A 63,512-nucleotide genomic window follows, 5' to 3' on the forward strand; every position below is an offset into this window, starting at 1 on the left:
TCACAACCGGCCATGATTGGGAGTCCCAAAGGGCGGCACACAATTGGCCCAGCATCGTCCAGGTTAGGGTTTGGCTCTGGTTGGCCGTCATTGTAAATAAGAATTTGGTTAAATACATTTTAAAAATCAAATTGTATGTGTCCTAAGGGGTTTGAGCTGTAAATTAGTATATAGTATCAACATGTGGATGAGATCTATCAATGGTTTACAGTTGCTGATCAGACTGAAAATGCACATGACAGACTTACATTCTATGTAATTGAAGCATTCAAGTTCAATGTCCAATTGACTGTATGGACTGGAATCAGTGCCCAACACTGTCTTTACTAGTATTACTGGCACACAATGCTCATCATTGTATCAATGGTTTATTTCATTTGAATTTACAGAACCAAAGGGCTAATCTTAATGCTTTATTTTTTATCTGAACAAAGAAACATCTTTAAACCGGTTTATTAATAAAGATATCCCAGAACCATCAAAGAGGTAACTCCAGGTATTGTGAAATGGGATTATCAACAATGTGATACCTAAGTAAATGTCTAAAATCACATCATGTCATCTGTGCTAACAATATTGTATGACTTCATGACGGCAGTTCAACTCACACTGAGTCACTCACTGATACATAGAGCACATGGAGAGTTCCCATATGCATTAGCCTATATGCTGGTATTGACATAGAGGTGGTGTACATTATGCATATATGAAGGTGTACATCAGGTGAAACATGCTATTTCCATTGACAGGACCCTACTGACTACTAGGTAACGTGTCCTTATACGTATGTAAACATATGTGAACCTATCTGTCTCTTCCTTTCCGAATGGCTGTCTGTCTGGGCCTCCATGTCAATTTTTATTTATTTATTTTATTTCACCTTTATTGAACCCTGTAGGCAAGTTGAGAACAAGTTCTCATTTACAATTGTGACCTGGCCAAGATAAAGCAAAGCAGTTCGACATGTCCAACAACACAGAGTTACACATGGTGTTAAACAAACATACAGTCAATAATACAGTAGAAACATTTGTCTATATACAATGTGAGTAAATGAGGTGAGATAAGGGAGGTAAAGGAAAAAAAAGGCCATGGTGACGAAGTAAATACAATACAGCAAGTTTAAAAAAAATATATATATATAAAATAAATTAAAAAAATTAAAATAATAACAAGACATATTCATCTTTATCCCTCAGAGGACTGAAATCGTCATTGAAATAATAATTTCTGTCTGTAAAATATTACATTCAATGAAGATGATATCTTGATAGTACGTTTATGGAGGTCTGTACAACTCATGGGGTCATGTCTAATCGTAGACCTACGAGTCATTTGACAATGATAATTGATAGTCATAAGTATTTTACAGCACAGTAAAGAATGAATGCAGGATAAGGATTTATAAAAATACTTACTCATGCACGTTTGGACTCCTATTTTCGCCACTAGATGGCAACACTTGACCGGTTAAGTATCCAGTAAAAACAATTCTGTAACTTTTGTGCTTTATGCTTTTGAGCAGAGTCATTTTATGACATTTTATGGAAAACATAATTGAACAGTCACACAAACACATGTCTGTGGACACGAGAGTCTATTCCACTGTAAAAGTTATTCCATGTCCACATTATTTCACCTTGGAAGGAAGAGTAATTCCATTGGAGAAAAAAAGGGTTACACTCCATAATAATAACTCCATAACTTGTTGAATATATGGTTGATAGACTCCTGTCGCTTTTTTCCCTACTTCTATGGATTTCTATTTATTGGAGCATAGGGCATATGACAAAATTAGAAAAAAAATCCAGAAAATCCCATTGTATGATTTTTTATGAATTTATTTTCAAATTATGGTGGAAAATAAGTATTTGGTCACCTACAAACAAGCAAGATTTCTGTCTCTCACAGACCTGTATCTTTAGGAGGCTCCTCTGTCCTCCACTCGTTACCTGTATTAATGGCACCTGATTGAACTTGTTATCAGTATAAAATACACCTGTCCACAACCTCAAACAGTTACACTCCAAACTCCACTATGGCCAAGACCAAAGAGCTGTCAAAGGACACCAGAAACAAAATTGTAGACCTGCACCAGGCTGGGAAGACTGAATCTGCAATAGGTAAGCAGCTTGGTTTGAAGAAATCAACTGTGGGAGCAATTATTAGGAAATGAAAGACATACAAGACCACTGATAATCTCCCTCGATCTGGGGCTCCACGCAAGATCTCAGCCCGTGGGGTCAAAATGATCACAAGAACGGTGAGCAAAAATCCCAGAACCACACGGGGGGATCTAGTGAATGACCTGCAGAGAGCTGGGACCAAAGTAACAAAGCCTACCATCAGCAAGGGCATTGAAGATGAAACGTGGCTGGGTCTTTCAGCATGACAATGATCCCAAACACACCACCCGGGCAATGAAGGAGTGGCTTCGTAAGAAGCATTTCAAGGTTCTGGAGTGGCCTAGCCAGTCTCCAGATCTCAACCCCATAGAAAATCTTTGGAGGGAGTTGAAAGTCCGTGTTGCCCAGCAACAGCCCCAAAACATCAATGATCTAGAGGAGATCTGCATGGAGGAATGGGCAAAAATACCAGCAACAGTGTGTGAAAACCTTGTGAAGATTTACAGAAAACGTTTGACCTCAGTCATTGCCAACAAAGGGTATATAACAAAGTATTGAGATAAACCTTTGTTATTGACCAAATACTTATTTTCCACCATAAATTGCAAATAAATTCATTAAAAATCATATGATTTTTTTTCTCATTTTGTCTGTCATAGTTGAAGTGTACCTATGATGAAAATTACAGGCCTCTCTCATCTTAAGTGGGAGAACTTGCACAATTGGTGGCCGACTAAATACTTTTTTGCCCCACTGTATTTTTTGCCCCACTGTATATATATTCATAGAGGTGTAGCAAGCAGTGTGTTCCAAACAAGCCTCAACTAAAACGTCAATAGAACACCACAAGAGGCACTTCATCAAAAATCATTTTGCTCTTATCTTGCTCCCAAACTCCAAACAAACGGACTCAAATAAAACAAATGATTAAATGAATCCATGGTCCAAAAGTGATAGAATCTCCTCAAACATTGACATAGGACTTATGCACTACAGGTGAGGCCAAAATGTACATGTCGACCGTCCAGTGTTTACTGACCAGTTAGAAAAGGGCCGAAGGTTAAGAAGAGGAGAGTACCCAGACAAACACAACATAACAGACTGGGAAAGAGTCCAGCCGGGCTCAAAACACTGTTGTGAGAGAAGCCAACCAAGCTCAACACCCTGCACACTGTCCACCTGGACAGATTGTCGACCTTTGGACCATTTCATATAAAGACAGGGAATGGACTAGAGCTTCTGTAACAACATACACAGTTCTATTTTGCACTTATTTTCTCATTTGAGATAGAGATGCTACAATGTGAAAGTTTCTGGGGACAAGTTGACTCTTTCATAACCCTGTATGAGAGAGACGAAACAGCAAAGAACTTAATCAATGTCCTCTGAGTTTTTAACACTGGACAAAGGATAAGCAGGCAATTCTACCACTTTTCATCCTTTTATCTCCAGCACCAACCCAGTGTCTACATACTGTACAGTGCCTCCCAGAAACCCTTTGACTTTTCCCACATTGTTGTGTTACAGGGATATTTATCTATTTTTAAATTGATTAAAAATAGATTTGTTTTTTTGTCACTGGCCTACACACAATACCCCATAACGTAAAAGTAGAATTAGGTTTATGGAAATGTTTACAAAAATGAAAAGCTGAAATGTCTTGAGTCGGAAAGTATTCAACCCCTTTGTTATGGCCTAATTGATTTCAGTAGTAAAAATGTGCTTGTTAAAGTCACATGATAAGTTGCATCTCTGTACCCCTCACATACAATTAGCTGTACGGTCCCCCAGTCAAGCAGTGGATTTCAAACAGATTCAACCACAAAGACCTGGGAGGTTTTCCAATGCCTTGCAAAGAAGGCCACCTATTGGTAGACATTGAATATCCCTTTGAGCATGGTGAAGTAATTCATTACACTTTGGATGGTGTATCAATACACCCAGTCACTACAAAGATAAAGGCGTCCTTCCTAACTCGGTTGCCGGAGAGGAAGGAAACCACTCAGGGATTTCACCATGAGGCCAATGGTGACTTTAAAACAGTTACAACGTTTAATGGCTGTGCTAGAAGAAAACTGAGGAGGGATCAACAACATTGTAGTTAATCCACAATACTAACCTAATTGACAGAGTGAAAAGAAGGAAGCCTGTACAGAATATAAAATATTCCAAAACATGCATCCTGTCTGCAACAAGGCACAAAAGTAATAATGGAAAAAATGTGGCAAAGCAATTAACATTTTGTCCTGAATACAAAGTGTTATGTTTGGGGCAAATCCAATACAACACATTACTGAGTACCACTCTCCATATTTTCAAGCACAGTGGTGGCTGCATCATGTTATGGGTATCCTGGGGAGTTTTTCAGGATAAAAAATAAACGTAATGGAGCTACGCACAGGCAAAAATGCTAGAGGAAAACCTGGTCCATTCTGCTTCCACCAGACACTGGGAGATGAATTCACCTTTCAGCAGGACAATAACATAAAATCCTGTCCTGCCAGGATTTCCTCCCAAGTCCAGGATCCCTTCCCATCAAGGATCTCTTCCCAAGTCCAGGATACTTCCTCCTCCTGGGCACGCTACTTGGTCCAGTTTTGGTGGGATCTTCTGTCACGCTCTTTGTAATGGTGAGACCAAGGCGCAGCGTGAGTACAGTTCCACATAACTTTAATGAACCGAAACTCACTGAACAAAAACAAACGTGAAGCTACTGTTGTGTACTCAGGCAACTAAATGTAGACAAGATCCCACACCAGAAAGTGGGGAAAAAGGGCTGCCTAAATATGATCCCCAAACAGAGACAACGATAAACAGCTGTCTCTGATTGGGCACCATATCAGACTAACATAGAAATACCCAACAAAGAATGCCCACCCCAAATCCCACCCTGACCTAACCAAATAGAGAAATAAAACAGCTCTCTAAGGTCAGGGCGTGACACACTGCCAAAGTTTATTCTACAAAGTAGCGATTGACTCAGGGGTTGAAGACTTATGTATATAAGATATTTCTGTATTTCATTTTCAATAAATTTGCTTAAATTTCTGAAAATATGTTTTCACTTTGTCATTATAGGCTATTGTGTGTAGATGAGTGAGAAAGAACATATAGTTAATCCATTTTGAATTCCGGCTGTAACACAAATGGTGGAATAAGTAAAGGGGTATGAATACTTTCTGAAAGCACTATATGTGAAAACAGTATGTTTCATGATCTGTGGTTAAAAATATATGAAAAAAGGTCCTAAGAAATGCTTCCCTGCAGGAATACTACGGGACCACACCCTGCAGGATTTTGATATTCCTTTGATTTTTGATATGCAGGACTGAAACAAGGATGTTGATATTCATACAGGATATGGCAATACCTGCAGGACCAAGTACATTGCTGCAGGAATCCTGCAGGACCTAAACCTGCAGGATTTTGATATTCCTGCAGGATGTGGCAATTTCAAGTTAACTACAGGATTTCAGATACAGTATGTTGTGACAACAGAGAAAATATACTTTTGAAATATAGTGCAATGTCAGACATTTCAACTCAGCAGATGAGAAATGTAACCAATGACAATGTCCACATACAATAAATACAATGAATGCTATTTTTATTTGATATCAACACATGTGATAATGGTTTCAGTAAGCCCACAGTTCAGTCAATGTAATAATGTGTATACAGAGCATCTGGAAAGTACTCAGACCCCTTTACTTTTTCCACATTTTGTTACGTTACAGCCTTATTCTAAAATGGATTCAGTAAAAAACGTCCCTCATCAATCTACAATACCCCATAATGACAAAGCGAAAACGGGTTATTAGCTATTTTTGCAAATGTCAAAAAAATTAAAACAGAAATATCTTATTTACATAAGTATTCAAACCCTTTGGTATGAGACTAGAAATTGAACTCAGGTGCATCCTGTTTCCATTAATCATCTTAGATGTTTCTACAACTTGATTGGACTCCACCTGTGGTACGTTCAATTGATTGAACATGATTTGGAAAGGCACACACCTATCTATATAAGGTCCCACAGTTGACAGTGCATGTCAGAGCAAAAACCAAGCCATGAGGTCGAAGGAATTGTCTGTAGAGCTCCGAGACAGGATTGTGTCGAAACACAGATCTGGGGAAGGGTACCAAAACAATTCTGCAGCATTGAAGGTGCCCAAGAACACAGTGGCCTCTATTATTCTTAAATGGAAGAAGTTTGGAACCACCAAAACTCTTTCTAGAGCTGGCCACCCGGCCAAACTGAATGTAACAGTATAACTTTAGACCGTCCCCTCGCCCATACCCAGGCGCAAACCAGGGACCCTCTGCACACATCAACAACAGTCACCCACGAAGCATCGTTACCCATCGCTCCACAAAAGCTGCGGCCCTTGCAGTGCAAGGGGAACCACTACTTCAAGGTCTCAGAGCAAGTGACGTCACCGATTGAAACGCTATTTAGAGCACACCACCGCTAACTAGCTAGCTGTTTCACATCCGTTACATGAGCAATTGGGGGAGAAGGGCCTTGGTCAGGGAGGTGACCAAGAACCCGATGGTCACTCTAACCAAGCTCCAGAGTTCCTCTGTGGAGATTGGAGAACCTTCCAGAAGGACAACCATCTCTGCAGCACTCCACCAATCAGGCCTTTATGGTAGAGTGGTCAGATGGAAGCTACTCCTCAGTAGAAGGCACATGACAGCCCGCTTGGAGTTTGCCAAAAGACACCCAAGGACTCTCAGACCACGAGAAACAAGATTCTCTGGTCTGATGGAACCAAGATTGAACTCTTTGGCCTGAATGCCAAGCATCACATCTTGAGGAAACCTGACACCATCCCTACAGTTAAGCACGGTGGTGGCAGCATCATGCTGTGGGGATGTTTTTCAGCGGCAGGGACTGGGAGACTCGTCAGGATCGAGGGATAGATAAAAGGAGCGAACTACAGAGATTCTTGATGAAAACCTACTCCAGAGTGCTCAGGACCTCTGACTGGGGCGAAGGTTCACATTCCAACATGACAACAACCCTAAGCACATGGCCAAGACAATGCAGGAGTGACTTCCGGACAATTCTCTGAATATACTTGAGTGGCCCAGCCAGAGACCGGACTTGAACCAGATCGAACATCTCTGGAGAGACCTAAAAATAGCTGTAGCAGGAAGTGTCAGAACTCTGTGGCTTTCCAATATTTGAGTAAATGAATTGCGCGTGGTTGTCTTGTCACATTTACAGGTGGTTTTGTGGCAAGCAATCTTTTGTTTATGCACTCTATTTCTCTACCAATGTACCAGGACTCAGGGTGATATTTGGATATTTGGACTCAAACCACAGTGTAGTCATTTGCCAACATATGCCATATAAGATGCCATGCTTGTAATCAAAAGCAAACCCTGCAATCATGTTGAAAACAGTAAGAAACATTAAAGGAGATGGGCCCTTAACACCATGTATGATGTTCCCTGACTGATGATGTTCCCAAGGCAACCTCTCTGAGGTGTTTAGTGTCTGTGCGTGGTTCTGGCTCACTCTCAAGCGGATACCAGTGGTGTAAAGTACCTCTTAAATGTAAAGTCCCAATATTTGGGGACCCTAATTGATTTTTTAAAACATTTAATGTAGTCTGGTATGAGAACAGAAGCATCTATCTGCAAAAGCATGGTGTCTGCGGAAAGCTGAGTATCTTGGCTATTGATCTGTGCCTTAAAATCTTTGGTGTGAAGTATTAGCATATGGGCATACGAATGTTTAAGGACAGGCCGAGTCGATGACTTCATTTACATACAAGCAGTATTTTACTGGATGACTTTTACTTGAGTCATTTTCTATTAAGGTATCTCTACTTTTACTCAAGTATGACAATTGGGTACTTTTTCCACCACTGGCAGATACACTCTAGTGAACCCATTACCCTCGTTAACCACTTCTCCTTTGTGATAGCACCAGTAGCCCAAACCACAACCCCACAAGAATGATGTGCTTTGCTCTTAGGTTTGGGGGAACTTAATTAACTATGACTTTTTAGGGGCCAGATGTGAAAGGGAAAGGACTTGAATATTGGAACGCCTTCCTCATTCCATGAGAGTGAAAGGTTCATTAAATCAGTGCCATTAAGGGCATATATTGACTTGTATAGTGCACCATCATAAATGTAATCTGTACTATCTGGGCTGCTCTTGGACCAAGAATACTTATATTCTAATACAGAATTTGGGATCCGAGAGCTTTTCCTCTAGTTGTGTTTTGACTAACAATTTCATAAACACTGATCCACTCTTGACAAGAGATGGCATATCCCCAGGGAGGAAAGCACACGATGTGCAATGATCTGGCACTTCACTGCCAAAGAAATACTGGCATGTTGGACAAATATACTGCATTTCAAAAGTGTCATCACAGTCAAAATACTTCATAAACCTGGCTGTTGGGAATGACGTTTTTCCCCTTTGGACAACGGAGATGTATCATGTCCAATAAATTACTGAGAGATATCTTGGTGGTTGTGTGTCTTAGAGCATAACAGAGTATTGAGAACAGAGACTCATCTTCAGTCATTTTTCTTTTGGATAGATTTAGCCTTTTCTCCCCCTCCTTGTCCTCTGACTTGATTTATGATCTCCCTGCCTTGTCCATATGTGTTGTCTCCACCTGCATTGTTTCCCTGTAAGCACAACAGATACCCAGGTCAGAAGGAGGCTTATAGCCGTAGTGTTAACATGAAGGAAGGCAGATCACTAAGAAACAGACCGTGGAACAGAAAGTAGACAGACGCAGGAGGTGAATAATGAAACAGCCAACAAAAAAAACTGATGCTTGCACCTGTCAGTCATCAACCTAAACTTTGGTATTATTCCCATATATTGGGCCTACCCTGTAGTCTTGTGGTTCAAGTTTCTTTTTTGAAGTCAGAAGGTTGGTTGTTCGATCCTGGCCAAGCCATACCAAGTTTTTAGAACATGTGACCATATGAGTCTCTGTTAGGCACTCCGCATTAAAGATATTGTACGGTGGATATTTTAAACACCATCCCCAAATATCAGACCAGTTGAGGATCTACAATCCCAAATCTGCCAACTTCTAGGATGGCTAAGTGTTCATTGCAGTTATTTTTGCCACTGAGGTTGTGTTTCAAGTCTCTTCTGTGTCCAATTCCCTACTGTTTTGATGGTGTCAGTCTACCTTCTAAGTTCATGCGATTTCAATGGCTATGTTGTTTTACCAGAGTGGATGGACGCTGGCGGTCTTTGGTCGATCGACGTCGCTCTTGGACGAGCTGTCCTGTGTGGAAGAGCCATGCATGTCAGGTGACTGTGGCAACTGTCAGTAACATTTCAGAAAGGAGTGAGTGTATAGTACTGCTGTGCTGTTTCCCTGAGTGGAATACTTACTTGTAGCCATGGCTTGTAAGTCGTTTTCCTCTTCCAATCTAAGGAGGGTAGATGATGAGATGATTAAGGATACCTCAGACAAAATCCAACCAATTGTCATTATCAGAAGACAGTTTTGATATAGACTGTTTTAAGTCCATATAGGTACAATCGATTCGTTACGATTGTCTGAAGAATCATACAGTAGCTACCTTTCTTGTTTGTTGACCTGTGGGCTATCTCCTTTTCGTCCGTCTTGGGACTGGCGTGGGTTCTTGGGAGAGGTAGGTTTTCAATTTCAACTAGGCCTATAGGCTAGATGACATGAATGGGCAGAATAGGTAAGAGGGCATTGAAAATGAGTTTAAAATAGTTTACCAAGCTACTCAGAACAGTGTTTCCCCTCCGATGGCAGTAGGCGTGGCCAATGGCATGGTTTTAGATGCATTTTGCTGTATTGAAGGGGGTTAGAGACCCATCACAACTACTCTCCTACTACAGTCCTATCTCACACATACACTCCCATGCCCACGGAGGTTCTAGTATCAGGCAGGGCTATGACTACACCAGTGAGAGGAAGCATTTAAGTTCCTGCCTAGAAACAGAGATATATTTGCTGTCTAGATGTGTAAGGAGTTGACACCGCCTATTAGAAGGTTATGAATGTATGTGCTTGTGTAATCGTACCTTGTCTTTGCAGTTGTATGACCCAGTGGGTGAATAAACTTGGTGTGAGCTTTTTCTAGTTGTCCATTTGAGTTCTGAGAGAGAAACTGCAGTTTCCTGCAATTATACACATTTTCCAATGGCTTATGTTATGTTATTATGCTACTAACATTTTTGGGGAGTTTGCAGGAAATCCTATTTTAATAATGGGCATGGTAAGAATTGACTACCAAAGTGCGGGTCATAATTTCCATGACACCTAGAAATATCTGAAAAGCGGTTCCTTCATTAATGTATTCTATAGGATATTTTTAGATTGACTTAAAATAAGGTCTGTGTTTCGTGTAGGCTTACACCCTCTTTTCCAATTTTATAACTGTGTAGATATCCATAGGACAAGGTAACTGATCAATATTGGCTAAATATATGCAAAGATATTTATTTTTTTGTAGAGTTGACAAACGTTACCTATCCTAGTGAGATTTACATGGGTAACAAAACGCGAGGCGGTTTAAGCAAGAAACACAGACCTTATTTGAAGTAGGTCAAGACATTCTCGATGGAAGACATGAACCGTAAAATAACGAAGGAACCTCTTTCAAGTTCAGCCGCAAGTTATTTCAGGAATTATAACGCGTCGACTATTTCTCTCTAAACCATATACCTTTGACTATTACGAGCCTGCTGCTGCCTACCACCACTCAATCGGACTGCTCTATCAAATCATAGACTTAACTATAATAAACACAGAAATACGAGCCTTAGGTCAAATCCGGAAACTATAACCTCGAAAACGAAAAAAAAGAAAAGTTTATTCCGTTCCGTATTTTATCTAACGGGTGGCATCCATGAGTCTAAATATTCCTGTTATATTGCACAACCTTATGTCATAATTACGTAAAATTATGGCAAATTAGGCGGCCCAAAATGTTGCATATACACTGATTCTGCGTGCAATGAACGCAAGAGGTGACACAATTTCACCTGGTTAATATTGCCTGCTAACCTGGATTTCCTTTAGCTAAATATGCAGGTTTAAAAATATATACTTGTGTATTGATTTTAAGAAAGGCATTGATGTTTATGGTTAAGTACACATTGGAGCAACGACAGTCGTTGATTGATTGTTTTCTTATAAGTTTAATGCTAGCTAGCAATTTACCTTGGCTTACTGAATTCGCGTAACAGGCAGGCTCTTCGTGGAGTGCAATGTTATCAGGTGGTTAGAGCGTTGGACTGGTTAACTGTAAGGTTGCAAGATTGGATCCCCCGAGCTGACAAGGTAAAAATATGTCTTTCTGCCCCTGGAAGAGGCAGTTAACCCACCGTTCCTAGGCCGTAATTGAAAATAAGAATGTGTTCTTAACAGACTTGCCTAGTTAAATAAAGGTGTAAAAAAAAAAAGGCACCCAAAAATACCGATTTCCGATTGTTATGAAAGCTTGAAATGGCCCCAATTAATGGGCCATTCCGATTAATCGGTCGACCTCCAGTCTGAATACTTTCCAAATCCACTATATATTCTGCAGGATTCCTGCTGGATTGTTTTTGTCAAGGGATACCTGCATAATTCCTACATACAGTAATTGTCTTACAGGAAAGTTGCCCCAAAAATCCTGTGGGATATCCTGCAGGACTTCCCTTACAAAAAATTCTGCATGAATCCGGCAGATTATATATTTGGTGCAGGATTCCTGTAGGACTTCTTTGTAAGGGTGTGACCACATTTCCATCCAATTTTTGTTCGAGTAAAGTCATACCGGTGAAAAAAATCACAACAGCTATGATGGATACAAGAAATGTGGTGGGATCTTTATGTGTCAGTAAAATAATTTGTGATGGAAACGATTTATTGAGCAATTGTTGATAGAATAACCATCCTGTAGAGGTAAATGTGCAGTCACACGATGCTATGTTGTATGGTCCTCCCACTACAACTTTAAAAAAGCATGCACATTTTATTAAGCTACAGATTAAATAAATTATGACTTTCACAGGATGGTAAAGTGCACGGTGATGAGCTTGATGCTCCTTTCCAATAAATATTGAGGGTCTTAATTTGTATAATAGTGACATGATGATCGGTCCTTAGCTGCAAATGAGAAAATAAGAATGATCTTGCTCTTTCTTATCAATCTCATCATATAACCTAACCCCATACTCAACTGGCGGACTGTGATCCGGACCCAGAACGGAGTTAATACTGACCATAGGCCAATAAATATATATGTACAGTGGGGGGAAGTATTTAGTCAGCCACCAATTGTGCAAGTTCTCCCACTTAAAAAGAAGAGAGGCCTGTAATTTTCATCATAGGTACACTTCAACTATGACAGACAAAATGAGAAAAAAAAAATCCAGAAAATCACATTGTAGGATTTTTATGAATTTATTTGCAAATTATGGTGGAAAATAAGTATTTGGTCAATAACAAAAGTTTATCTCAATACTTTGTTATATACACTTTGCTGGCAATGACAGAGGTCAAACGTTTTCTGTAAATCTTCACAAGGTTTTCACACACTGTTGCTGGTATTTTGGCACATGGCATATTGCTGCAGAATGCTGTGGTAGTCATGCTGGTTAACTGTGCCTTGAATTCTAAATAAATCACTAACCGTGTCACCAGCAAAGCACCCCCACACCTCCTCCTCCATGCTTCAGTGTGGGAACCACACATGCAGAGATCATCCATTCACCTACTCTGCATCTCACAAAGACACTGCGGTTGGAACCAAACATCTCCAATTTGGATTCATCAGACCAAAGGACAGATTTCCACCGGTCTAAGGTCCACTGCTCGTGATTCTTGGCCCAGGCAAGTCTTTTCTTATTGGTGTCCTTTAGTAGTGGTTTCTTTGCAGCAATTTGACCACGAAGGCCTGACTCACGCAGTCTCCTCTGAACAGTTGATGTTGAGATGTGTCTGTTACTTGAACTCTGTGAAGCATTTATTTGGGCTGCAATCTGAGGCTGTTAACTCTAATGAACTTATCCTCTGCAGCAGAGGTAACTCCGGGTCTTCCTTTCCTGTGGTGGTCCTCAGGAGAGCCAGTTTCATCATAGCGCTTGATGTTCTTGAAATGTTCCAGATTGACTGACCATCATGTCTTAAAGTAATGCTGGACTGTCGTTTCTCTTTGCTTATTTGAGCTGTTCTTGCCATAATATAGACTTGGTATTTTAGCAAATAGGGCTATATTCTGTATTCCACCACTACCTTGTCACAAAACAACTGATTGGCACAAACGCATTAAGAAGGAAAGGAATTCCACAAATTACATTTTAACAAGGCACACCTGTTAATTTAAATCATGAAGCTGGTTGAGAGAATGCCAAGAGTGTGCAAAGCTGTCATCAAGGCAAAGGGTGGCTACTTTGAAGAATCTCAAAAATAAAATATATTTTGATTTGTGTAATACTTCTTTGGTACTCAGTGATTCCATATGTGTTATTTCATAGTTTATGTATTCACTATTATTCTACAATGTAGAAAATAGTAAAAATAAAGAAAAACCCTGTAATGAGTAGGTGTGTTGACTGGTACTGTGTATATATACAGTATATTTTGTTTCCTCTGTCGAGCCTAGACCCCTTGTAGTGGTATCATATACACACACACACAATACATAGAAGAAATGTGTACAAGTGCAAGAAATTCGTTTTAAAACATTTCTCTCCACCAACAAGAGGGGTCGCATAGGTTGGGAGGTGTTTTTTAATTTTTAGATTGGACAAGTTTGGCATTCATCACAAGTTTGTGTGACAAAACAAAACCATGCATAGAGTGGAAAATGCAATGCAAATACATTGAATTTGTTTTTTAAAATCTGATACATGAGATCTTTAGCGCAAAAGGGTTTATGTGCACTACGTCATCACGGACAGCCTTCTCTCTGCAACAAGTCTGTTTTGATGGAAACAAACCTTTGGTGGGAAAATGTGCATATTTGTTTAATGCAGATTTGATAACATTTGCATGAACATCTCTTGCAAATTGGATAGAAACCTAGCTTGTGACATCACAGGGTAGAGTGAAAATTGTTTTTCAAAACTTGTAAAGTATTTCTAGCCAGAGGGAAGGTATTTTCATGCTCCCCACGTCACTGCGGATCTCAGATGTAATCGGCTAGAACTTTAGATTTTCTTTCTACAAAATGTAGAAATGTGCCGTTTTCACGTTGGCATTGTGCTGAAGATAATGTCAAATGAGGTTGAAAAGTGGTGGAATTGACCTTTAATCTTCATAATTAAAACACCAATTATAGTATAAAAATACAAGTCTCTAATACAGTAGACATTCACAAAATTTAACAAATAGCTAAAACATATAACTAAGACCAAGGTTAAAGATGTAACACATGGTAACAGACAGTTGGCTGTATACTGCTAATATACTTTAAAACCCATAAAACAGGAGATAGAGAAAAGTAGTCTAGGTCTAATTCCAAACACAATGTACTCAATTATTTTGAGCATTTGGTCCTACCATCATCATCTGACAAACTTAATAACCAGGAAACTGGTAGTAAACTTGCATATAATCTTGGACCTCGAGAGCTGAAGATGTGCACCCCATCCACTTCAGAAGGATGCTACGAGTTGTGTGGTTGGTCATTGAGATGCACTCTGGGATGTGTAGTCCATTTGGAGTCAGGAGCTGTAGGCAGACTGGCTGTCAGGGTCAGGTTCTTTCTCTGGGTCTGGGTCTGGGGTGACCTCATCTCCTGCAGGGCAGGTGGAGAGCTGGGTGAGGCGTTCCTCAGACTGCAGAATGTGGGAGGTCCACTCCTGACAAACCTCCTCCATGGAGGGGCCGCTGCCCCCGTACTCCTGGGGGAGGATGTCTTTGGAGAAGAAGCCACTCAGCGTCTCTTTGAAATTACTGCCATGCATGTGGATCTAGGAGTAAGACAGAAGGGAATTGACATGAAATAGTATCACTGTTGTCATGATCAACATTGTCATCAGAGGCTGCATTATCATCATTATCATAATGGGTTATAAGCACCTGCTCTAAACAACATCTGAGGTCACTATCATCATCTCCATCACTCTTGTTGACAATGTATGAAAGATGAAGCAACAGTCATAGTGCAAGAACATAAGAATGGTGACTGACCCGCTGTTTGATCTTATCAGTCAGGAATGGACGGATCATGGTGAAGACGGGCCTGAAGAATATGGGCTCATTGATCAGATGGATCCCTCGCACCTTCAGAGGAAACGAGTCCTGACAAGATCACATTTACACAGGAGGCTTATTACAGTATTATTATTACAGGCTTATTCACAGTATAGCTATTGAGTATGTGGCTATATTCTGTAAGATTAACATGAGATGTCTGCAATACAGATAACTCTGGATCCAGACCTAAACCTAACCTTCAAAAGTATTGATCATTCTAAGATTATTTCTGAAAGCAGAGGGACCCTTTAAAAACAACAGTACTGGGTTCTGTTCATTAGGCACCAATCTAAAGAAAACAGACTGAAACAGGGAGGGACTACCTGCAATGGTTCAATAGGAAATCATTTTTGTTTTCAGTAGCAAAACTTAAAAAATAAAAAAAATCATTGGTTTCCTAATGAACACAACCAAGTTCAACTAATATCCTACCGTGAGCACAGAGGACATCATCTTTGCCAGGGAGGAGTTGATCTGTAAGGCATGAGCGAAGCACCATCCCTGCATGTCGAAGATGGCCTTCAGTCCATTCCTCTGTGTCTCGGTCTCCTGGACGATCAGCTCAGATGTGATCAGACTGACACGGAACACCTCGTAAGCTGTGAAATCTTTAGGGTTCCACTGACCTGAGGAGACAAGCCAACACATTGCAAATGACATCTCAAAATGACAACTTCTCAAATGGCCCAGTAGAACAGGGTCCTCCAACCCTGTCCCTGGAGAGCTACCGTCCTGTAAGTGTTCACACCAACCCTAATCTAGCACACTTGATTCTAACAATTAGCTGGTTGATAAACTGAATTAAGGTTAGTTAGAACTGGAGTTGGAGCAAAAACCTACAGGAGGGTAGCTCTCCAGGAACAGGGTTGGAGAGCCCTGCTGTAGAGTACATCAATTCTAATCTTGACATCGAAGCCAATTCAACTGCTTTTTATAAATTATTCCCTTCTATTCAGGGACTGATTTAGACCTGAGACACCAGATGGGTGCAATTAATGATCAGGTCGAACACAAAACTAGCAGTGCTCTGGATCTCGTAAGGTAAGATTTGAATACACCTACTATAGAGTATACCATATTAAGCCAAATACAGTAGGTATGCCACCTCACATAGCCCTGTGCCATGGGCCGATGTATCAAAATGAATAACGTTCAAAGTACATTTCAAGGTTGCTGCGTTGACGTTAGGGGAACATAGCAGCAGTGAAACTTCGGCGCAATTCCATATGATTCAAGAGATTACGTTACCCCGTTGTGGGCGGTAACTGTAGACGACAAGGTATCTTTATTCATGTCGGGAATTTAGTGAATTAAGGTTGCTTTATTCACATCAGGGGAATTTAGTGAAGTGCAGACTGCAACTCCATACAATTTAAGGTTGCTGCATTCACATCAGGGGAACACAGAAGGGGTGAACTTATGTGCAACTCCATACGAAATGATATGTGGCTCTGTTCACGCCAGGAGGGATGAGGAGGAGTTAACGACTTTGGTGAAACTCCACATGATTATTGCATTTTCATGTGTTCAGTATAGCATCTATGAGTCACATGATTATGAACCAATGACACAGATTGTTCCTGATGTTGTGACATTCTCTACATAACTGGTGCTGTGAGATTAGAATATCAGGATTCAAGGATGCTGTGATTTTAGGATATCAGGATTCAAGGATGCTGTGATTTTAGGATATCAGGATTCAAGGATGCTGTGATTTTAGGATATCAGGATTCAAGGATGCTGTGATTTTAGGATATCAGGATTCAAGGATGCTGTGATATTAGGATATCAGGATTCAAGGATGCTGTGATATTAGGATATCTGGACCTGCTTAAACAAAGCAACTGTAACAGTAGTAGAGCAAAGGATTGCAATACATGAGAAAATGAATGGCTGCAGTATTGCTGTTATGAGTACATGATGCATGGAATGCTAAGGCAAATGTATGAAAGTGTGTATTCTTATTTGAAATGTATTTAGTTCTGTCCTTCAGCTGTAATTATCTATTAATGTTATTTATTATGCTATGGTTTGTGTAGAACCCAGGATGAGTGGCTGCTGCTTTAGCAGTAGCTAATGGAGATCCTAATAAAATACTACAAGTACTAAATACTATATTAGGTGGTTTTATGCAGTGGTGCCATTTGCCTTGCCTGACACCGAGACCACACCATATAGATGAGGACTAACCTATCCTATAGATGAGCACTCTGCTGCCACTGAGGTCCCGGTCCCTCAGCACTCCATGGTAGTTATTCTGGAGGAGTCCCAGGACAGAGGATGGGTGCAGGTTGCCATTGATCTCTGGGCACTCTCTCCTCCAACGCTGGTAATTAATTAGTAGCTATAAGGATGGAGGGAGAGAGGAAGCGAGAGAAAGAAAGATGGGAAAGAAAACGTATTTTAGATTGCAACAGACAAATAGCCAGCGGTCAGCCTGTCAAATCATGTCAAGCTATTGAACCAAGCAGGACAATGAAAATTACATTCTGAAACGGGAGGATGGAGATCGACACCTTTTACTTTTTCTGAGAGATTGCAATCAAAATAAAGAATTAAAAATATCCGTCTCGACTACATTTTTTTTAAGTCACTATATATATATAATTTTTAAAATTATATACACACACATTATTATATATACACACACACACAGTGCCTTCGTTAAGTATTCAGACCCCTTGACTTTTTCCGCATATTGTTACGTTATAGACTTATTCTACAATTGATTAAATAAACAAAGTTTAACCCATAATTTTTTTTTTAAATGTTTGCAAATATAATAAAAAATAACTATTCAGACCCTTTGCTATGAGACTCGAAATTGAGCTCAGGTGCATCCTGTTCCCATTGATCGTCCTGGCAGTTACCCCAGTACTTGGGAAAAACGCCTATTTTCTAAAAATATTTAATTAAATAACGTTAACTTAAAAAACGTGTCAACTGCGGTCAAGTATTTCCCTTCATAGGCAAACAAACGAAGTCCACATCGTCCACATTTACCAAACTGTTTTTTTGTGTAGGCTCTAACCACTAGGGTAGCCTAGTGGTTAGAGCGTTGGACTAGTAACCAGAAGGTTGCGAGTTCAAACCCCCCGAGCTGACAAGGTACAAATCTGTCGTTCTGCCCTGAACAGGCAGTTAACCCACTGTTCCCAGGCCGTCATTGAAAATAAGAATTTGTTCTTAACTGACTTGCCTGGTTAAATACAGGTAAAATAAATTGTTCTTGGGGCCATTGACCCAACTCTCCTTCACATTCCAAGTTCTAAACAACTGCTAAATACATTGAAAACATGTCCTAAATAGTTTCATGTTACAATAGTTAACCCACCGCGTATACCAACCTTCAGTGACAGCTCAACATCAAAGTCTCTCGCTCTCAGAAACTTTATTAGAAACCTGTCCGACCAATTCAACCTGTCCTGCGGGTCGATGACGTCTTTCTGTGCCCTCTGTCTCAGTTGTAATAAATAACGTTGGACAACATTGGAGTCGTCGGGTAAACTATTTAGGTCTCCTTCGTAATAATTCTCCTTTACAGACATGTCGGAACTGTATGACATTTCCCGCCCACCACACACACAAAAGTAGGCTACTCTACGTCAATGAGAATGGAGAAACTTCCGTTCATGCAGTCAGAATGCAACTGAAATAATTTCTGCTCTTTAACCCGCATGCGGCTCACCTATGCTAGGCCCTACTCACCGCTGAGCAACTAAGCAAGTAATCGAAGCACGTGTCAACAAAGATGGTGAAATCAAGGCAACTGTACAGCCTATTGGTGGTGAGGGGTGAACCTTTGTTTTCAAGTACTTCTCGACCTTAATGTCTACTGCCATGATACGTTGCAACAAGGCAAGACAGTGGAAAACGTGTGCAGTGACTTGTGGAATAGGCACGAGCTGTTATTCATCTAAATAAATTGTTCTGTTATGCTACAATTCAAACACTTACTAACTTGGAGGGGGTGTGGTATATTGCCATTTATACAACTGTTAAAAGCTGTTCTAAGTCACGATGCAACACAGAGGCCCTGGATACAGCCCTTAGCAGTCGTATATACCACAAACCCAGTCTTATGAATTGGTTACCAACATAAAATAAATGTTTAGTCATTCCCGTGGTATATGGTCTGATCAGAATTCAGGACTCGAACCACTCAGTTTATCATACACTATACAAAAGTATGTGGACAACTGCTTGTCAACCATCTCATTCCAAAATCATGGGCATTAATATGGAGCTGGTCCCCCCTTTGCTGCTATAAGCCTCCACTCTTCTGGAAAGGCTTTCCACTAGACGTTGGAACATTGCTGCGGGGACTTGCTTCCATTCAGCCACGAGCATTAGTGAGGTTGGGCACTGATGTTGGGTGATTAGGCCTGGCTCACAGTCGTTGATCCAATTCATCTCAAAGGTGTTCAATGGGGTTGAGGTCAGTGCTCTGTGCAGGCCAGTCAAATTCTTCCACAGCGATATCAACAAACTATTTCTGGATGAACCCCGCTTTGTGCGTGGGGGGCATTGTCATGCTGAAACAGGAAAGGGCCTTCCCCAAACTGTTGACACAAAGTTGGAAGCACAGAATCATCTAGAATGTCATTGTGCTGTAGCATTAAGATTTCACTTCACTGGAACTAAAGGGCCTAGCCAGAACCATAAAAAACAGCCCCAGAACATTATTCCTCCTCCACCAAACTTTACAGTTGGCACTATGCATTGGGGCAGGTAGCGTTCTCCTGGCATCTGCCAAACCCAGATGGTGAAGTGTGATTCATCACTCTAGAGAAAGTGTTTCCACTGCTCCAGAGTCCAATGGCGGCGAGCTTTACACCACTCCAGCCAATGCTTGGCATTGCATATGGTGATCTTAGGCTTGTGTGTGGCTGCTTGGCCATGGAAACCCATTTCATGAAGCTCCCAACAAAGTTATTGTACTGACGTTGCTTCCATAGGCAGTTTGGATCTCGGTAGTGAGTGTTGCAACTGAGGACAGATGACTTTTACGTGCATCAGCACTCGGCGGTCCTGTTCTGTGAGCCTGTGTGACCTACCACTTTGCAGCTGAGCCGTTGTTGCTCCTAGACGTTTTCACTTCACAATAACAGCACTTGCAGCTCTTGACGAACTGACTTGTTGGAAAGATTGCGTCCTATGATGGTGCCACGTTGAAAGTCACAGGTTTTCAGTAAGGTCATTCTACTGCCAATAGTTGTCTATGGAGATTGCATGGCTGTGTGCTCGATTTTTATACACCAATCGTCAACGGGTGCGGCTGAAATAGCCAAATCCACAAATTTGAAGGGGTGTCACACTATATATACAAAAGTAGGTGATCTATTTGGTCATGGATCACTCCCCAAACTGAATTAAATACTTCTAGAGAATGAAAAGGCAGAGTGTACAGTTACAAAAGTGCCCGTAAAATGGTACTTTGTCTCTACAATCTGTCAGATAATTGTATCCTTTGGCATTCCACACAAGATTTCTGTGTCATGTTGATCCGCATTTGCTGTAGCGGACATCCCACATAGGCATGGGCATGTTTTTTTGGTGTCAAATCTGTGGCTGGCATTGGCCTATACAATACATTTTCCATTTATAGGAGAAGCATGGGAGGTTTCAGCCTGCCAAGCATGGGCATGAAACTACTACTTTGAGTAGCTATAAGAAGACATTTCATTGACACCTCCCTCTGCAAAAGAAACCAAAATGTATAGGAAAATATTCACAACAGTCTACATTCAAACATTATAGAATGTCCTCACGAGGTCATAGAAACAGCAGCACCTGCTGGACAACGAAATTACGGAAGAGAATGAATAAAATAGGAAATAAACAAGTACAGAAGGATGGAAATAAAGAGCTACGAGTCCAGTCATTTTTTTTGTTTGATATTTTTTTTAAACTCAAAAACAGAATTACAGGGTCAGGGAGACGATCCAGGCGCCTAAGTTAGCAGAGAATGCCGACGAGTACTCATGACGAGTACTCCTTTAAGGTTGTAGTTACAGTGACCAGAAGTACAGGGTACGATGACAGTACATTGGGCGAGCATGTCCAAAAACTGAAACATAAAACAACGCTCGCGGGACATGTAATGGTCGTCCGTTTCATATAATCCATACAGGGTCTTTATTAAGTCTTTATAACGTTCTAGGCGTAAGGGAAACATGGTTTACTTTTCACAAAACATTCTAAAGAGCTTTGTTTTGGTCCAGGCTTTTGCTACAGTAGATTCCACTCTTCTTCCATGGGAGGATCCATTTGAGTGACAGCTCTGAGAGATTCAGTGATCCAATGAGAAGCGACAGGGGAATGGGTCCAGTGCTACTCCAATCTTAGCATTCATAGATCAGCTGGATCATATTCCAAGCAAGGTAAGTGTGTGTACAGGGTATGCTTGTAAGCAGGGTGTGTATAAGCACTTCAGAGTGTGTGTATATTTACAATATCTTTGTGTGTGGGCCCTCCATATCACTCTCTCAGGGGTGTGACGTTACATTAGGAATGTAACAAAAGGGTAAATATTTGCTTATTCCCCCACTAGGTCCATTGGTTGACCTAGAGAGGTGCAGTCTTCAGACCTGTAGAGACCACAATATCTGAAAATGTAACAGAATGGCATCACCATCTTAACAACGGGCGGGGGACCCAAGGTCGCACAGGGTGACTCGTTACTAGTTGTGCCCCATCTTTCTCGTTTTCGCCAGGAAAAAAACAAATGAATCGCTCACTTATTCTGTGTCTATAATGGCTCTTATATAGCAGCTAAAGTGCACAAGTAGGTACACTTTTATGGCAAATCATTTATTTTTGTCAGAAATTGGACAATCGGTTGAGGTGGAATCTAGTTAAATATTGACTCATCAGTGCTTTGTAGATCAATGAAAATCAACAGTTTGCCCTGAGACACTGGGGTCCCCTCCTCCCTCGGGTACAAACATTGCTTAACACTTATTAAGACTTATTACAGGGATTACGCATGGCCGTTATTGCTCACCAGCTCCATTCAAGTCTATGGGCCTCTGTGGAGAATCCCATCTGAGCTGGGCAAGGCCGACAGGAAAGCTCAACCATAAAAAGACTGGGCATATCGCAAATGACACCCTATTCCCTATATAGTCCAATATAGCATAATACTTCTTGTGCACTATATGAGCAATAAGGTGTTACTTGGAACGGAGACACTAATAGATCACCATGTTGTCTTTTCATGGTTCTCTCCTTCACCACATTATTTAAGACTAGTTCCCCCTAGACCACATTTAAGCTCCATCAGGCTTTCCATAATCACCATTACAGTTGACCTATGAACTACGAAATGCAGCTTGAGAAGTATGGGCCAAAACCTAACCTGAGATATACTTGGGTTAACTCAAACCTTTGAACATCGTGCATTGATATCAATGGGAGATGAGTTATCTGGGCATATCAAGTTAGGATTCCGCCCTATACGATTGCTTATATCTTTACAGTGTTAGTAAATCTACCTGGTTATACAGAGTGGGGGTTAAAACCCTCAGGTGGCTTTTAGGAAGGGAGGGATTCTGGGAAATGGTTCTTACTCAGTTTGAGCAGAACGCTTAAAGCTGAAACGGCACAAAATGCATTCTAATATTCAAGTCTCCTTAGGTGAGCCAATGCAGACCCTTCTCTTTGGAGTCTTTATGTGAGAGCATACACATTGCATTTATTGTCTGGAGTTACTGACAGAATGATACATTCAACAAATCCCCCAAAGTGAGAAGTGTCCGAGCTAAGAACACATCCAAGGCTAGGAATAAAACGTAAAAATAAAAAACTGTCTGGATGGAATGACTTAGATATCTGCTACAGAGGAATATGCTGTTTTACAGCAGAATTCAACAACTACTAATATTAAGGGCAGGTGAAGAGGCCAACCCCTGCACATCCCCAGACACATGTGACTCCTAACTGGCATTGGGTGTTCAGCCCTGCGATCTAATGGGATGGCAAGGACCAGGAGTTTTCCAAACTGACACCTGAGCAGGAAAAACACTGGGCCCCAATTATAACAGAGTCAATGGAAACTGACCCTACTGATAGAAGAGAGCTGGGTTTTCAGAAGAGACCTGGGCTGTGGTGCTTAGTGGACGCAAAGCAGCACAACATCGCATATAGAACTAGGATGTCTAGAACAGACGTAGGGATCACAGGTGGCTGGTGGCACCTTAGGTTGTGATTTTCTCTAGAAAGAAACTGTCACATGGCCAAGAAAAAGTAAGGGCCCTAATAGTGAAATATATTTTCTATAGATGTCATTTCTATCTACTGTGCATTATCAGGAAAAGGTGCTGCAGGATCAATCTGACGTCTGCATTGGCCGTGCCGCATTCTACGGTGACACGGCCTCTGCAGAAGTCCGGGCGTTCATACTTCTTGCGCTCCACGGAGCAGCGCAGAGCTGTTGTAAAGGAAGTTGTCAAGGAAGTGAGTTTGTGTGTATGTAGCTATACGGAGCCCTCCGCATTGTTACAAAATTTGGGAGGCTCACGGTGAGGTGGCATGGAGCTCAATTTGGCCTCTGCGTGTCTCCGGAGACGCCATAATTGCATCACACCCTCCATACGGAGCCTCTGACCACATTTTCAGATCAAGCATAAAATGGTCTTTGAGTGAAGCGTTACACTATGGAAGCACAGCCCAGCTCTCAATGGAATGTTTCAGATATTTGACTAGATCTAAGAGCAATAGTCATACATTCTGTCATTCTCACACCTACCAGGGCTTCCTGAGAGAGACTGTGTTAGCTCACACTAGTAAATAAAAAGAAGACATCCTAGATTTGGCATGAAAGTAAACAATGCTACAGTTAAACCATATTGGTATAGGGGTTGTTCCATGTGATTTCGATCACTTTCTGACTGCAACCCTTTTGATTTGAACAAAACCTTTCATTCATGTTTGCCCATGGTGGAAGTGGTCAGAAAGTGACTTTTTGGACCAGAATGTCAAAGCATTCAGGAGATGGAGGTGCTCAAAGCGGACCCCTTTTGCATACCCCAACCGTCCATGAGACGTCCACATCACTGGGGGAAAATAAACGGTTGAGTGTGACATCATTTGAAAGCTTACAAACAGGGTTGTCAAATGATATGATTTCATTTAAGAAAGTTCTTACATTTTCAGTTACGCTATAACGTCTATCTAAAAATGTTGTACCTTAGACCAGTGGTTCCCAAACTGTGGGGTCGGGGGGGGGAACTGTCTGGCTTTCAAATTACTCTTGAATGCACAAGGTGCAATTTTGAAATTGGGTAGTGCATCATCAGTTTTCCTCGTCATTGCAGACCTCCGAGAGCTATTTATAACTTGTCAGAAATGTCCAGATCAACTAGTCCATGTCAGCTAACATTTTTTTAGGTAGGTCATTTAGCCCATTGATTTTGTTGTAATGTTTGAGTCACTCAGATATCACATAAACACTCAAAATATGTAGAACTGCAGGAAATTAGCTTAAAAATGGCCCAAAAAATCTTCACCCAATGGCAGAATGTATAGAATTACAGGAAATAATCTGCAAAATCCTCTCAGCCAACAAAAGGGGGTGTGAACAGTTTTTGTCATGGAATGTGCTTTTGCCCATAGAAATAGACATGGGGGGGGTGTTCCCCAATGATGGGAGGCCCCCTCCCTATAAAGGTTCTGAAGACCGGGAAGGGGTGGGCTTGTTTTAAGAGAATTGTCCAATCAGAGCCTCCTGAGGGTTTTTGAACATAATGTAATTTTAAAGGATGAAATGCCCTGAAGCACTGATCAGCCTTATATTCAGACCGACCCATACTGAACCATTAGAACAAACTCCTCTCCCCCTTACCAACAAGTTCTTGGAACAGTTATTTTTGGGCAACATTAGGCAGACACTTTAGCAGCCATTTCAAATCAGAACCTCCCCCATTTCACTACCAAATGTTTTAGGCATCTTTCCCCTCACATAAATAGCTATTTAATTAAACAAAATAAAATAAAAACCAAGGTATTCGTGGAAGAACTTATCACACATGGAAAGGACAGCCACATCAATACAGTAGTCGTCATCATCATGTTCATCAAAAAAGGTCATAAGAAAGTCTTGGACCAGACTGATTGCAGAGGAGTGTCTGATCACTGTTCAGAGTCCAACGCTCTCAGTCTTTTTTTAGATTACATCATTTCTGATTAGCCATCTTGAAATCAACAGTCCATTCCCCTGTTTGTTCTTCCTGATATTTACATCAACATTTACACAGTCTTGGTGTTTTGTCTATGCCCCATGAAATATAAAAAACAACGGGTGACGTCAACTCAGCACTAAATGGTCCATGAACGTAACAAAACAAAGTGGCTTAAAAGTAGCTGTTCCAAGGTGTGTGTGATATTTGTATTTGTCTCCAATTGTTATCCTCTGTATACGCCTATATTCAAGTCTTTGTACTCTGTTTGTTGACGCAGATAGGCAGCTCTGTGATGGACTGATGAGGGGGCGGGTCATCAAATGATTGATCGACTGATTGATGGGGGAGGAGGGGGTGTATGCCCCTAGGAGGGACGTGGTCCTTTAAAGAGGTTCTGAACCCATGCTATGGATGCAATGGGTCTGGCCTGATGTCAGGTGTCATCGTCTGTGTCCTCCATGAGAACTTTGGTGTCCCGGGTCTTGGTCCTGAGGAGAGGAAGTTTAGTAGAGGGGAACACAGCCATACATTATTACCATACTGGGAAGCGAGGCGCGGTTGTCTCAGGGACACGCTGCAGCTTTGTGTGTATGTATGCAGGCATGTCATTATATGTGTGTGGAGCAATTGTATAACCTTACTGGGAAGCGAGGCGTGGCCGTCTCAGGGAAATGCTGTAGGAGCGTTTCCAGTTCTTCTTGCCCAAGCGGTTCCGGACTCCGTCCTCCTGGTCCATCATCTGCTCCAGCAGCGTTTGGTCGTCAGCGTTCAGCGGAGCCACTGAGATGTCCCTCACGGCACGGAACTCGCCACAGTTATTCAGGTGCTCGTTCTCCAGGCGGAAGAAGTTCCACACAAAACGCCTGCAGTGGAGCGGAAGAGAATCAAGTGAAATGTTGAGGTGTTTCACATTCATTTCATGTGTGAAATACCATTGAGGGAGGTATTTAGTGGTTAAATGATCACCTGTGAATCTTCAGATAATGTAATCTCACCTGAAGACCTCCAGAGGGGCTAGGATGGTAGCCACAATGTCTGCAGCTGACGGTGCACTGGCGGTGCTCAGGGAGAGGGGTATTGTCCAGGCAAAACGCAGCAGCACATCCTCCAGTATGGCACAGTAGTAGTAGGCCTGAACAAACACACACACCCATGTATTATCATCACATATCTTCTGACATTACAGAAAAACAGTTGGCCTGAAAATATTTTAACAATGATTTATTACATTAGCAGACATCGTCTTATGGCTGGGTGTTATGGCCTAAAAGTCATTCTCCATTTCCATTTTTTTCCCTAACTTCTGGACTATTTACGACATACATTTCTAAATAAGCTTTGTTGTACAATTAAAAGGTAAAATACACTGCATTTCAAACAGTCAACAATAATCTAGATGAATTCAGGGCTTGTGAAATTACACCTAGGCCTTCCACAACCATTAAACCAACTAATTATTTAATTATTTGATCAAAATAGTTGAACCTTTTTTGTTTGTTGTTGTTGCAATAATCACTGATCTGGCTTTCAGGTTTGTCTACAAAAATATTTTGTTACAAATTTAACCAGAACCATGTATAAAGCACATTCACTAATCATGACTAACCTCTTGTAGCAGGCATTATAAAACCAGTCTCATAATCTCTCCAGCACAAGCCCACGAGCTAGTGAGTAGCCAGCTAATCTTTATGTTTCAAGGATCTATTTGCTAGTTAACAAGGCAGAACAGTTGAATTGTTATGAACACACCATTCTGTCCTTCTCCAACTGTTTGAACAGCAGGCTAGCCTGTCCACTTTGTTCAGATGTTGAACTCAAGTGGCCTACCTTCTTTCTCAGAATGAGATCGAGTTGCCAATTCCTTATATAAATTGTGTTATATGTTTATTGCACATTTATAAAACACAGATTATAAAATGGGTGGTTCAAGCACTAAATGCTGACTGGCTGACAGCAGTGGTATATCAGACCGTATACCACGGGTATGACAAAATGTATTTTTACTGCTCTAATTACATTGGTAACCAGTTTATAATAGCAAAAAAGCATTTCTGGGGTTTGTGGTATATTGCCAATATACCACGGCTAAGGGCTGTGTCCAGGCACTCCGCGATGCAGCGTGCCTAAGAACAGCCCATAGCCATGGTATATTGGCCATATACCACACCTCCTCATGCATTATTGCTTAATTAGACAACTAGTATAACAGTCGGTGGCCAAAATGCTGCTAGCGGTACTGCAATGCCGTGCGCGACACAGAATGAATTGTCCAGAATCAACGTTCATTGATACTCCTGTTTTAGTACTGTCTGCTCTGTGTGAACTTTGAGCAGTTGAGGGTATGATTAGAAAGGTTAACTTGTCCTCTGTTACAGTAAAATAATGTCTCAATGTGTTGGTGTCCATATGACCCATTCTGTTGGACCAAACCTCAAATGCAAATAGCAGGTTGAAACCGCTTGTCAGAGAGGAAGACGTGATCTCTCATCTTTGTTGTGCGAGTGTCAGGGGCTTTGTGTGTGAGTGTAAACAGAGGAACAGGCGAAAGCGAGAGGTTTCACAAATTAGCCCAATGCGTTTCTATGGGCTTATTTCGGGCTTAAGCTTGTTGACTACCTTTGCGTCTTTGGGACAACTCCCATTGTTAGGGCGGAGACATGAGCATCTGGTCATTATACTCCGATCGTTGGTGTAAATGGAAAGGTGCTCAGAGCAGAGAAGGAACGAAGGAGACGAGACCAAAAACACAACACGAGAACAATTGGACATAAACGCTCATGAGAACAAAATAAAAACGTGATTCTTGCGATACAGGCATTTGGAATATTGCACAGAAACATACATTCAAATGAGTTACATATCGACCAGCCCTACATCCTCTCTGTTCCTCTTTGAGGCATATGTTTTTCCCGAACTGTGTGTGTGTGTGTTTGTGTGTGTTTCTGTATTTGGACGATTACCTCTACCCAACTTATATTTGTCATTTTGGTCGTTATGACCAAGAGGTGCACACTAACTTTCTGTGGGTAGACGATCTCCTCTCTGAGTATGGTGTTATCTCCTGCATTGCGGTCAAACAGGCCCCAGTCCATCTTCAGGTCCCACACCAGGGTGTAACAGGAACTGACTAATGAACAGCCGATCAGCAGGTAGAAGAAGATCTGGGTGTCATCATGACGCTCAGCTAGGAGGGGAGAGGCATAGGGGTCAAGGGTCATATTCAATCACTCAAATCACTGATCAAATCAACAAAGCACCCGCTCAATCAATGATTCAAGCATTTGGTACGTAGTGCATACTTATCAACTACAAATACCATTACTGTACTAATCTCTCCTTGTTTGTTGTTCCATTGTTTGTGGATCCTCTCTCCTGTTATGAGAATCACTGGTATATGCATGTCAACCGGCGTAGTGGCCCAAAACAGTTCTGTCCTTACGATATGTCATTTAGATCCCAGTCTAAGATGACTATAAACATTCTCTCCATACCTTTGTGGGTGCTGTAGAGGGCAGCGAAGGTGACCACGAAGAAGGTGGTGGAGTATTTCCCTGCGTTGACCAAGTGTGGGAAGGCCCGTTTGGAGTCGCGGTAACGCCGCAGGCACTGCACAAAGCGGAACCAGGCCGGCAGACACTGGATCACTGCCCGCACGCCATACGAGTACGAGTGACACACGCCTCCACCTATCAGAATACACATCGATTAGGAATTAACCTATAAAATTCAGTTATACGAGTAGGAGTGACAAACACCAGCACCTATCACAAAGCACATTATCTGTCAACCAATCAAATCTGCCAAATACATTCCATTTAAATTCCTGTGTTGGGTCGGACATAGAATTTATTTACAGGAATTTAATATACTCATGAGTTTTACATGGGAGTTGACTCCAACACGTAACACCCATGCAAATAATAACATCAACGGGATAAAATGTGCTTGAACAAGGCTAGGTGGGTGTGTATGTTTATTTGGACTGGATAGTGTTTGGAGTGAGCCGTCTGTGGACTTGGTTATGTTTGTTTGGACTCGAGTTCACTTTATTTGGACAAAAGTCTTGAGGGTATGTTTAGTGTGGGCTTGTTTTGACTGAGATTTGTATGCTTGGATAAGGCTGCGTGTTGTGATGACAGAGTGAGAAAGAGAGAGATACAGAGAGAGGAGACGGGGATAAAGGAGAGGAAGAGAGAAATTAAAGTAGCCACCAGAAATGAGAAAAGCCCTGATTGTTGAGCTGACTGATTGATAGTCAAACTAACAAGCTTATTGTCCATAGAGCTTGGAGTGTGTTAGTGTGTGTGTTAGTATGTATGTATGTATGTGTGTATGTATGTATGTATGTATGTATGTATGTATGTATGTATGTATGTATGTATGTATGTATGTATGTATGTATGTATGTATGTATGTATGTATGTATGTGTGTATGTATGTGTGTATGTATGTGTGTCTCTGTGTGTGTGTGTCCGTTGCTTACTGTCGCGCAGTAGCCCGTCTTGCTGCTTCCAGTCGAGCTCAAAGCTGTAGAAACAGATGAGGTACTCCAGGTCCATCAGAACCACCCCTAGAGAGTTGAGCTGGTCGGCCAGCCAGAAGTCTGCAAACTCTACCCTGTGGAACGGGGCTGTCACCACACGGAACTGGAGGAGAGGGAGGGATAGGGAGAAAGGTAGAGAGGTGGGGAATGGAGTGAGGGAAGAGAGATCGTGTGAGAGAAAGATATATATATATATATGACTATATTGACAGTGCACTTGCGGCCATATAACATTTGACAGTGCACTTCTTCGGCATTCTGAGGGTCTCACCAGCAGTTTGAGGAGCCAGAAGCGTGACTTGTAGTAGAGGGTCTTGAAGGGGTTGATGAGGAAGAGGAAGAAGAAGCCGTAGAGGACCAGCGGGTTGGCCTGCATGGGCACCAGGATGGACTTGGAGAACAGACAGGACAGGATGCTCACACACCACAGCACCCCCAGGAAACCAGCAATCTATGTGGAGGAGAGGAGGGAGGGGAAAGGCAGGTTAACTGGTGTTGTAATTTGATTGAAAACGCCATCTATTCGTGTCATTCCGTTCTACTGCTTATTGCTTTGGCAACAGCTGATTTGCTCCTTTCATGCCAATAAAGCTAGTTTCAATTTGAGACAGAGAGGGAGAGAATTCAAGCAAATGACTTGATACTAAAGCTAGATTCAGTAACACTACACTAAATGTGACCATAAAAAGCCACATACATAATATGAACGATAAGTAATAATCAGAACGATAAGACTAAAACTCAACCAGTGTACCACAACGGGTGCACCTCAGCCACGCTCAAGGTACTAAACGATATCATAACCGCCATCGATAAAAGACAGTACTGTGCAGCAGTCTTCATCGACCTTGCCAAGGCTTTCGACTCTGTCAATCACCATATTCTTATCGGCAGACTCAGTAGCCTCGGTTTTTCGGATGACTGCCTTGCCTGGTTCACCAATTACTTTGCAGACAGAGTTCAGTGTGTCAAATCGGAGGGCATGTTGTTCGGTCCTCTGGCAGTCTCTATGGGGGTGCCACAGGGTTCAATTCTCGGGCAGACTCTTTTCTCTGTATACATCAATGATGTTGCTCTTGCTGCAGGCGATTCCCTGATCCATCTCTACGCAGACGACACCATTCTATATACTTCCGGCCCGTCCTTGGACACTGTGCTATCTAACCTCCAAACGAGCTTCAATGCCATACAACACTCCTTCCGTGGCCTCCAACTGCTCTTAAACGCTAGTAAAACCAAATGCATGCTTTTCAACCGTTCGCTGCCTGCACCCGCACGCCTGACCAGCATCACCACCCTGGATGGTTCCGACCTTGAATATGTGGACATCTATAAGTACCTAGGTGTTTGGCTAGACTGTAAACTCTCCTTCCAGACTCATATCAAACATCTCCAATCGAAAATCAAATCAACAAAGCCTCCTTCACTCACGCTGCCAAACTTACCCTAGTAAAACTGACTATCCTACCGATCCTCGACTTCGGCGATGTCATCTACAAAATTGCTTACTCAGCAAACATGCAGTTTTCACAGTGCCATCCGTTTTGTCCAGACCCACTGGCTCCAGGTCATCTACAAGTCCATGCTAGGTAAAGCTCCACCTTATCTCAGTTCACTGGTCACGATGGCAACACCCATCCGTAGCACGCGCTCCAGCAGGTGTATCTCACTGATCATCCCTAAAGCCAACACCTCATTTGGCCACCTTTCGTTCCAGTTCTCTGCTGCCTGTGACTGGAACAAATTGCAAAAATCGCTGAAGTTGGAGACTTTTATCTCCCTCACCAACTTCAAACATCTGCTATCTGAGCAGCTAACCGATTGCTGCAGCTGTACATAGTCTATCGGTAAATAGCCCACCCATTTTCACCTACCTCATCCCCATACTGTTTTTATTTATTTACTTTTCTGCTCTTTTGCACACCAATATCTCTACCTGTACATGACCATCTGATCATTTATCACTCCAGTGTTAATCTGCAAAATTGTAATTATTCACCTACCTCCTCATGCCTTTTGCACACAATGTATATAGACTCCCCCCTTTTTTTTCTCTACTGTGTTATTGACTTGTTAATTGTTTACTCCATGTGTAACTCTGTGTTGTCTGTTCACGCTGCTATGCTTTATCTTGGCCAGGTTGCAGTTGCAAATGAGAACTTGTTCTCAACTAGCCTACCTGGTTAAATAAAGGTGAAATAAAAAATTATAAAATAAATAAACAACAACAAACTTCTAGGACCAGACTAATATATGCGCCATTCATAAGACGCTTTTATCCAAAGTTAGTTATGAGCGCATACATTTTACTAAAGAGTGGCCCCGGAAATCGAACCCAAAATCCTGATGTTGCAAGCGCCATGCTCTCCCAACTGAGCCACACAGGACCAAACTCTCACCTCAAAGAGGTGCTGGTGGGAGAGGTTGTTGCGGGGGTTGAGCTCGAAGATGAGCACATGGTTGACCCCCGCCTGGCGCCAGCCGTACGTGTTGATGCCCAGCAGGAAGAGGAACTCGATCAGCAGGAAGCCACCGCGGTAGATCCTCACCAGTGGCCACACGTTGGCATTCTCTATCACAACCGCAGCTAGAGGGCAGAACGATTAATAACCCATTAATAACATATTAACGTCAGCTTTCCGTCAACAACGGAGCTGTCAAATCCTGAACTAGAGCACTTAGGCCCGTAGAAATGGGGAGGGAGGGAGGGATGACGGGCGTACCAGTGATGACGACGGTGACCATGAGGACGAGGAAGACGCCACAGTACAAGCCGACCCTAAAGGTGGTCCACGCCGGAGCAGGCTGTGCAGCACCCAGTGGGGGCACTCGTAGTCTCTTCATGGCTCTTTGTCTGTCTCCTCCCTCCAACTCTTGTGTTACCAAGGCCTGAGAGAGCGGTGGAGACACAGCGATAAAGGAAGAGATTGTCACAGCTAAAAGTTCAGGACAAGATGATAAGCGAATAAAACTGAAATTATTATGGTACATTACTGCTATCCAATGCTATTCATTGATAAGAAGGGGGAACAAAATGGCTGTCCAATCCAGTACCTCAGTCTCAGAGATGAGCTGGGTAATCTTCTTGCAGGTGTAGAAGGGGGCCACCTCCACGTGGGCCACGCGCCAGTCGGCTCCCCGCGACGTCTCCAGGATCTTATCATGCTTCTTCAAGATCTTACGGAAACCTGTGAAGTTCAGATTCTGGGGAAAGGAGAAACAGTTGGATTATAATAGGAGTCTCCCGGAGAATTTTTAGGACGAAAACTTGTTGCAATGGATCAGAAGGTGACACAGGACAACAAGGTTAGGGTTTGCGGTAGTGTCTAGGCTTTGGTGATTAGGAGCTGGTACCTAACTTGGTAGTTCTGCAGCAGGATGAGGCTAAGGTAGTATCCAGAAGTAGTGTATAGGGGGGTAGTATCTAGGCCTAGGGGGTAGTGTCTACTGGCTTACTGGGGCTCTCTCATGCCGTCCCTGGAAGGGGTGCGTCACCTGAGTGGGTTGATTCACTGATGTGGTCATCCTGTCTGGGTTGGCGCCCCCCCTTGGTTTGTGCCATGGCGGAGATCTTTGTGGGCTATACTCAGCCTTGTCTCAGGATGGTAAGTTGGTGGTTGAAGATATCCCTCTAGTGGTGTGGGGGCTGTGCTTTGGCAAAGTGGGTGGACATCTTGGCCAAAAACATTTGAACATCTTGGCCATGTTCTGTTATAATCTCCACCTGTTCTGCCTTATTATTATTTGCACAGCCAGAAGAGGACTGGCCACCCCACATAGCCTGGTTCCTCTCTAGGTTTCTTCCTACGTTTTGGCCTTTCTAGGGAGTTTTTCCTAGCCACCGTGCTTCTACACCTGCATTGCTTGCTGTTTGGGGTTTTAGGCTGGGTTTCTGTACAGCACTTTGAGATATCAGCTGATGTACGAAGGGCTATATAAATACATTTGATTTGATTTGATTTAGGATTGGTTGGTATACTGTATACCGGGGGTATTTGGAAAAAGCCAAAGGATTGTTTTTCGATACCGTCAAAACTATTTCTTTGACGTTTTTTCAATATGTTGGACTATTTGTAGCTACCTTTTTATTACCTGGGGTCAACATGTGCAATACGTTAGGAGATAAAGCAGATTGAGTTCTTCCGATCACCGGTTTCACATGATCTTACATTATGAAGCTTACTGTAGTTCCCCAGAACAGTTATGCCAGTCACGTGTTTGTTTGTCAATAGCACAATGGGAGAAAGCGAGAGCTGGTGAGTCCATAGCAGTCTATCTATCGACGAGTCTGTTGTGCAGCGCACATGAGGTGATGAAGTTACAATTCAATTCACTACTAAATGTTATAATAATCTTATAATGGCTTTCTGCCAGAAGTCAAAGAGCTCTGGATGAGTTCTGTACAGCTGCCATTTTTCCCCCCATTTTTTTCCCTTTTTCCCTTTTCCTACTAGCGTTTTTTTTGTTTCCTCCCTTCTTCTCCCCTCTGCTCCATGTACACATGCTGCTCTTCCTTCAGAAAAGCATGCATCACAACTTGGCTCATTTGCACAACTTCTCTCGTTCACATTCGCTTGTAAATGTCCACACTCACCGAAAGTTACATTTGGTAGCTACTAGCTATGCTTGTATAGCTTTATGGGCTGGATTTGCCCGTCTTTGCAATTAGTTTGTTCGTTTTCGCAAGTTAGCATTTAGCTAACAGCGTCTATGTGATTTCACTATTAGTTTGTGCTGCTTTTGTTAGTATTCTGGTAATAGAGGCCCAATGGGCTTTTCTTGTGTTTTTAGCACCCCCTTGTGTGCTATGCCGGTAATACCGTAAATTCCAGGATGAGTGAAGCACGGTTTTAAAATATGAGAATCTGGATACCGCCCAAGGGTCTAACTTTGTAGTTATGCAGCAGGATGGGGCAGTGTCTAAGGGGCAGTGTCTAAGGGGCAGTGTCTAAGGGGCAGTGTCTAAGGGGCAGTGTCTAAGGGGCAGTGTCTAAGGGGCAGTGTCTAAGGGGCAGTGTCTAAGGGGCAGTGTCTAAGGGGCAGTGTCTAAGGGGCAGTGTCTAAGGGGCAGTGTCTAAGGGGCAGTGTCTAAGGGGCAGTGTCTAAGGGGCAGTGTCTAAGGGGCAGTGTCTAAGGGGCAGTGTCTAAGGGGCTAGTGTCTAAGGGGCTAGTGTCTAAGGGGCTAGTGTCTAAGGGGCAGTGTCTAAGGGGCAGTGTCTAAAGGGCAGTGTCTAAAGGGCAGTGTCTAAGGGGCAGTGTCTAAGGGGCAGTGTCTAAGGGGCAGTGTCTAAAGGGCAGTGTCTAAAGGGCAGTGTCTAAGGGGCAGTGTCTAAGGCGCAGTGTCTAAGGCGCAGTGTCTAAGGGGCAGTGTCTAAGGGGCTAGTGTCTAAGGGGCAGTGTCTAAGGGGCAGTGTCTAAGGGGCAGTGTCTAAGGGGCAGTGTCTAAGGGGCAGTGTCTAAGGGGCAGTGTCTAAGGGGCAGTGTCTAAGGGGCAGTGTCTAAGGGGCAGTGTCTAAGGGGCAGTGTCTAAGGGGCAGTGTCTAAGGGGCAGTGTCTAAGGGGCAGTGTCTAAGGGGCAGTGTCTAAGGGGCAGTGTCTAAGGGGCAGTGTCTACTAACCTGGTAGTTCTGCAACAGGATGAGACTGAGGTAGAACTCTGAGAAGGCCAGTTGCAGGTCTTTGATGTTGCGGTGTTTGCAGCGCTCCTGCTGGGACAGGTGGAAGACGGCCTTGCGGCGGCGACGGAGGCCCTGCATGCTGCTCTCCCGCTGGGCATCCAGTGAAGACTGCAGCTCATTCTGCAGTGTGGCGAAACGGCGCTGGGCCTCGGCTAGCTTTTCTGAGAGAGGGAGAGGGGGGAGGAAAGAAGAGCGGGAGATAGACGAGAGAGGGAGGAAGGGTCATGGGAAGAAGGGGAGACAGAGGGAGATTGAGTAAGAGAGACAGGGAGATTGTGTAAGAGAGAGGCAGTCTGATTCAGTCTCTGTTGCCTAACTATTGGTCTTTGGCAGGAAGATTCAGTCCCTAAGGGATTCATGTTTGTCTTCTGACCAGATGGGCTATTAGCGGCCTAGACCTGTGGAGGAGAATGTGACTGTTTGCTAGTAATGCAATGTGAATGTGCTGTTGTTTTTTTTGTACAATCATCGAAATAGACTAGCTATGTAGAGAAACAAACAGTGGTTTGGTTATAGCAGGTGCATGAAATCGAGCAACATGCACAGTTACCAGAGTAGAATGTGTTGATTTTGGCCAGCTCCTTCTCACACGTCTGAAAGAACTTCTCCTCAAACTTGGCGTAGTACCTCTTGACCGTGTCCTCGTCGGTGACTGGAAAGACAGGAGAAGATTTGAAGCACAAGGCAAAAACTAGGTGTTTATTCATCTTCTCTCTTTTCCAGACAAGCTGTCATTATTGTAAACGTGTGTAAATATGCTACATTTACTATCATCATATATTGGGGCGGCAGGGTAGCCTAGTGGTTAGAGCATTGGACTAGTAACCGAAAGGTTGCTAGATCGAATCCCCAAGCTGACAAGGTAAAAATCTGTCATTCTGCCCCTGGACAAGGCAGTTAACCCACTGTTCCTAGGCCGTTATTGTAAATAGGAATTTGTTCTCAACGGATTTGCCTAGTTAAATAAAAATATGGGAATAATGAATTATATTAAATTACACTCATTTCCATATGGTGGACAAAACATTACACAAGCTTGCATTTTCACCACAAAATGTAGTGGAATTAAACATCTGTTTTTCCTCAGATTGGAGATGTTATTATAAAAAGTGTATAGTCATCACGCCAACACTAAATGGATTGCTTGAATCAGATTAATATATCTGGTTAGGTACTGTCGATTCTGTCCGTCGCAGGACTTAGCGCCATTGTCATTTTCAAACTTTAAAATAGCACAGACAATTCGGGGCGCTCTCTGTATAAAAGTCGCTGGCCACAAACTAATACACGGATTTGACAGTCGTCACTGAAACGAAAGCAACCCGTCACTATTTAGAACTACGTGTGGAGAGGCGATTCGTTGAAATTATCCAGTCAAAAAGTTGCGTTTTCTATTCCATATTCACCATAAACATTTTCCTACAAGGAAATGAGTTGATAAAAGCCTACTACAGGTTGTCATCTAGTGACAGTTACATGTTGTATACCCAAGTTTGTTGTGATTTTTCTTTTAAAAGGAGCGCAAACTATATCTGTCCCAGTTCCATTGATTTTAATACAATATCGATGCGAGTGATTCATTTGCACGCTCTATTGATTACAGTAGAACAATCTAATCAATTTCAGTCTAGAGTGACAGATTGGTAAATATTGGTGCGTGAGCAGTTTTTAAAAAAGGTACTAATTTTGTAATCTGAACACAAGTGTGACGTGTGTGTAATTTTGGTCTTCGTCTTCAACAGATCACAACTTATTGCAGCATATTGATTATGAATTGACATTTAAAAACAGTGTTTTGACACAGCTATAATTCCAAATCCATGACAACAGGAAACAGCAACAGTATACATTTTCAACTTATGTTTTAGTAATATAAACTGTACCTTTTACATTATTTTTCAGGATTCTACTTAAATCAGGTCAGAACTAATGAACTAGCCCAAAAACATGTTATGACATATTGATTTTGATGATATTAGTGTCTTGCCTACCCTAAGTCTGCATTGGCAGAGGCTGTCCTAAGAGATGGTACGGTAGGTAGGTTATTGTGAGACTCCGTAGAGAGCACTGTTTCCGTACATACATTACGCTGTCATTACTTAACCTCTCGAAGTTAGCTTATTCAGCACATTCAGGTGGCATGACATGGTGGAGATGACATTGACAGTGTTATGACAACAGACAGCAGCTCTAGTCCGTTCATAATGCTGAGAGCCGCAGAGGTCATTTCGAATGTAGAACAGCTGGCCATGTTTGAGAGTTCACACACAGTAGAGGGTGAGAATGTTTTGGTAGAGGTGAAAAGCAGTTTTGCAATGTTTTGAAGGAAGAGAGTTTCACAGAAGGCTAATATTTTCATACAGAGAGAACACAGCAGTGGTAGAACACTAGACGAACACTAGAAGAAAATATATGATGGACATGTACAATGTAGTCTTTACTTCTGGTCCTCCTGGACGCCCTGCAGTGTGTGCAGGCTTTTGTCCCAGCTCAGCACTGAAACGTCCGACTTCATATTGTGGATTAGTTGAATCAGGTGTTTAAAATAGTGTTACAATTGAGACTGAAGCCTGCACACATCAGCTTTTTAGGAACACTGGTCTAAAGCAGGGGTATTCAACCGGGGGTCTGGAGGTATTGAATGACATACCTACAGTAGAAAGAAGATATTCTCCTGTTATCTAATGACGTCAACTTTATTTCTCAACTCCTAATATTGAGTAAATTGGCTGGTTCCAGGAAATGAGGGTCTTTTGCATCCCTTTGATATTTTAAGTATAAATTGTGCACCAATATTGAATTTTAAAAGCCTGTTATATTCCATGATGTGCCCTTTAATATAAACCACATGGAGAATTCAATAAATCATATTTTTGTTTTATATGAATAAATATTTACTAAATTGCCCTGTTACCTTAAAGTGTGGTGTCAGAAAAATAACCTCACACTCAATGTCAACAATACAAAGATGATCGTGGACTTCAGGAAACAGCAGAAGGAGCACTCCCCTATCCACATTGACGGGACAGTAGTGGAGAGGGTGGAAAATTTTAAGTTCCTCTGCATACCCATCACAAACAAGCAGAAATGGTCCACCCACACAGACAGCATGGTGAAGAAGGTGCAGCAGCGCCTCTTCAACCTCAGGAGGCTGAAAAAAATGTGTCTCGTCACCAAAAACACACAAACTTTTACAGATGCACAATCGAGAGCATCCTGTCGGGTATCACTGCCTGGTACGGCAACTGCTCCGCCCATAACCGTAAGGCTCTCCAGAGGGTAGTGAGGTCTGCACAACGCATCACCGGGGGCAAACTACCTGCCCTCCAGGACACCTACACCACCAGATGTCACAGGAAGGCTAAAAAGATCATCAAGGACAACAACCACCCGAGCCACTGCCTGTTCACCCCATTATCATCCAGAAGGCGAGGTCAGTACAGGTGCATCAAAGCGGGGACCGAGTGACTGAAAAACAGTTTCTATCGCAAGGCCATCAGACTGTTAAACAGCCATCACTAACATTGAGTGGCTGCTGCCAACATACTGACTCAACTCTAGCCACTTTAATAATGAAAAAAATTGATGTAATAAATGTATCACTAGCCACTTTATATAATGTTTACATACCCTACATTACTCATCTCATATGTATATACTGTACTCTATACCATCTACTGCAGCTTGCCTATGCTGTTCAGCCAGCACTCATTCATATATTTTTAAGTACATATTCTTATTCATTCCTTTACACCTGTGTGTATAAGGTAGTTGTTGTGAAATTGTTAGATTACTTGTTAGATATTACTGCATGGTCGGAACTAGAAGCACAAGCATTTCGCTACACTCGCATTAACATCTGCTAACCATGTATGTGTATGTGACAAATAAAATCTGATTTGACCTATAGGTAAACAGACTAGACATTTTTTTATGTTTAGCTTGCATTCAACTGCCCCTCCCTGTTGCACACAAGCTTCCATTTCCCCTGTCACAAGGGGATTTATGGCTGATGTAAGGTTAAATCTTCAACCCTCTTACTTTATTTGGTACTTATAGTATTTCACCTCGATGGGAACACGTATTTTATTAAAGTTGAACATGTGCTCTTAATGACAGAATGTAAACATTTGGTGAAATCAAATTTTTCACTGTCACACATCTCAAAAGGCACCGAATTCACGGAACGATCCAATTTCACTATCTGGAATATCTGAAAAGGCGAACAGGCTACTATTGTGATATTGCTGCTGGTAAACTTTGACTTGGACATTAATATTTGCCATCACATGACTAACCTTTGTTTAACCAGCTAAACAGCTGCTCTTATCCAAAATGTGTTTTAGAGTTACCCTTCTAGCTAATAGGCTATGTTAGAGTTTACACTTCTACTTCAACAACATTGTGGGGAGGTCAAAATAATGAAAAACGATCTACCAAAGCTATTCATTTTTTTAAATGAAAATTCCTTCTCCTTGCCATTTTTCATTCACCTGATGATAAGACATGTTAATCTGTATTTTCTGCTAATGTATGATGGGGCTCCCTGGGCTGCCGGTTTGACTGAGGGGGGGGGTCCCTGGTCTAAAGTAATTTAAAGTTTAGTATGTGCCTCGATACAGTGCTGCCACACTCCTGTAATACCTCAGAAGGCCAGCAGGAGGAACCGTTGGCGAGAGGGCAGCAGGTTGGTTCCGAGTAATTCCCAGTGTTACAGTATTAGGTTCACTTACAATAGAGCTATGGGTAGTCCAGACAGGTGCGTCTGACTCAGTGTCTGAGCACTATCTGAGTCAGAACAACCAGACTGTGGTCTGGAAAAGACTGGGTGGGTGTCAGGGATATTTCAAGTCTACCTTCCTCTTACGTGCTCATGTAGGGTTCCATGTATGTTTTTATCAGGTGCATTTGTGCTTGGATAGATTAGAAACTGGCACACACTGTGGCTCCCCACTGGAGTTAAGGAAAATGGTGACCCCTGTATTACGTTCTCGATGACTTGGATTCCTGAAATCGGTTTTTGAAACTATGGTATATAATCTCATATATTTTGTAGGACCAACGATGCTGAAATGAACTAGAGATGTAATAGGCTAGGAGGATCTGAGAGGAAAGGATTCATCGCCCTAATCGCCTTTTGCCTTAGATGAGAAACGATGATTCATAACAAAAAATGCTCATCCTTCCGCTTTCTGCAGAACGAGTCTATCATGAATACATTACACACGCAAGGACACATGCATTCAGACGTTTGCAGCAAAAGATAAATCACTGGAAGGTTTTTATCTGGATCAAAATGGGGCTTAGATATAAGGTCAGCCAGTCAGAGCATCTGAATTCTGTCCGGTCCCTGGGCAGCCCGTCCAAGGATTTTCTATGCAGAAAAATCCCTGCACTGGTCTGCAACAACAACAAAAATGCTCAGAGAGAGAGAGGGAGGTCATCGCTAGAGTCTGAATCGACTGGAGGAAGAGAGGATGGGGAGAATGATGGATGAGTGAATGGATATAATAGCTGAAAGATACAACTCAGAACACTCCCTGTAGAACTGTATGCTGAACAGGATGTTAGCCTGTGGCAGTGCCGTTGGCGGGAAAGTCTCCAAATATCCCTTTTACTGGCCTTTCAGGGTCTCTATGTTTTGCACGTGTCTTCAGTCAAAAGGTCGTAGAGAAATGTAAACATTGAGAGATTTTTTTATAGAAAGGATCTTCACAGTGCTTTCCCCTACTGTCCTCTAAGCTTCAGTGATGTCTCAGTTCGCTAAATCTAGCGGATGACAAAAACAAGTTCAAAGTTTTGAGGGAGAAATACATTTTACGTAGATGGGTAATGACATGATTTTAATTTCTTAATTTCTTTATTGTGTGTGTTATGACTCCAGTTTCAATATACAGTGACACATGACGACCAAATCTGAGTGGGGACTATCCAAGAGGGGTTGTTGTGAGTCTGCAGATTAAATAGAGCTCATTTTATAAAAAGATATGCTATTTTATCTCAGACAGGGATCCTGACTGTGGCTGAATCATGGACTAAATTGACAGTTTTTCCTCAATGTCCCTTTTCTTGTTTTTCCTTCGTCTTAGGCCATATATATATATATTCAAGCAACATCTTCTGCCCCTTTGTGCAGTTGCTATATATATATATATATATATATATATATATATATATCAAGCAACATCTTCTGCCCCTTTGTGCAGTTGCTATATATATATATATATATCATCGTTTCTCATCTAAGGCAAAAGGCGATTAGGGCGATGAATCCTTTCCTCTCAGATCCTCCTAGCCTATTACATCTCTAGTTCAATCATCAAAATAATATATATATATATAGCAACTGCACAAAGGGGCAGAAGATGTTGCTTGAATACCAACGGGATCTTAATATTATTGAATTGCTATAAACCCCTCAATAGGCTATAGGCTGCCTCTGCTATGTATCACCCAATAAAACCCTTCTCTGGTGTGATGTGTCACGCCTTGGTCATTGTATCTTGTGTTTTTGTTATATGTTTGGGTAGGCCAGGGTGTGACATGGGTTTATATGTTGTATTTCGTATTGGGGTTTGTATTAATTGGGAGTGTGTATTATTAGGGGTGTGTCTAGTTAGGCTTGGCTGCCTGAGGCGATTCCTAATTGGAGTCAGCTGATTCTCGTTGTCTCGGATTGGGAACCATATTTAGGCAGCCTGAGTGCGCGTTGTATTTCGTGGGTGATTGTACCTGTCTTAGTGTTAGTCACCAGATAGGCTGTATTAGTTTCACTCGTTTGTTGTTTTTGTATTTTCAGTTTTCATGTACCGCATTATTCTTCATTAAAAGTCATGAGTAACCTACACGCTGCATTTCGGTCTGACTCTCTACAAACAACAGACGAAGTTCATTACATGATGTTAATCAAGTTCAATGTACACAAAGTGTACAAAATATTAAGAACACCTTCCTAATATTGTGTTGCTCCCCCCCTTTGCCCTCTGAACAGCCTCAATTCATCAGGGCATGGACTCTACAAGGTGGTGAACGCGTTCCACAGGGACGCTGGCTCATGTTGACTCCAATACTTCCCACAGTTGTGTCGAGTTGTCTCGATGTCCTTTGAGTAGTGGATCATTCTTGATACACACGGGGAAACTGTTAAGTGTGGGAAAAACCCAGCAGCGTTGCAGTTCTTGACACAAACTGGTGCGCCTGGCACCTACTACCATACCCCGTTCAAAGGCACTTCAATATTTTGTCTTGCACATTCACCCTCTGAATGGCAAACATAAGCAATCAATGTCTCAAGGCTTAAAAACTCTTATTTCACCTGTCTCCCCCCTTCATCTAGACTGATTGAAGTGGATTCAACAAGTGACATCAATAAGGGATCATAACTTTCACCTGGTCAGTCTGTCGTGGAAAGAACATGGTGTTCATAATGTTTTATAGTGTAAGAAGTTGAACTCCTGGGTTGATTAAGGTTGTCAACTGCCCCAGCGCATGGTAACAGCCACTGTAGTACTGGTAGCCAGCCCCTGTATAACTGGTTTGGGTAACTCTATATACCTCCACAGAACTGGGTCACTGAGGCCGTCTGGGCCCTGAGGAGGGCTGACAAGATTGGAGATACACACCAACCAATCTATACACAGCTGGGTGACACACTGCCAAATCACAAGAGAGCCTGAGCACTAGGCACACATTGTTGGCCCATTTTGGTTGAGAAAAGACCCTTAAAACCATTTTGACACGGTGGGTAAGATGGTGGTGGCAGTGAAGTCAGACTTGTGAGCGTGCTGGTGAAGTGACATAATGATGTCTGTGTGTGAAAATTAACGGGCGAAACCAACCTCACAAGTCTGCAAACCTCAGCTGTTTTCAAGGACCATCATTAACTTTTCAATTACATTCAATTTAGCCTAAAATGGGCCTGTGATTATCGTTAGCCTGCCATGGCAAATAACAGCTATTTACACCCAGTTCTGGCACACACACGTAATGGCACAAAAACAGCAGCCGAGATAATCAACACACACCCACACACGTATTCATAAGAAACAGCCATTCATAACTGTCATTTACCACACGTGGGTAGGTCGCATCCTCGCTCCCGTTCTCTCTGACACACTCACACAACACACTGACAAACAGCTGCAGCGATCACAACAATACATTCACTCATCGTTCTATTATCATCTGTTGATTGGAAGAAGAAAAAAAAAAACAATGCCTTTCGGCCTAATTCATGTGGTGAACGCATCTACGGTGCATCATAGCGATGAAAACAAAGACGACTGCAGTCTGCAGTTGAGAGTTTGGAAAGGGTAGGCCTACTGAACAAAGAGCTACAGGTATTAACAAAAATCTAAAACTCTTGGTTGGGTAGTTTCACAGTGTTCGAAACTGCGGTGTCTTCTTGGTTATGTAACACCGGTTGGTTACTACATTGCTATTACAGTAAACACACTGGGAGCATAACAGTGTCCCAATACTTTTTTGCCGACGCACTGATGAGTCGAGTTTCAACTTGGGCAACACTCCAGGCCATGTGTCCACTGTCCAGGCATTGCAACCGCACCTACAGACCCAGAGATCGGCTCGCTCCAATCCTATCAGTGGCAGTGATGTTGAACTATGACCTCAGATGAACACCGTGTTTGTTTTTGCGCCGAAGAAACCCAGGGATATACAGTGTCCTCAGAACGTATTCAACCCCCTTGACTTTTTCCACATGTTGTTGTGTTACAGCCTGAAATGAGATTGTGTCACTGATCTACAAAATACCCCATGATGTCAAAGTGGAATTATGTTTTTAAGAAATGTTCACAGATTAATCAAACATTAAGAGCTGAAATGTCTTGAGTCAATAAGTATTCAACCCTTTTAGGCTTGCCATAACAAAGTTCAGGAGTAAAAATGCTTAACAAGTCACATAATAGGTTGGATGGACTGTGTGCAATATTAGTGGTTAACATGATTTATTTTAATGACTAACCCATCTCTAGACCCCACACATACAGATAATTGTAAGGTCCCTCAGTCGAGTAGTGACTTTTAAGCACATATTCAACCACAAAGACCAAGGAGGTTTTCCAATTCCGTGCAAAGAAGGGCACCTACCTAATGGTACCCACCTACCTTTTTATACATCCCTTTGAGCATGGTGAAGTTATTAATTACGCTTTGGATGGTGTATCAATACACCCAGTCACTACAAAGATACAGATGTCTTCCTAACTCAGTTGCTGGAGAGGAAGGAAACCACTCAGGGATTTCACCATGAGGCCAATGGTGATTTTAAATCAGGTACAGAGTTTATCTGGGGCGGCAGGTAGCCTAGTGGTTAGAGCATTGGACTAGTAACCAAAAGGTTGCAAGATGTCAGCTCTGGGATTCTAAGGTAAAAAAAAAAAAAGCTGTGACGGGAGAAAACTGGGGATGGATCAACAACATTGTAGTTACTCCACAATAGTACTAACCTAAAATATTCCAAAACATGCATCCTGTTTGCAATAAGGCGCTAAAGTAAAACTGCAGCTTTGTCCTGAATACAAAGCATTACGTTTGGGGCAAATCCAACACATCACATTCCAAATACTTCATATTTTCAAGCATGGTGATGGCTGCATCATGTTATAGGTATGCTTGTCATCGATAAGGCCTGGAGAGCTTTTCAGGATAAAAGAAACTGAATAGAGCCAATCCTTGAGGACAACCTGATTCAGTCTGCTTTCCAACAGACACTGGGAGACAGCAGGACAATAACCTAAAACACCAGGCCAAATCTACACTGGAGTGGCTTACCAAGACTCAACGTTGTCTTGGTAAGCCACTCCAGTGTAGATTTGGCCTGGTGTTTTAGGTTATTGTCCTGCTGTCTCCCAGTGTCTGTTGAAAAGCAGACTGAATGTTCCTAGTTACAGTTTTGACTTAAATGACTAAATGACTTAAATGTAAACCAACTTGAAAATCTATGGCAAGACTTGAAAATGGCTGTCTAGCAATGATCAACAACCGATTAGACAGAGCTTGAAGAGCTTTAAAAAGGATAATGGCAAAATATTGTACACTCCCCTTGCGCAAAAGGGGAGACTTACCCGTTAAAACACCCCTAGGGTAATTTGACGTGACGTCACTTTGAATATTGAATAGCCCGGTGTGTTTTATGCTAGAGACGTAGTTTCTTTAAGTGGTGTTCATTTTACCCTGTTATTTAGAACCTGGCGGACAACTATGAAAGCTCAAATCAAGTGTATTCACCCACTGGCTCAGACAGCTGAACAGACAAAGACATGTTCCCACCAGCACAAGTATATATCCCCCAATTTAGGTGAAGTCTCCTCCTTCCCTCTAAACATTACATCTTTATTGCTAGGCAGGAAGCTAAGTGATGCGGCTAATAAACTGTTCCTTCTTTCTCCCGTCATATGACCTGACCTGACCTCAGCCCCCACTCCTCACTAATCCGCAGCTCTCCACACTATCAGTAACCGCAAGCATGTGATTGCCTTTCCCTCACACAGTAACATTCCAAGCCCCTGGCTCATAACCAACCTTAATTGACTCCACCATATACATAACCAATAACTTGTGGTGTAACAACCAGACTGTGGCCAATTCTCCTTTTCCATAGGATACCTGATTATTAACAATATTTCAAGTATATAAGTCAAAACCCATAAGTGGCGACAGCTCAATCCTCTCGTTCTGCCGATTGTTATAAAGCTTGCGCCAATTCCATAACATGGGGCGTGTGAAAGGACACGCTCACGGAGGGGTTGGTTTTTGTTGCTCTACGACATCCACAGGCTTTACGGCAGTCATCTGAACATTGACGCCCAGGTCCTAATTTCCAAGATGTCTTCTCACAAAACCGACTGTCCAGACTGAACCGTTTGAGCTACAAAAGGAATAAGTCAACAACACGGACAGGTAAGACTCTCACGGACGTTTAGCTCTGACGCACACAAGCTTTAGGGGAGTTGCCAGGAAGCTAACCCAGTGCCGGGCCTTATAAAAATAAAAAAAGATCACACAACGTGAATAGGGTGCAACAGTGCCATAACCAAAGTGACTAAATATGGGTCTAACAAATAAATCCTAAATGTACTTATATCGCCTAAATATAGGACGGACACGTCAATCTTATTCCTTAGGATTCATTTTTTTACTCTGTTTTGCCATTTTATGAATGTGTTATTGAATGCGTTTCTATGGGCTATAGCAGTAAAGGCCAAAATCAATATAAAAAATATATACATTTTATTATAAACTGGGTGGTTTGAGCCCTGAAATCTGATTGGCTGAAAGCCATGGTATATCAGACTGTATACCACAGGTATGACAACACATTGGTAACCAGTTTATAATAGCAATAAGGCTCCTAGGGGGGGTTGCAGTATATGGCCAATATACCACGGCTAAGGGCTGTGTCCAGGCACTCCGCGTTGCGTCGTCCATAAGAACAAGACTTAACAGTGGTATATTGGCCATGTACCACACCTCCTCGTGCCCGATTGCTTAAATATACCTACACGGTTCCTAAAATTCAAAATCAAATTGCTAAATGATCCATGGTATGACCATTTTAAAATTTATGTTCGCTTAGTAGATATCGCAAACCAAGGGCTTAGACCTATAGGAGTTAGTTATTATTCCAGAGTATTTTGTGTAGAACATTGATTTAAAAAATTACAATTAAATCAATTTTAATCCTACGGTAGGTGGTTAAAGTATTTGAAATGATTTCAAATTGTATTTGAACCCAGGTCTAACACACAGACATGCACGCGTTCTGATAGCAAACCATTTCTATCCCTTGAAAGAAGGGTCCCCTCAAGCTTTGACTCGCCTAATGCCTCTAACTTCAGGCACATCTCAGGGTTGATCGATACCAACTCTTTTCACCCTAATCAGCTACACTATACAATCCTCCACCTACATGTGTGTACTGCAGTTCCCTCCAGCTTTGACTGTGTTACAGACCTCAGGCTCCTACAAAAGGTGTTGACAGGCGAGTGGAACAAAGTAGCCTCTGTGGCCTGGTCAAATGTAACAAGCTGGATTAAGTCTTCAAGCTCACAATGCCATGCAGGCACCACAGGGAACTCTTAACAAAGGACCATGAGGCGTTGCACTGAGAATCACGCTGTAGAAATGGATTAGCCGTCCAATAAACTGAGGACAGCTATGATTACGCCAGCGACAATAGAAAAAGGAGCAAAGCATTCTGTCATTCTCCTTGCTGTTAGACCAAAGACTGATGGACAGAAACTTTGTTTAAAGAAAGAGGGGTATTTGAGGGATGAAGTTTGCTTATTGTGCACTTTTCTTCCTCAACACTCTTCCTCTCCCTGGCTCAACACTCTCCCTCTCCCTGGCTCAACACTCTCCCTGGCTCAACACTCTTCCTCTCCCTGGCTCAACACTCTCCCTCTCCCTGGCTCAACACTCTCCCTGGCTCAACACTCTCCCTGGCTCAACACTCTCCCTGGCTCAACACTCTCCCTGGCTCAACACTCTTCCTCTGCTGTCTTTCCTTCTCTCCATTTTCCACTTTGCCCAGCGCTTTTCTCTCTTGGTCCATCAAATGCAGGTGATTGACTTTGTTCATGCATTGACATCTGCAGCAGTTTGATACTGAAAGGCCATGGGCTACCTAATAGTGGTGTGTTGGGGGGGACGTGGGGGTCAGGGTTGGGCCCTAATAGTGTGCAATATGCACGTACACTGTACACACACACACACACACACACACACACACACACACACACACACACACACACACACACAGCTTATTTTACCTTCGATAGAGGGTGCCTGGTCCTGGGCAGAATACAGCATATCCTTGAAAGCCTGCAGAGCAGAAATATAAAATCAAGAAAGGGGTAAATAAAATAATAATCACTAACCTAACTAATCGGATGACACATAAAAAGGCCTAATGCACTGCAGACATTTTGTTTGAGGCGACATGACTTATGTTTCAACATGTAAACCCTTTAAATGATGCACTTTAGGTGCACACATGTAAGCCTACAGCACAATGTGTTATAACAGCACATGATACAGTGTGACTATTTTACTCGCATATGCACCTAAATGTTTTGCTGTGCGACCCAGAATCTTTTATTTAGGAGCACCAGCGCACCTAGAAATATGAAGTATTATTACCTCATACTTTTCATTCTCCTCAATGTCTGTGTCCACCTACATTTTTTTGTTTTGTTACTTAGGCGCACACGTCCTCCTTGTAAAAAAGCTCAGCGTAGAGCCCTGTGATGTGCTGTAGAGTATGACTCATGACGCTGACACTCCTTAACATGGGCAACCAGATTATTCCACCGCTGACTAGCTAAAAACAGCCAGAGAATTTCTGCCCAGGAGCAAGTAAGCAGGCAGGCACAGAGGTAGACAGACGGAGACCAGAGAGAGAGGCCAGAGACAGTACAACCAACCAGCCAGCCAGCGGAAGCAGCCGAGCTGTGTGATAAAAACGGGTCATGCAAATCTAACAATAGAGAAGAAAGGTGAAAAAGGGGAAGTGTTCTGTCCCAGCTTTCCTTGGCATCAGGATGACAAAGGAAACAGTCAAGGTTATTCTGGTGCATCACGGAGCCAATCACACAGAACAGAAGGTGCTTTTTCGAAGCCCTAGCCCCCTAGCCAGAGTCCAGACAATGGGTTCAGAATAGACAGAGTCAGCAGCAGATAGCTACTGCAGTCTTTCTACATCTGTGCGTGTGTGTGTCCCAGAGTGCAGAGAACAAGAAGCCCCTCGTTATTGTGGAGAGGCCAGTGAGACAGACGACAATACAAGTCCTCGGTGCCAATAGAGCCGCATGGTCAAGGTCACTCATGCTCTGCTGAATGAGTGGATTCAGTAGATTTACAAACAAGAGCAGCGAATGAAGAGAACAAATGGACAAAGGATTGTGAAAGAAGTCTAGTTCACTGGAAGACAACCTATTGGTTGTTGTACCGAAGTGGACAAGTGCAAACAGGAGTTTCAAACTCTTGCCTGTTTTATTTCTGCCCATGGTGGATGATGAGCACGTGGTGCTGTTTGTGCATGACCTGGGATCAGTCATTGCGCTTTGGGTTCGTTGGCATACTTGTGTTGTGTGGGAGTGTTTGGAGTTTCTGTGTGTGTATTATCTTACAGTGGGAATCACAAATCAATCATTCCCAATCATTCAGTGTTTGCTGGTTCTTTATCAGGGTTCCATACTGTCACCTTATCCAACTTGTGTGTGTGTGTGTGTGTGTGTGTGTGTGTCCAACACTGCCAACCCCCACTGTTCCCAACAACAATGATGTAAGCAGATCCATTCTCACATGCTTGTTTTTTTTTTCTCTCATCATGTGACTCATTGGAACAACAGCTTCACCATCAGGCTACAATAACAAGCATCCTCAGTTCCTCAGTCCAATACATGCTTTTTAAAAAGTGTCCAGATAAATGCTACTCCTAGCCAAATAGCCTGGGGTCAGCTTTCGCTGCCTTAAGCCAAGCCTTTAGACACGATTAGAAATTGTGTCCTTTAGAGTCTACCCTACCTAGGTGGATGATAAAAAGGACTTGCACTAGTTTATACCTATTCTCTTAGAACTTGGCTAGATCAGATAGAATCTCAGAAACAGTCAATAGCGAGACGGTGTGAGAACCAAAAGACTAGGGGCCCCATCTGTGTAGTCCTCCATCTTAGCTGTGGTCGTCTGCGAGGGGTTCGTTGCGTTCCAGCCCGTCTCCACACAGTCGGACCGTACGTATCATCAGACTGCCAGCCTACATCATATTAATGTGGTTCCGAAGATGTAAAACGCTTCAAGGCATTGTGAGATCTGATCATTTTTGCACAGTGCGGCGGGCTGGAACGCGACCCGGTGTCTTTCTTACTCTGCCCTGTAGCTGAGCCAGTTGAGGACAGTGATATGACCCCGCCGTGAGCCTGGTCCCTGCTCTGCACCCCACGAAGACGGCCACAGGACTGTCCCTGTGAGAGCGAGAGCTAATATCAAATGGAACAGTCCACCGTTGAACGCTCCAGTAGTTTTATTAGAAACATTCATTTTGACCACACGGGAAGGTCTGAAGATGACCCCTTTGTGGTAAAATCATTGCTAGTAAGTAAAACCACGGGGACATTTAGCTCCTAGGCTTTACCGTGAGAAAGTGTCTTCCTCTTTTTCACATGACGTTTTCTACCTTTGTTTTGTACTACTTTCATACTAGCAGTCCAGTGTTTCCATAGGGTTGTTCGATTTTAAAATGGTGACTGTGAGGAACAGATAGATTTTGACTGAGCAGCTAATTGTTTGTGGCACAGATGGTAGGGATGATAACAGCAACAGAGGCAGCGATGGCATGACGTGGTCTGCTTACAAAGCTCACCAACTGTCATGCGACGCTCAGCATGTAGCCTTAAAAAGACAGGGCGCCGTGCTACTAGTGTGTACGTGACAGAGAGGGCAACTGCCCCTGCTTGAGCCTGTGTCTGTGCAGTAAGTGTATCAGCGGGTGCTAAAGCGTAAGTTTCTTAAAGAAAGCAGAACACTACAGGCAGGCGATTATCCCTTTAGCCCAACCTCCCTCCATCCTCCCTATTCTCTGACGCTGTACTCCTGTTGGCCTTTCACAGGTCTGTGGTATCTTTGCATGTGGCTGTACTCACACAGCATGGACCGTATTACAGGCCAAACAACAACACAAGGCCAGCCAAAATCAAAGCATTGTGGACTGTGGAGGTGTGTGTGTATTTGGCTACACCAGGAGGAGTCTAGGAGACAGAGCCTGGTTAGAATGAACAGTCAAGTTGAGGGACTTCTGACTACAACTGACCGCTGACTCTGTCTGCAACCCCACTGCATTCGTCTGCCTAAGCTATTAACTACTGGTGAGTTAGCCACTGCATCTCAAATGTGAGATTGTAAACCATAATCAGGGTCATATTCATCGAACAGAAAAAAACTGACTGAAAAAGGAAGGGACTACCTGAACGGTTCAAATAAGAAACTTGTTTTTGTTTTCCGTTGCAAACCGTTTAGCCCTAATGAATACGACCCACCCTTGCTTTCTGCAATGACAACAGCGATAATCATAAACTGTGACTTTAATTGGTTCGGCGCATCAGGTGACAGCCAGCAGCCAGAAAAATCAGCTGACACCAGCGTTCCACAAGAGCGAAAGATACAGCAGTGTAGACAACAACAGAGGTCACACAGACAGCACTAAGACTGGCACTGGTTGTTATTCTCAATGACAACCGTAACCACAGTCACACACACACACATGAATACAGACAGACATGAATATGGCACGCAAACACATGAATGCGCACACAGTCACACAGGGTCAATCTGACGTCTGCATTCTACGGTGACACGGCCTCTACAGAGGTCCGGGCGTTCATACTTCTTGCGCTTCGCAGAGCAGCGCAGAGCTGTTGTGAAGGAAGTAGTCAAGGAAGTGAGTTTGCTTATACAGGACCTCCCGCCCTCACCTACCATCAACCAATCATGTCAATGCAGAGCTATATGTAACCCTCCACGTTGTTACAAAATTTGGGCGGCGCGCGGCCATGCGGTACAGAGCTCCTTTTGGACTCTGCGTGCTACCGGAGGCTCCGCAATTGCGTCACATTCTTCATACAGAACCTCCGACCACATTTCAGGTATAAATCGGCTTTAAGCCTCAGCCCGTTTCCCTGCTGAATCTAATTCAGAGGCAGTACAGTGCTCTGCTCATACAGAATGGTGAGTGCAGAGGTCAGCTTCCCTCTTGCCCTGAGAGAGAGAGAGATCAGTGAACAAATACAATACCTATATTCTCAGAGCTGCACATGCATATGTGTGTCTGTGTGTGTTCACACTCAAACAAACCACACACACACACAGTAAGGCAGAATCTAACAAACAGGTTCTCATAAATAGGCAGATTCTCAGAATACACTTCTGAAAACCACGACACAAGTGATAATTCGTCCCTATGTGTTGTGCAACTCTAGCCAACAGCCGGGAGGGAGTCTGAAAAGACAAATTGTGTCATCATTGTGTAAAGAACTGACCCCAGCAATAGCCAGAGACATCATTCAGTGTCTGTTCCAGCCCTGCCAATCTCTAATCGGTAGGCTAATCCCACGATGGAAACCTCCGCAGCACTGATGTTAGATGATTAAATTATATGTACTGCAGATGGAGAGTGCTACTTTCTGAGGGAGGGGCTGGGTGTGGTGGACACATAACTAGACCATATTTCATACATTTTTAAGAATGCCGGCCAGCACACCTGCATGGATCAATATGCCATAAATCTATTTGGTGTGTATGCTTATTTCATAACAAAGAAATGCTTAAGGGACCACTGGTCTGGACCCATTTTGTTCACACACTGTCCAGCAGACTGTGGGAGGGCAAGCTGACCCTTTACAGAGATGTTTTATTTTAAAGAATCAGTGCAAGAAGCAGCAATGCGTAGATTAGAACTGGAAGCAGCTGTGGCTCAGTCTGACTGAGGACTGCAGCCGTCGTCACCTCCAAATGCAGGTGCTCATTGAAGAGCTACAGTATGTTGCTGCAGTCCACACCGGTTCCATAGATTGCAGGTCTTCTCAATCATCCCCATTGAACAGAGGCACAGAGTTTGTTAGTAGCTGTGATGTAGGGTTCAGCCAGAATAAGACTAACGTAAAAACAAAATGTGGGAAAAAGTCAAGGGGTCTGAATTAGAGGTCGACCGATTAATCGGAATGGCCGATTAATTAGGGCCGATTTCAAGTTTTCATAACAATGGGGAATCTGTATTTTTGGGTGCTGATTTTTTTATATATTTTTTTATTCCTTTATTTAACTAGGCATGTCAGTTAATTAAGAACACATTCTTATTTTCAATGACGGCCTAGGAACGGTGGGTTAACTGCCTCGTTCAGGGGCAGAACGACAGATTTTCACCTTGTCAGCTCGGGGCATCCAATCTTGCAACCTTACAGTTAACTAGTCCAACGCAATAACAACCTGCCTCTTTCTAGTTGCACTCCACAAGGAGTAAGCCAAGGTAAGTTGCTAGCGAGCATTAAACTTACCTTATAAAAAAACAATCAATCATAATCACTAGGTGATATTACTAGATATTATCTAGTGTGTCCTGCGTTGTATATAATGTGACTGAGCATACAAGCATACAAGTATCTAAGTATCTGACTGAGCGGTGGTAGGCAGAAGCAGGCGCGTAAACATTCATTTAAACAGCACTTTCGTGAGTTTTGCCAGCAGCTCTTCGTTGTGCATCAAGCATTGTGCTGTTTATAACTTCAAGCCTATCAACTCCTGAGATGAGGCTGGTGTAACCGAAGTGAAATGGCTAGCTAGTTAGCGCGCACTAATAGCGTTACAAACGTCACTCGCTCTGAGCCTTCTAGTAGTTGTTCCCCTTGCTCTGCATGGGTAACGCTGCTTTGATGGTGGCCAGAGAGGAGCGAGGAGAGGGACGGAAGCTATAGTGTTACACTGGCAATACTAAAGTGCCTATAAGAACACCTATAGTCAAATGTTAATGAAATACAAATGGTATAGAGGGAAATAGTCCTATAATTTCTATAATAAGTACAACCTAAAACTTCTTACCTGGGAATATTGAAGACTCATGTAAAAAGGAACCACCAGCTTTCATATGTTCTCATGTTCTGAGCAAGGAACTTAAACGTTAGCTTTCTTACATTGCAATATGTGCTCTTACTTTCTTCTCCAACACTTTGTTTTTGCATTAAAATGTTTCATTATTTATTTGAGGCTAAATTGATTTTACTGATGTATTATATTAAGTTAAAATAAGTGTTCATTCAGTATTGTTGTAATTGTCATTATTACAATTTTTTTTTAATTAAAAATTGGCCGATTAATGGGTATCGGCCTTTTTTTGGCCCTCCAATAATCGGTATCGGCGTTGAAAAATCATAATCGGTCAACCTCTAGTCTGAATACTTTCCGAAATCTTATAGTTAGTCGTTTCATAAATTGATTATACTTTTTTTAAAATATTATTAATTTTAAGCCTTATTCATACAGTTTTGTTGAATAGGAAATACATCAAATATTTGTAGTGTACTTGAGCTTGTATCCTCAGCAATTTATCAGTTTTAACCAGAAAGGTAAGATTTGAACCTTTCTTGCAGTATGCAGCATTACTAGTTATTGTTTATTGCACTCATGATAAATAATTACTTGGGAGATTACGTAGATTATATTTTCAATTACAAATAGTTTTAACGTTTCAGAGGTTAATTCCTCAATCTCAGTTCTGTGCATACCAGCATGTGACAAAATCAATGGTGCAAAACCAAAGATATTGATCTGTTTTAAGCAATCAATCATGTCATTGTGATGACTAACTTTTACACCAATCGGAGGTAAAAATAAAAAATAAAAAAAGGATATGTAATTCAAATCAATTTTATGGGGTGAAAACGCAAGCTTGTGTAAGGTAGTAACACAACCTGTCCACATTAGCGAAGTTAATGCAACATACAATAATTTAATATGGCAAAGTAATTCAACTTGTCAATTTAAAAAGGTGCAATATGCAGAAATCAATCTGCCATTCCCTGGTTGTTAAAATTTGAATAGTTCGCCTAATTTCAGTTTATGTGACAAAACAAGCAATCTAAACCCGGGTTCCCCAAGCCACGAGTTCGCTACATCTGCTAAACATGTGTTCAGTGTGACAAATACATGTTTTTTTTTTTGCATTTTTATTGTTGGACATGAACTGTAAAAACACCAGGAAATCAACTATTTTAAATTTGACAAAACTGTTCCCAAGTATTCCCACGCATAAGACATTGGTGATTGTAAACAAATAATAGATTGGATTTATATAGCACTTTTCTACTAACTGACGGTGCTCAAAGTGCTTTACGTTCTGACCTCATCCACCATCAATATGTAGCACCCACCTCAGTGATGCACGGCGACTATTTTTGTGCCAGAACTCCCACCACACACACATCAGCTACCAGGTGGAGAGGTGAGGAGTGATATATGCCAATTAGGAATGAGGGGGATGATTAGGTGGCCATGACAGAATGTGACCAGGTTGGGAATTTAGCCATGACACAGGGGTGAACACACCTACTCTTACAATAAGCGCCATGGGATTTTGATTGACCACAGAGAGTCAGGACACCCGTTTTAACATCCCATCCGAAAGACGGCACCCTATGCAGGACAATGTTACCAAATGTAATCAAGGTTTGAAACAATTATGTTTTAGTCAACAACAAAAAATAATGATTATGTTCTGGCCCCCCTACCATCCGCTGAATAACAAATTGGCCCACGGCTGATTCTAGTTGATGATCCCTGATCTAAACCCTGTGAAATATATTTTCAATTTCCGCTGTTTGAAGCTGGTGTACAAAACCGAAAGTAAAAGATGCTATAACGAAATTTAAGAAGGGAAGCATAGAAATAAATAGCGCACATCTACCGCTTCTTAGATTTGCGTTCAATAAGAATTACATTTATAATTCACATTTCTGTGAATTTCGTCGGTTGCCCAAAAAGTTACATATTTGCAGTTAAGATTATAGTACATGTTGCCCACTCACCAACTATTGCAACAATGACATTATTTCTTAACCATTTAGAGGGTTTAAAAATGCTCTCAAACACAATTTAACTGGTCACTCTGGTCTAGACTAACGCAGAAACCTGAACGTCTGAAGTCTCTAATCCTAGCCGATTAAACTCAACACCACGATTTACGATGGAGTTGAGCGGCGACTAATTTAGTGTGGGCGGACTGGAGCTCCGATGTCTCAGTAAATTAAGTTCTTATCCAAAACTGCTGATTTCAGCACCGAAATAGCCTGCAATTACAAACGAGATTGTTCTGTGTAATTGCAGGCTGTTCTTTGGGTGCTGAAATCAGTCGTATTTCGTAAATCGTGGAGTTGAGTTTAGTCGGAAAGGGTTCAGCCGAAACTATTTTCGATTCTGGCGAGGTGGTTACCGAGATAATTTAGCAAGCTAACCCGATATTACTAGTTGGGTTGGCTATAAAAAAACGAAGCTCCGTTAAGAAAACCCCCTTTTGGGCACCTACTGTAGCTAGCATAATTTAGCTAGCTGCGCAAGCCAACAAGCAATACCGCTAACGTTAGCTAGCTAGCTATTTACCTCATACTGGATGTATTGTTTTCTCCATTCAGGAGTGATGTGCGCCGAAAGGTGCTCCGTGAATTTCATCCTTCCTCAGCGGTTCCCCTCCCGGGGTTTCGACGATGAAATACTAGCTGTCAGATGACTTTCTTTGCGGTGAATGGATATCATACAGCTAGCTTTTTTAAATAAAGCCAGCGTGGATGATGTGACAGAATCACCACTGAGCAATGTTTGTCATCCAGATTATGACTGTGCTGCTCGGTCCAAGATCCCCTTTTTCTCCGTCTCACATTATGGTCGGAGAACGTTGGCGGGACAACCCCGAAACATAACTGCAAGATGATGCTCCTCTCCGCCTTTATCTTAACTATATTGTCACTATAATACACTCTTATTTCGCCTTTAGTTGTTACTTTGACAATATTGTTTTTGTGATAACACGGGTCTAGCCTCTTGTGCTGTAAAATCGTTCAGTCGCCATCATTGGGTAGAAAGTGACGTACTTGTGTCGTCACCGCTCATAGAACGCACAAAATCATGCGTGTAATCATTACGCCAATTCTGTTGCAAAACGTTTCGTCTGTTGTAGAACGTAATTGCAACAGAAACCATTTACTCCAAACATATATATATATATTGCAACAGAAACCGTCTAATACAAACGGAAAACGTTTTGCAACGAAAACGAGAGTTTATATTGGCTAAATTCAGGTAAAACCGTCCCTGTTTCTGTTCTGCTCTGTTTGCTTCCGTTTGGTCCTATAACGGTCAACGGTTTCATTTGCGAGACGTAATGAATACACCACACGTGGATTGTTTTCTCCAAACTCTCACCGCTCCCTACATTTGGAAAATGCCACTGTCTTTCCCACAATTTATAGTCTAAACCACTGATTTTGCTGTGACTATCCAAACCCTTGCCAGATGGTCAGACATCATACATTTGCGTTGTGAACATCAGTGTCTCCCAGAGCAGTGCTATATTTATCAACAGACTATGACTCGGAGATTGATTGGCCCCAAGTAGGTCTGGCACCAAGGCGTTATGAACAGAGCTCAGACTGTTCCTTGGTATGCAACCAACAGAATAAGACACATCGTTACGTAGTCACTAGATGGCCATGCAATAATAAGGATAAATGTAATATAGGGATTGAGGGAAAGCGTCAGAGTAGGACTTGAACCAGCAATCCTGCAATTCCAGGGCAAATGCACAACTACATTTTAGGTCCAGACTTCTTGGTACAGAGCAGGCTATGCTCACAGTCGACACTGTTCCCGCTCTCTCAAAACGCGGCACGTGAGTTTCTTTTGACAACAGCGCCCTCAAGTGTCAATATCAGATATGCCTAGAGCGTAATGTCACCAAGCAGTGCCCATAGGGAGCGCCAAAGCTGGTGGGTAAAGAATATAAGGCCGTTTACCATAGAACAAGTGTTCACAGTTCTGGTCTACTTAAGAGGTGGCTCTCCCAAAGGTACCAATGCGATAGCAGCTGAGTCTAATTAGTTAATTAAACATGTTTAATTGTCTGTGCGTTTGGTCCTTCAACTGATCAACATTTTTGGCTTTTTTAAAATATATATCCAGAGGAAAGTATTATTTATCCAACTTTTTAGAGGTCCAGTACTGCCTTTGAAATGTATATTAATTGGCACATGCGCAAAACCATGTAAACGCCTGCAAGACTTCAGTTAGTATGCATTCATCTCGTGCATGTACTTCCGTCTTGTGCACCTGCATTAAGTCATAAGAAAACAGATATTGATTGCCACACACAGAGACGGAAGTACATCAATGTAAATATGGGTAGAAAGTTTTCAGGAAATGTAAAGCATCGCCACAATCGGGATCTCCCTGGATTCCTCTGGCTGCTTGTAAAAGAAGATGAATATCTTCAATAAATGTCAAATATATATATCCTTTGCGGACAGGAATTTTACTCTGTAATTCTCACAAATCATAATTTTTGTGTAAATTTTTAGTTTTTCTTGTAAGGATTCAAAATACTGTTGTGAAAAGGGCAGCTAGTACTCACCCCAAAAGAGGGTTGTTTACATGCTAAGTTAACCCTATATTAAAGAGTGACAAGACTCCACAAAGTTAAATCCTCTTGGCCATGAAAATGAATGAAACTTGAATTACTGTAATTGAACTCAGGAAATGAGCTTCACTGCATGTGTGCTGATTTTTGATTGTGTGAATATGCTGCAAAGTCAGCTCCACCTCTGTAGTATGACGCTAGTTCTGTTATATAACTATTTAGTGTTTGAGTGTGTGCGTTGTGTGCTTGAGTGTGTGTGCGCGTGTGTGTGAGTTTGTGTGTGTGTGAGAGAGAGGGAGAGATCATAAATACCTAAACACAACTTTTTTTCTCAATAAATCTTTATTAGGCATGAAGTTTAAAAAAACAGTGCTTTAAAAAAAATGTGGGCCTAACACACCATGCACAATGGAGGACAGCATCTGAGATGGATTACTCTTGCCTTTCAATTACATAAGAGTTGAGTTTGCTTTGTTTTGATGTCAACATCCGCTCTAGACAGCCAAAGGCAGACTAACAGCATGATGACACTGGCCCCATCGGACTTTGGTCAAATTCAGCACCATGTATCGTGGACAGCGCCTCTGTGCCGCACCACACCACATAATGTTGGCTTGAAATGGCAAACATGTATGTCTCCCTGCAACGATAACAAATTGAAATCTGTCTAGGAAATTATATTTGGTGGTAGAATCACTAATTTAAGCGTTATTGATTAGGCTACATATGCAATGCTTTTAAATGAGCCCCCGAGTGGCGCAGCGTTCTAAGGCACTGCATTTCAGTCCTAGAGGCCTCATTACAGAACCCGGTTCGATTCCAGGATGTTTCACAACCGGCCTTGACTGGGAGTCCCATAGGGTGGCGCACAATTGGCCCAGCTTTCAGGTATTGCCGGGGTAGGCCGTCATTGTAAATATGAATTTGTTCCTAACTGACTTACCTAGTTAAATAAAAAAAAACAGCGTCCATTTAGTGCTGTAGGCCGAGGGCTCGGCTCTTGGCATTCACCGCGTGCCTTAATTGAATGACTTTAAATCAAGGTCCGCTGTGAACACTGAGAGCCGGAGTCTAAATCATGGATGGAGAGAAAAAGGCGTCACCGGTATCCATTTTAGGCAAGGCTATCCATATTCTCACCAAAAGAGAAAACCGGTCCTTGTCCCTTCGGATGGGGGTTCATTCCATATAGCGTAGCCTAATTTCCATATAAGATGTTGCAGCCAATTGAGTCGGTCAACAATAACTCAATTGTCTATCCCTAAAACCTGCGTCTCGAATTTGGATAATGTTTGGCCCCTGAAATGTCGTTGACTCAACCTCGGCTATTCATAAGGAGAATACCAATACGCCTACGAGATAATCCACGGCAGCCATTATAAAATAATCAAGTTGGTTAGGGACGACAGTGCATTTTAGTCCTTGTAGGAAAGGGTATGCATTGCTCTGAATTTGGAGGTTGTAGGCTACCACAATGAAACGCCTTAAAATGAAAAGCGGTGGCACATTTGATGTCCTTACGCGCTTGTCATAAAGAATAAGCAAACATGTTATTTACCATAGTAGTATGACTAGAATAATCCTATAAAAATACCAAGGCCGTTATTCCTCAAACATTCATTCAGAGATGGAGGGGAGATAATCTAGGCCAAACAAACACCATAGCCTGCAACACCACTAATCCGACATCGCATGCAAACATTTGAAAATTCTGCAACGCCCTAATTCACTGAAAAACGCAAAGATGAACAATACAAAATACAGAAATCACCTAAAGGATGACACTTTTAGCCCGTGTCTGTTTGAAGGGCAACAATGATTAGGGTAAATAAAATAATATACAAATTCTGCCAAATACCAACCGTGCGCACAAATGTTGTCTATTATCTAAAGAGAAATAACTTATTGAAATACAACCCACATAAATAAAACGACACAGGTTTAAACTGCATATAAGCTATTCTGGTCCATGACGCATTCTTTCCTCAGGAATGATCCCCAGTCGCATAGCACTTCATATCACGTCTGAGGTCGTCTCCAGAATTCGAGGGATTTTTGATTCGATGCCGGGAAAAATCGTTTCAAATCAAATTTAATAGCCTACATCCTCGTTCGGCATTCTTCTTCGGTGAGAATTGTACTATTATATGTCGTTCCAGACGATAGCAATTTAGCATCCTTTCAGCGCGAGAGGATTACGAGCAGGGTCAGTGACGTCACCATGCAGACAGATGCTCCAAAATCCCTCTCATCCTCATCCAATGCCCTTGAGACTGTTGCTGCGCTTGCAATTTTACCAGCCTTTTCTCAAATAGCTATTTGAAAAAACGTCCATCTATATATTTTTCCACAAGTCAGCAATATTTCCATATGCGGAGTGTGAACATTTGTGTCTAGGCTTGGCTGTGCATGATGACACGTGAATAAACAGTCAATTATGTATAGGTCTAATTCTAATTGGCCTACTCTCGTCAGATACTCATGCAGCACACACTTTGGGTATTTTAGCAACAAGCCTATCAGAATATTTACAAACTATATCAAGATTTACAAGATATAGGAGCCATCCAAATAAACTGCATAATTCAGCGATGGACATACCGGTCTGAGTTAAAGAATGTTAGATTTATATTGATTAGTCAGGACTGATGAGCTCAGTTTCACAGATGCATCTGGCCAGCCATGGATGTGCATGTGTCCAGTCTAAACACATGATTCAATGGCTCTATTCTTCAGATTCAGTAGGTCATTCCATTATAAACCTGTCACCATATTCGGTACATTGTGCACTCTGTTCATCAGAACATCTCGCCATATAACATAGCTGAACAGAAATGCTATGGACAGAGAATGACATTCTGCTTAACCTTTTCCTATTTTCCTAGTTTGCACTTTCAGTCATTAGTTCCCTATGATGGAACCACATCTGTTCTGCCTTAACACGGCATCAAACCATGTGACTCTTTGTGGAGCAGCAGGCTATACCACACCCACTTTATCTAGCTGGACAGTGGCCTTGTGATTTCACCAATGAGAAAGGAAATGAACAAAGGATGAATGCTTTGTCTTACAACACATACTCCACTTGCTTTTAACCCTTGATATTGGGGAAGGGCCGATATTGGATGAAGGTGAAATCCCAGGTTGCATGCGGTCACACACCTTAGTTTTTACCCTAGTTAAATCTTGAATAGCGTTATCAGCTGTTACACAGTACAGACACAGTTTCTGGCATTATTTGTTTGTTTACTACTTAACATCACAGTAATCCTGCTTTCCCGAATACATGAGCATTATGACCTCAATCCCGTTCTCTTAACAATAGCAGAACAGTATGCTCATCCCTTTCAAGAGATTAAAACAGATCCAGATCTCAGTGCCGTTAATGGGCCTCCGTCTTGTCCTTCACTAATGACCGCTTGAGGCAGAAGTTGCCCTTACACACAGATCTAGGATCAGATTTCTTTGCATACCTGCAATTCTAACATCTGACTCTTCACTGCCGGTTGGGGGCAACTACCTACTCCTATATGACCACTGATACACACAATAACTGGATAGGTATCCACCATATTGCTCTCAAGTGATCAGTGCTTTCAGATCAGTGTTAGTGATGGAATAAAATGGATGGAAAGTTATAAAGCTTCAGTCATGGTGCTGAGGTGTCCAGGGATGTAACCAGGCAACCAATTCCTGATAGTAAGATGTGCAATACCTGAAGGTCCCAGCTTTACCTACTGAGTAGTGTCTCATCTCACCTAGTTCCCACCGGCCATGGGATTAGTATCCATGACTGTGTGCTGGGCCATGTTTCCATGACCCTGTCTAAGCTCTCACCTAATTGATTAATTAGGGCAGATGGTTCGGAGATAAGAATAGATGGAACCGTCTACATGTCAGGCATGATATAGGGGAAGTTTAGGGTAACCAGTACACTCCAGGGAATGTTGCACAAGTCTACTTTTAGATTTAGACCTCAGCATATTAAGACTGTAGGGCAAATCATCTCAGTCTCGCTGTATAAATTACACTCATCTTGGATCAGGGCCATGCACAGAACATCCCTTTCAGGGGTCAGATGCTCAAAATAAAAAAAAGAGGCACCCTGCTTGAAAAAATTGACTATTTTTGATGTTGTAGCATAGGCCTATTTCTGAAACAACACCCTCTCTCATCACAAATTGTAAGCAAGGCAGTTAGTTAGTGCCTCCTAAACACATGATTGACATCAGAAAAATATGCTGGGCTATCAGATGATGATTGATGTAGGCAAAATCTGCTAGTTAACTAAACCAAATTACTTTTACTGAAAGTGCCTTTGAGCAGTCCCAGAAATACCAATATTTTCAAACATGTTGGATTTTCTCGGTACAAAATATACAATGCTCGTCTAGTGTGAGATTTGCAACAACAAGTTTTGAGAACGTGTGATCAGCAATTGCCAATGAGAGCTAGATCACCAGAGAAGAAGCCAGTGAGATGACGTTGTTTCGCATCACTCATAATGACTCGAGCAGGAGCGATGACTAGGCAACTACTAGTATACGTTTGTACTTGCCTTACACCAAAGCATC

At 42.2% G+C, this 63,512-nt stretch overlaps 2 protein-coding genes and 1 long non-coding RNA gene across 5 annotated transcripts; all 3 read right to left on the reverse strand.

Moving 5' to 3' along the window:
- Positions 1-403: 403 nt before the first annotated feature.
- LOC118401700 (uncharacterized) lies at positions 404-11,428 on the reverse strand. 2 transcript variants are annotated; one of them, XR_004829331.2, is made up of 5 exons: positions 11,320-11,428; positions 9,704-9,806; positions 9,513-9,550; positions 9,344-9,402; positions 404-8,785 (listed from the first exon to the last, which is right to left on the reverse strand). It is a non-coding gene; the product is annotated as an uncharacterized LOC118401700 (long non-coding RNA). The 2 variants fall into 2 exon arrangements; XR_008077473.1 differs by lacking the exon at positions 11,320-11,428 and adding an exon at positions 10,179-11,303.
- A 2,951-nt stretch (positions 11,429-14,379) lies between these two features.
- Positions 14,380-19,076, reverse strand: LOC118402208 (alpha-tocopherol transfer protein-like). The gene is made up of 5 exons (XM_035800225.2): positions 18,693-19,076; positions 17,536-17,689; positions 15,778-15,971; positions 15,280-15,390; positions 14,380-15,059 (listed from the first exon to the last, which is right to left on the reverse strand). The coding sequence occupies exons 1-5, from the start codon at positions 18,909-18,911 to the stop codon at positions 14,811-14,813; spliced, it is 927 nt and encodes a 308-aa protein (XP_035656118.1). The 5' UTR covers positions 18,912-19,076; the 3' UTR covers positions 14,380-14,810.
- A 2,099-nt stretch (positions 19,077-21,175) lies between these two features.
- Positions 21,176-57,397, reverse strand: LOC118402209 (xenotropic and polytropic retrovirus receptor 1 homolog). Of its 2 annotated transcripts, none has more exons than XM_035800226.2 (14): positions 56,910-57,397; positions 48,539-48,590; positions 36,298-36,399; positions 35,688-35,908; positions 33,124-33,273; positions 32,793-32,958; positions 32,469-32,656; positions 30,341-30,520; positions 30,010-30,172; positions 29,018-29,212; positions 28,544-28,710; positions 26,522-26,658; positions 26,168-26,389; positions 21,176-26,014 (listed from the first exon to the last, which is right to left on the reverse strand). In XM_035800226.2, the coding sequence occupies exons 1-14, from the start codon at positions 56,976-56,978 to the stop codon at positions 25,960-25,962; spliced, it is 2,067 nt and encodes a 688-aa protein (XP_035656119.1). In that variant the 5' UTR covers positions 56,979-57,397; the 3' UTR covers positions 21,176-25,959. The 2 variants fall into 2 exon arrangements, with proteins under 2 accessions (XP_035656119.1, XP_052333039.1); XM_052477079.1 differs by having other exon boundaries at positions 26,163-26,389.
- Between the last annotated feature and the right edge of the window lie 6,115 nt (positions 57,398-63,512).

Source organism: Oncorhynchus keta, chromosome 23 (assembly GCF_023373465.1).
Source record: "Oncorhynchus keta strain PuntledgeMale-10-30-2019 chromosome 23, Oket_V2, whole genome shotgun sequence".
In the NCBI taxonomy this organism is placed as follows: domain Eukaryota; kingdom Metazoa; phylum Chordata; class Actinopteri; order Salmoniformes; family Salmonidae; genus Oncorhynchus; species Oncorhynchus keta.

Excerpts from the sequence above, each read along its gene's own strand:
- LOC118402208 (XM_035800225.2), bottom strand. The coding sequence starts at position 18,911 with ATGTCATACAGTTCCGACATGTCTGTAAAGGAGAATTATTACGAAGGA. Across the intron at positions 15,972-17,535 it reads AGTGCTCATCTATAGGATAG|GTCAGTGGAACCCTAAAGAT; the intron begins GTTAGTCCTCAT and ends TTGTCTCCTCAG. Across the intron at positions 15,391-15,777 it reads TGATGTCCTCTGTGCTCACG|GACTCGTTTCCTCTGAAGGT; the intron begins GTAGGATATTAG and ends TGATCTTGTCAG.
- LOC118402209 (XM_035800226.2), bottom strand. The coding sequence starts at position 56,978 with ATGAAATTCACGGAGCACCTTTCGGCGCACATCACTCCTGAATGGAGA. Across the intron at positions 36,400-48,538 it reads CCAGGCACCCTCTATCGAAG|TCACCGACGAGGACACGGTC; the intron begins GTAAAATAAGCT and ends CTGTCTTTCCAG. Across the intron at positions 33,274-35,687 it reads TCCTGTTGCAGAACTACCAG|AATCTGAACTTCACAGGTTT; the intron begins GTTAGTAGACAC and ends TCCTTTCCCCAG.